General features: G+C 35.5%; 4 protein-coding genes and 1 pseudogene across 4 annotated transcripts; 2 read left to right on the top strand and 3 right to left on the bottom strand.

Annotated features, from left to right (window-relative positions):
* The first annotated feature begins 22,888 nt into the window (after positions 1-22,888).
* LOC113451071 (olfactory receptor 8J3-like) lies at positions 22,889-23,455 on the top strand (annotated as a pseudogene).
* A 5,350-nt stretch (positions 23,456-28,805) lies between these two features.
* Positions 28,806-29,744, top strand: LOC113451070 (olfactory receptor 5BS1-like). The gene has a single exon (XM_026722434.1). The coding sequence runs from the start codon at positions 28,806-28,808 to the stop codon at positions 29,742-29,744; it is 939 nt and encodes a 312-aa protein (XP_026578219.1).
* A 13,596-nt stretch (positions 29,745-43,340) lies between these two features.
* Positions 43,341-45,668, bottom strand: LOC113451069 (olfactory receptor 5F1-like). The gene is made up of 2 exons (XM_026722433.1): positions 45,660-45,668; positions 43,341-44,309 (listed from the first exon to the last, which is right to left on the bottom strand). The coding sequence occupies exons 1-2, from the start codon at positions 45,666-45,668 to the stop codon at positions 43,341-43,343; spliced, it is 978 nt and encodes a 325-aa protein (XP_026578218.1).
* Positions 45,669-51,930: 6,262 nt separating this feature from the next.
* On the bottom strand, positions 51,931-57,602 carry LOC113451068 (olfactory receptor 13G1-like). Its single transcript, XM_087915964.1, has 2 exons — positions 57,516-57,602; positions 51,931-52,887 (listed from the first exon to the last, which is right to left on the bottom strand). The coding sequence occupies exons 1-2, from the start codon at positions 57,600-57,602 to the stop codon at positions 51,931-51,933; spliced, it is 1,044 nt and encodes a 347-aa protein (XP_087772090.1).
* A 2,269-nt stretch (positions 57,603-59,871) lies between these two features.
* Positions 59,872-61,016, bottom strand: LOC113451066 (olfactory receptor 13G1-like). The gene is made up of 2 exons (XM_026722431.1): positions 61,011-61,016; positions 59,872-60,828 (listed from the first exon to the last, which is right to left on the bottom strand). Exons 1-2 carry the CDS (start codon positions 61,014-61,016, stop codon positions 59,872-59,874), a joined length of 963 nt encoding a protein of 320 aa, XP_026578216.1.
* Positions 61,017-72,089: the final 11,073 nt, after the last annotated feature.

The following is a 72,089-nucleotide window of genomic DNA, read 5'->3' as shown; positions in this document are numbered from 1 at the left end:
GTGTCATTGAATATACACATTTCTTATTTTGTGACTATACATTATTTTTATTCTTATCCTTCACCCATTCGTACCACCTCTCCCACGTCGCATAGTATTTTTGATCCTCTTTGCCTTTCAGTTCCATAGTGAAATTATCTAGTTCAGCACTGTGTTATTTTTTGAATCAAAACTTCATCTGGTGGTATTTTATCACTCTTCCAATTTTGTGCTAACGTGATTCTTGCTGCAGTTAAGATGTGTACAATAAGGTATCTTTTATCTTTACTCAAATCCCCCCCCCTTTAAATACATTTTATTGATTTTACAATTAAAACAGACCAACACACACAAAAATGCAAGAGAGAAAAAGAAAATAAGAAAAAAAAGAATAGAAAGAAAAAGATAGAAAACAATTAAAAACATTTTCATCTTCAACAGTTTGTGAGACCTCCTTTTTATCCTTATTTTATGTCATATACACACTTACATATATCTGTATATCACTACTATGATTCTATCATATCTTCTTTTGCCTTTTAGTGTGAAATCTATCTTTGGTCTATCCATTTGTACCAGCAGTTCCAGCTGTCATAACATATTAAAGTGTCTTTATCTTTTAATGCCAAGGTTAATTTGTCCATTTCTGCACAACTTGAATTTTTTTGAATAATCATGTCCTCTGATGAGGCTGTTTCCAACATTGTGCAAAAGCCAATCTGGCTGCTGTCAAAATATGTATTATTATATATTTCACTTTTGGGGGTATTTTTTATCAAAGATCCCTAATAGAAAGGACTCTGGTTTAAATTCGATCTGTTCTCTTGTCATTTCCTCCAGCCAATTTCTAATTTTCTGCCAGTATTTTTGAACTTCTGTACAAGACCACCATGTATGGAAGAAAGTGTTTGATCGTACCTAATAAAAATGTTTCGGGTTCCAGGCTTCCAGTTTGAAGGGCTTTGGTGACAGTCAGGAATCCATGATCACGTACGGTTTCTGCCTGGGCTCGCCACTGGAGCACCCTGAGCCGCTGGCTTCAGGGCTAAGCCACCCCGTAGAGGTGGTGAAGAAAGGAAAGACTGCCAGCAGGGTCAAGGAGAGCCGCATCTCTCCTCCTCAGCTGGCCAAACTCCCTTTCCCGAAGGCGGTAGGAGCGGCAGTCAGAAATGGCCGCCTCAAAGAAGAACTCAACTGGAAAAGAAAGTGCAGGAGGATGATAAGAAATGAAAGTTTTGGCTGACTGGGTTAAGCTGAAAAAACAACAAGGTACCCTGGAATTTAAATTTTATAAAAGATAACATTGCTCCCAAAGAAGGTCGGAAGCAGCAAAAGAGATAGGAATAAGAAATCGGAAAAATCTGCTTTGGCATCAATATGCAATTAAGCTGCAAATATAACTAAATGCCAAAGGGACAATAAAGATTTCTGGACATTAAAAACTTTTTCTTTTATAAGCAGGAAGGGAGAGGAAAAGAATAAGGGCAGGATCTGGAGGGAGGAGATTGCCTGGACTTCAAAAGAATCTAAAGTAAAACTTCAACAAGACTTCTAAAAGATACATTTTAACTGAGATTTTGCAACTAAATAGTAACCCCAGGAAGAGAAAGTGGAAAAAAAAGAAAGTGGAAAAAGAAACAGCTGTGTGTATTTGGACTGACTGGTAACTTTTAGATTCTTGGTTATTATATTTGAATGACTAAAATCAATTGGGTGGTTGTTTAAAATTTTTTACAATGGCACCACTTCCGGATGAATTGAAAATGGAAGTTAAAAAGTACAAAGAAGATGCACAAGAAGGGCAGGGCTCTTTTGGCTTCGTTTTTCAATTCTTAGAAATGGAGATCTGCAACTACGAGAAACAACAAGAAAAGACTGCAAAACAAGAAGACCGGGACAAAGAAGAAGCCATCTTTAATGAACAAGTAATTCTATGTGGGGAAGAAAGAGGAAAGGGGGGAAAGAGAATGGAGAATTTAAGACCTAAAAAAACAGCCAAAGAAGGGAAAAATAATTTGAAAAGTGGATATAATGTTGGAAAGCAACAGAAAAGAGGAATACAGAAGAGGGAAATGGAGGTGGAGAGACGGGGGGTAAAAAGGAGAGAGAGAAGAAGAGAAGGAAAGGAAGAGAAGTTACAAAGGGTTGGAGCAAGATGTAAAGTAACAGTACCTATTTAGAGATAATGGGCGAAAATCTAACTGAAAAAGGGATTCTGTGAAGGTACATAAGATTCTATTGTTATATTTGTAATAGAAATAATTTTAGAAAATTGGAAACAACATATGGTTAAAAAGAGGGATAAAGTAGTTGGTGTGGTTTGGGGAAATGTTTGTGAATAAAATAAATGAAACAAAATAAATGAGAAAATTGAATTAGGAAGAAACGGGAACATTTTAATTAGTCAGTGTTTTATAAAATATAAGTGAAGTGGGGGGGAATTAACTATGGAAAGTTTATAATTGTTCCCATAGAAGTATAATATTTATCTGAAAAGTAATGTGCAAAGTGTTAAGATCTAAATGAATATTAATATTAATCATAGAATTGAATGGGAATGGATTGTTGTTTTAATTATATTATACATGTATATATTTTTTCTTTTTTCAAGAATATGATGTGTAGTTTTAGAATGTGCCAAGCAGAATCTGAATGAAAGTTATGTATTATATTAAGTGTTATAATTTTAGGGGAAAGATATAAAGGCGACATACTCCAATCAGTGATTACAGGAGAAATTTTGTTTAATGAGAAAAGATAGTAGACAGTTGAAACAGGACAGACAAAGAATAAAAGTACAATGATTTGAATTGAGATGAAATAAATAAAATAAAATTAAGAAAGTTAAAAGAGGGGAGAAGCTACCTAGAAAATGTAGAATAGTAATAAGATATGGAATGGAATATAAAAATGAGCATGAACTTGAATTTGTGTCTGTATGAAGAGATGTAACCCAGGATTATGCTGCTTTCAAAAAAAATGTTTTACTTGTATTTCTTTTCTTTTTGTGAAAACTCAAATAAAACTTACAAAAAAAAAATGTTTCAGGTTCCAAATTCAATTTATGTTTTGTAATCTCAAAAAGCTATCTCTGTATTTTCTTCCAGTATTTTTTGACCTCTATACATTGCCACCACATATGGAAAAATGTTACTTTTTTTTGTTTGCACTTCCAGCATTCTGGTTTCAAGGTTGGACACATTTTCACCAGTCATGCTGGTGCTAAGTGCCATCTACAAATCTATTTTATATTGATTTTATATTGATTTTATATTGATTTTCTTTGAATACCATCGACAAAGTCAGCTTCCAGTTCTCGGTCCAAGTCTTTTCCCACTCATCCAAATTTATATTATGACCTACATTTCTCGCCCAGGCAATCATTGGTCTCTTAACAATTTCCTCCTCTAGTTCTACCTTCAGTAAATAATTATATGTTCATGTTATAAATTTTATATCCTTGCCTGTCAAGATTTGGTCCAATTTTTGTAAATATTTATCTATCCCTAGCTCCTTTACATCTTTCTTAAATTTAGTTTGAATTTGGAAATATACCCACCAGTCTAATGTTATCCCTTGTTCTTTTAGTTTATCCAGTGTTTTTAATTCCCCCTGTTCATCTACCAATTCTTTATATCTAATCATATATTTTTTTAGTGTCTCTTGTATTTGTATATAATATAGCTTCCATAGGTGAAATCCAGTTTGGTCTTTTCAAATAATGCCTTTTTTAAAATTTTCTCCCATGTTTGTAAAAGTGAGTCCCTTATCAAATGTCTATGGAAATAAAAGTAGATCTTATTCTTTTTATCCCATAGAAAGGCATGCCACCCAATTTGGAGGTCATGACCTTCTATCACCAAAATTCTTTTATTTTTTAAGTTTATCCACTCCTTAACCCATAGTAAAATTGCTGCTTGATAATATGTTTCCCATTTTGGGAGTCCAAGGCCTCCTCTGGTTCTACTATCTTGTAACGTTTTCAATTTTATTCGTGCTTTTTTCCCCATCCATATAAATTTCATTACCGTCCTATCTAATTATTGAAAAAAAATTCTTCTCCAATTTTATAGGTATTGTTTGAAAATAGTATAATAGTTTCGGTAGTATGTTCATTTTTATGGCCGCTATTCGGCCTAATAGTGATAATTGTAATTTTCCCCAATTGGCCAGATCTTTCTTTAACTGTGAAAGTAATGTCATATTATTATCCTCGTTTATGGAAGAGCATGTTCCTGTTAACCAGATTCCTAGATACTTAAGTTTTTTGACATTTTGTAGTCCCAATTTCATATCCAATTGTTTTTTTTTTTAACTTTCTGTCAAGTTTTTGGTTATTACTTTTGTTTATCTTTATTAACTTTTAGTCCTGCTACTGCCCCATATTCTTCTAATTCTTGAATTAGATAGGTCCCTGACTCCATAGGATCTTCCACAAAAAACACTAAGTCATCCACAAATGCCTGTACTTTATATTCTTCTTTTTTGCTCTTCAGTCCAATTATCTCCTTTCTTTGTCTAATCTGATTTAAAAGCACTTCGATGGTCAAAATAAAAAGCAGAGGCACTTCTGGTTTGAAGGGCTTCGGCGACAGACAGAAATCCGCGATCATGTGCGGTTTGTCTGGGCTCGCCGCTGGAGTGCCCCGAGCTGGCTGGTTTCAGGGCTAAGCCATCCCATAGAGGTGGTGAAAAGGAGGGAGACCACCAGCAGGGTTGAGGAGCATCTCTCCTCCTCAGCTGGCCATTACTCCCTTTCCCGAGGGCAGTTGCAGCGGTGGTCAGAAATGGCCACCACAAAGAAGAACTCAACCGGAAAAGAACATGCAGGAGGAAGATAAGAAGTGAAAGTTTTGGCTGACGGGGTTAAATTGTAAAAGCAATAACTAAGGCACCCTGGAATTTGAACTTACAAAAAATAACATCGCTCCCAAAGAAAAGTCGGAAGCAGCGAAGGAAAGTGAAAAGGGAAAGGTTTGGCTTTTTCTTCTTCTTCTCTCTCCTTCCCTATACTGACAACTAAGAGACTTAAATAAGAAATCAGAAAAATCTACAGAATCTACAGTAAAACTTCAACAAGACTTCTAAAATATACAATTTAACTGAAACTTTGCAACTAAATAGTAACCCCAGGAAGAGAAAGTGAAAAAAAAGAGCAAAAAAGAAACAGCTTGCATGTATTTGGATTATTTGGTGATCTTTGGATTGTTGGTTATTATATTTGAATGACTAAAATCAATCGGGTGTCTGATTAAAAATTTATACAATGGCACTTCTGGATGAATTGAAAATGGAACTTAAAAAGTACAAAGAAGATGCACAAGAAGGGAAGGGTTCTTTTGGCTTCGTTTTTCAATTCTTAGAAATGGAGATTTGGAACTATGAGAAACAACAAGAAAAGACTGCAAAACAAGAAGACTGGGACAAAGAAGAAGCCATCTTTAATGAACAAGCAATTTTATGTGGGGAAGAAAAAGGAAAGGGGTGGGGAAGCGAATGGAGAATTTAAGACTTAAAAAAACAACCAAAGAAAAGAAAAATGATTCAAAAAATAAATATAATACTGGAAAGCAACAGAAAAGGGGAATACAGAAGAGAGAAATAGAGGTAGAGAGACAAGGGGGTAAAAAGGGGAGAGAGAAGAAGAGAGGGAAGAAGGAAAGGAAAAGAAGTTACAAAGGACTGGAGCAAAATATAGAGAAACAGGACCTATTTAGAGATAATGGGTGAAAATCTAACTGAAAAAGGGATTCTGTAAAGGTATATAAGATTGTATTGTTATATTAGTAATAGAAATAACTTTAGAAAATTGAAAACAATGTATGATTAAAATGAGGGATAAAATAGTTAGTGTAATTTAGTGAAATGTTTGTGAATAAAATAAGTGAAATAAAATAAATGAGAAAATTGAATTAGGAAGGAACGGGAACATTTTAATTAGTTAATGTTTTATAAAATACACGTGAAGAGGAGGGTGAATTAACTATGGAAAGCTTATAATTGTTCCCATAGAAGTATGATATTTAATTGAAAAGTAATGTTAAAGATGTTAAGACTTTAATGAATATTAATATTAATGATAGAATTGAATTGGAATGGAATGTTGTTTTAATTATATACATTTATATTTTTTTCTTTTTTTAAGAATACAGTGTGTATTTTAAGAATGTACCAAGCAGAATCCGAATGGAAGTTATGTATTATATTGAATGTTACAACTTTAGGGAAATAGATATAAAGGCGTGATACTCCAATCAGTAAGTACAGGAGAAATTTTGTTTAATGAGAAAAGATAATAGATAATTGAAACAGGACAGACAAAAAATATAAATACAATGATTTGAATTGAGATGAGATAATTAAAATAAAATTGAGAAAATTAAAAGAGGGGAGAAGCTATGCAGAAAATGTAAAATAGTAATAAGATATGGAATAGAATATAAAAATGAGCATGCACCTGAATTTGTGTCTGTACAAAGAAATGTAACCCAGGATTACGCTACTTTCAAAATGGATGTTTTATTTGTATTTTTTTTCTCTTTGTGAAAACTCAAATAAAATTTACAAAAAATAAATAAATAAATAAAAAGCAGAGGCGACATTGGACATCCCTGCCTAACACCTTTCATAATCTTAAAGTTTTCAGTAATCTCCCCATTTATAATTACCCTAGCTTTTTGGTTTGAATAAATTGTGCCAATTATTTTCTTGAATTTAGATCCAAATCCCATATTTCCAACCTGTTGGATCAAGAACTGCCAGCTGAGATTGTCGAAGGCCTTCTCAGCATCCAAGAAAATCAATGCTGCCTGCTTTCCCAGGTGGGCCTCATAGTATTCTAATACGTTTAATACTATCCTTATATTGTTCCTTATCCATCTAGAAGTTAGAAAACCATTCTGGTCAATATGAATAAGTTCATTTAATATAATTTTTAGTCTTTCCGACATTATTGTTGCAAATATTTTATAGTCTGCATTCAGGAGTGAGACTGGTCTATAATTTTTAATCCATTTGTGATCTAAGTCTTCTTTAGGAATTAATGAGATATTTGCTTCTCTCCATGAATTGGGTAATTTAGCAAAGTCTAATACCTCATTGTACACTAACATCACTGGTTCAAGACATTCATAAATACATTTGCACAATTCCACTGGAAGACGATCCGGCCCTGGCATCTGATTATCTTTCTGCCTTTCAACTGCCCTTTTCAATTCCATCACTGTTATTTCTTTATTTAATATCTCTTTCTGTTCCTCTCTAATTTCTGGGAGACCTTTCCTTTTCAAATATTGTTCTCTATTCTCAGGGTTTATTCCATCCTCCCTATATAGTTGTTCAAAATATTTTTGTACTATTTTCTTTTTCTCAGTCATTCAATATTCTAATTTTCCATCATCATCCTCAATTCTTGTATCAACCTTCTTTCTCTTTGTAATCTTAATTTATGGGCTAACCACCTCCCTGGTTTATTTGCATGTTTGAAAAAAATTATGTTTTGCCCTTTTCATCTCTTTAACTCTCTCTTCCTGATTTATAATGTTCAATTTATGCCTAGTAAGAATCATCTCTCTCCTCAAATTTTCATCTTGTGGTTTTTTTTTCTTTTTGTAATCTACTTTCTAGGTCTTTAATCTCCTCCTGTAATTTATTCCGATTTTGCCATCTTTCCTTATTCCTTTTCAGTGTATATGCTGTTAGCAGCCCCCTCAAGACTGCCTTTGCTGTATCCCATAAATTCTGTAATGATGTTTGCTCCACTGTATTTGCCATAAAAAAAAGTTCCATTTCTTTCTTAATTTTCCCTACAAAATCTTTCTCCTTTAAAATTTGGGGATTAAGTATCCACCTTCTACTCTTCCTTTTCCTTTCTTTCCAAGTTATTTTTAATGGGTTATGATCAGCCCATACATTTGTCATAATCTCTATTGAATCTAGTTGGTTTCCTAGTTCTGCGTTCATCCATGCCATGTCTAATCTAGAGATGGCATGGATGTGTGAGTTAGAGTAGAACATTAATTCTTTTTTCCCCAAATTTATTCTCCTCCATTGATCTATCAAATTTAGTTCCTGTGTCATATTGAAAAAAAGATCTGGGCAAAATTTTCCTTTTCTTTTTGTTCTTTGCATTACTAAAATAATCCTTCCTTATATCTACTACCGCATTAAGATCTCCCACAATGCATACATTATCTTGTCCCATCTCAAGATTATCTCATGTAAATCCTTATAGAATTGACTTTGGTTGTCATTCGGCGCATAAACTGTAACTAATAACATTGGCTTGTACCCTAATTCTAGTTCAAGTATCAAAATTCTCCTTTGTGGGTCTACATATTTTTCTACTGCCTTAATTTTTTTAAAAAATATATACCACTATCCCTTTCTGTTTTTGATCTGCCAGGGCTACAAATAACCTTCCTAATTTAGGATATTCCAAACATTTCCAGAATTATTTTTTAATATGCCATGTTACCAACAAGCCTTCTGGAATTAACCATCAAAACATTATGTTCTTCTGAATAAGTTGTGTTGCCAAAAACTTTTAGTCTTTTCTCTGTTCATACACCTTCTGGGGAACCTGCCTCAGTGTTTGCACTTCTTTATCTTTATAAACCAAAGGTTCATCTCGCGTTATCTTGTATATTATGTCACGTACTTGTTTCCTGACAAATCGCATGTGGACTTCCCTGGGTAACCTGTTACGTCGAGCATAACTTGTTTGAACTCTATAGGCCTCATCGATTTCTAGCAGGATCTCTCGGGTCTCCCTTTATAAAGCTGGTGCAAGTAATTCTGCCATAAGCACATTCAGATCTTCATCTCTACTTTCAATGATATTTTGAAACCTCAAGTAATAGGCCGCGTGGTCCATCTCTAGGTGGATAATCTGTTCTTCTAATCTTTTATTTATTTTCATCATCCTGTTGTCCATTAGTTTCAGTTTCTTTTCATTTTGTACTGTTCTATGTTCCATCTCTTCTAGTTTCTGCTCGTTCTTTTGCATTGTTTGCTGTATAGTATCAACTTTGTCTTCTAATTTATTAATATTGCCTTTCAATTCCATATGATTTTGCGAAATATTCTCTTGCATTTTTATCTGTTGTTCTTGCATTTTAAGCATGGTTTCTTGAATGGTCATTAACGAGGCCTGTATTGTTTGCATATTGGCTACATTTGTTTTTCTGCCCCTGACATTCCTTCAATTGCCTTTTGACTGGCAGGTGATATAATTGTCAATGTTGGACTAGTTGTTGTCTTCTTTATCATTCTCCAGGCTGATGTCATGGCCCTTGTCTTATTTTTAAGATCTATTTGTTTCTACCTACTTTATTATATCCTTTACAATATATTTTAAACTAATCTCTTACTTTCAATTTATTCCTTCTTCTTTTCAAATCTCTTTATTATAACTATATAGAATTAGTACCACTTGTTATCCCTTTCTCTATCTCAAGGTCAATATCACTATATATCTAACAATATCCTACTCAGACAAAGCCCTCCTGCCTTTCCAAATGCACAAAGTTTTAAAATTTATTCTTTTTTTCCTTTTATTTATAATAAAAGGGGAATCTAATTTCCATTTATATATAATCACCTAAATGTATTCTCCGCTTAATCTCTTAATATTGTAATTAAAACTTATTTATCACTATATTTCCTTAGTTCAATATACAATATTTAATCGAAGTAACTATAACCTCAAATATCACCCCAAAAGCCCCCCTTTTAATTTCTTAATTCACTTTTAACTTAGAGCAGTAATCCAGTAGTCAGGTATTTATCAATTGAAAGATCTATATCTGCATGTATCTCTATATATCTTACTCAAACACCCCTTTTCTATTTCTTTCTATACACAATGTATTGTAGTTTCTCCTTTATACAATAAAAGAGGGGTCAAGGTTTAGATCAGGCTTGTCCAACCCGCGGCCCATGGGCCACATGCGGCCCAGGTCACCTCGTAATGCGGCCCAGTGCCCACCCCAACCTTCGTGCCAGAGCCAACGAGGAGGAGGAGGAGAGGCAGGCACGAGGTGGGGCGAGGCGAGCGCCAGGCCAAGCAGCAACAGAAAAGGCGGGCGCCGTCAGAGCGCCACCTCCTGCTGTTGCCGCCGCTGCCACCACTGCTGTTTCTGTCCCCACTGCCACTTCTGCCCCCGCCACCGCTGCCACTTCTTCCCCTGCCGCCGCCACCGCTTCTGCCCCCACCACCGCTGCTGCTTCTGCCCCTGCTGCCGCTGCCCCCGCCGCTGCTTCTGCCCCCGCCGCTGCCCCTTCTTCCCACGCCACCGCCGCCGCTTCTGCCCCCGCCGCCGCTGCTGCTTCTGCCTTCCAGTCATGCCTCATCCAGCCGGGCCATTTGCAGGAGGAGAGGTAGGCGTGAGCCGAGCGAGCTTCCCCCCGCAAAATTTGGCTGGAAAATAAACCGTGATAAAAAAACGTGATAAAAAAGAAAATAATTTTTAATAAATAATGAATAATAAATAATAAAAACATCTCACTAACTTAATTTCCAAATAAATTTAATATGTTAACTATGTTTTCTATGGGTTTTTGGATGATTAGGTATCGTTACTGTTATTTTATTTTATGTGCGGCCCAAACCAAATTTTCATCTTCTAATGTGGCCCAGGGAAGGTGAAAGGTTGGACACCCCTGGTTTAGATTCTCTACTTGTGGCTATTCCACCATTAAGCAGACATTGTCAAACACGGATACAGGGATGTTTGCACGTATCCAATGACCTTGTTTTAGCCAACTGAATAATGTTTCAATATCACGAAACACTGACTGTTGTTGCTTTTCTTCCCAGGACACCATAGCCTAGTATGATAAGCATATTTGCAAGCTTGCAAACTATCACATACTTTGTTCTTTGTTTATGATCTTCTTCCATATAAGGTAAAACTCTGCTACCCCCTGTGTGCTCCCCCACCCGCTTGAAAGAGGTTAATAAATGAGGTTTGTACAGAGCACCCGAGGCCGCTCTTTTTCAGCTCCTTCTCCAGGTCCCCTCCTTCTCCTCCTCCCCCTCCTCCTGCTGCAGCTGCTGCTGCCTGGGTCAATCCATCTGCCTCGGGTGTGAAGTGCTGCCTCCTATGAAAACAATCGGATGTCTGGTGTCTGTTATTGGTATTCACCCTTGCAGGGGTCCCTCTAAACTTCTTCCCTGCAAGGGAACTCCATAGGCAGCGAAAGAACGCAGACGAACAACGGACCGGTCGCTCGCTGCGACAACTGGGGGCTCGTCCGGGATCCGTCTGCCTTCGCTGTCTCAAAGGTGTGATCTCTGTCTAGAGGTGCATCTCCTTCACTCCCGTTCTTACGCACCTGGCAAAGGCATCGTACAATCGTAAGTAATGGGCTCCTCACCTTCCAAAGTTTCGTCAAGTCATAGGGACGAACTTTATACTATAGTGAAGAAGGCTAATTCATTTCAAAAAATTAATGGCACCACTGTATATCCTCTTTCAAAAAAATTATTGACTAACTTATTGACATATATAGAGGAACATTGTCCATCTTATCCTGAGAAGGGAACACTCCGACACTCCTCATGGCAGAAATTGGGGAAGTAGCTACACGATATCCCCCGAGCCCCACCTGAAATATTAACATCTTGGCGGGCTGTCATGGCAGCATTAAACACACTCTATCCTCCAAAAGAGAATGCTGCACCTCCTACCTCTGAAATTCCCTCTCTCTCTTCTTCTTCCTCAACTAATCCTGCTAAATCTGGAGATCCTCTTGTGGCACAGGTGGAAACTCCCTCTCTTCCACCACCTTACATCAATCCTGCAGAATCTTCTAATCCTCCCCCTTCTGCCCCCACTCCTTCTTCCTCTCCACTAATTCCTCGAGGAGGCCTTATTAGCAATCTCCTTTCCTCCCCTCTACTGTTGGATGACTCTGAAACTCTTTCTGCCTTCCCTCTTGCCCTTCCCCCGGGAGGTGGCGGCAACCCTGTACATACTAACATTGAATTTAAGGTCTTGAGAAACATAAAAGATGCTGTAACTAATTATGGTCTGCATTCACCTTACACTAGAGGCATACTTGATTCCTTAGTTTCTGGTAATACTGTCATGTTGCTCTATGATTGGAAAATGTTGTTTTCTATGCTTATGACCCCAGCACAATATGTTGTGTGGCAGTCTGAGTATGAAAAATGTGTTGATGTAGAAATACGGCGAGGTTTGCCGGCAGCAGTCACGGAAGGCCATCTTAAAGGGACAGGACAATTTGCCACTTTAGTTCAACAACAGACTTGTCCCCGCCGTGCGTTTGCCATCATTCATATGTGTGCAATGAATGCTTTAAAACGCGAATTGGATGATACAGACTCACAATCCACCCAAACCTTTTTAAAAGTAATGCAGAATCCTGATGAATCCTATGCCTCTTTCATTAGTCGCTTGCAAACTGCATTGGATCGTCAGATTGACAATGCTACTGCTAAACAGGAATTACTCATGAAATTGGCCTTTTCTAATGCTAATCATGACTGTCAAAAGATTTTGCAACCTGTTGCTAACAAACCAGGGGTTACTTTGGCTGAGTTTCTCCAGCTTTGTAGAATTGTTGGCACAACCTCTCATAAAATGGATGCGCTCGCAGCGGCTATTTCTTCTTCTTTACCTACCCCCGCTTCCTCTCCTGACGCTTTTGCTTTAATTCGTAATGGCAATTGTTTCAACTGTGGCAAGCCTGGACATTTTAAAAGTCAGTGTCGGATGCCGGGAGGAGGAGGGGCACCCGCAGCCAAGCTTAGGGGCCCTCCGCCTCCTGATTCTAAAAAACCAAAAACTATCTGTCCTCACTGTCGTAAAGGCTTTCACTGGGCTTCGCAGTGTCGTAGTAACCCCCCCTCTGCTCAGCCTTCGGGAAACTAGCTATGGGGCCCTCAGCTAGCCCCGCTACCAAGGCTGACCTCCCCACTACCACTTTCCCGGTAGTGTTATCTGAAGACCTTGTGTATGATGACCCTGGTGCTGTTGTAACGCTTCCTTTAACTGCAACTCTTTTAACACCCTTGCCTCCCTCATTGCCTATTCTGCTCATTCCCAATTCCACTCTCACTATAGAAGGTATTGTTGCTGCTCCTTATCTATATGACTCCTCTGCTCTCAATAATCTAGCTCTTGCTGCAATAGGGGATCGCTGTTTTTCCTTAAAAAAGGGGACTGTGGTCGCTACGCTTATCTTAATGCCACTTACTGATCCGCCTTCCCTATTTGCATTACAGCAACCTGTGCACGCTTCTAAACCTACCCTGTCTGTTACCTTGAATGGTTACACTTTTGATGGCCTGATTGACACCGGTGCTGATGTTTCTGTCATCTGCTCTGCTGAGTGGCCACCTACTTGGTCTCTTAGCGAGGCTGCCTCAGTGCAAGGCGTAGGCGGAGCTCAAGCCGCTAAGGTCAGCTCTAATTGGCTCTCTGCTTCTACTCCACATTCAACTATAACAGCATATCTTAAGCCTTATGTTCTTCCCCTGCATTGCAATCTATGGGGATGTGATTTGCTTTCTCAGTTTCATGCCTATATTCAACTACCCTAACATCTCTGTGTAAAGTCTTTGCTTTCTTTCAATATGTCTATTGCACCATTAACTCTCACATTGAAAACATCTTTGCCTGTATGGACTGATCAATGGCCTCTTACCAAAGAAAAGTTAGAAGCATTGCACCTTCTTGTTCAGCAACAGCTTGCGGAAGGGCATATTGAGCCATCTACAAGTCCTTACAACACTCCTGTTTTTGTTATCAAAAAGAAATCAGGCAAATGACGTTTATTGCAAGATCTCAGGACTGTGAATATTATTTTGCAGCCCATGGGACCTCTGCAGTGTGGTTTGCCTAATCCTAACTTAATTCCTGTTGGATATGATCTTATCATTATAGATTTAAAGGATTGTTTTTTCTCCATACCTTTAGCACAAAAGGACAGGATCATTTTTGCCTTCACAGTACCCGAGCTCAACAACTCAAAGCCCACGGCTCGGTACCAGTGGAAGGTCCTTCCGCAGGGCATGTTAAATTCACCAACTATGTGTCAATTTTTTGTTAACGAGGCCTTGCAGCCTTATAGGTCTCAATTTCCCACTTTTCTTGTTTATCATTACATGGATGACATCTTGATAGCTGCAGATGGGCCAAAAGGAACAGTTCAGAAAACCTTTCCAATCCTTTTAACCACATTAGCAAAAGCAGGGTTACACATTGCACCTGAAAAATCCAGTCTCATTACCCAATGCAGTATTTAGGTCACAAGGTGTTAGCCTCCACGGCTTCTCCATCTATTCCCTCACTTACACTTCCTCAACCAACCACCTTGGTTCAGCTGCAACAATGCCTAGGAGTCATCAATTGGGCTAGACCTTATCTTGCATTGACCACACATATGCTGTCACCACTGTTTCAGGCACTAGTAGGATTAAAGCATCCAGCAGACAAAATTTATCTTTCAGAACAACACTTACACGCTTTGCACCAGGTAAATACAGCTTTAGCCACTAGATGGGTGGACCGTGCCCTCACTGATAGACCACCCTCCCTTGCCATTCTCTCCACCCAACAGCTATTAACTGCTATAGTGATTCAAATTTCGGATGAAAAACCCTCCACATTTTGGAATGGTTACACCTACCACACACTCCCAAGACATCTATAACCACTAGAGCAGCTCAGATGGCTTCCCTAATAGAGAAGGGGCGAAAACGAACCAAAGCCTTGATGGGAATGGATGTTTTTACACTATATATCCCTTTTAAGATTGCTCAATGGGAACCTCTCCTGCAAACCTCCATGGTATTACAGGATGCATTGGAAGATTGGTGTGGTCAAGTGTCATGCCATCTTCCCCTGATACTCGGCTACAAGTTTTGCGAACAGTGCCTTTTGTTCTGAAGTCACCTTTTGTTCAACGGCCCTTGAAAGAAGCCCTTACTGTGTTCACTGATGGCTCTAAGACTATTGGGGCCTGTGTGTGGTACATAGATGCTCAATGGAATAAACGCTTAACTGCCCGCAGAAATCAGCACAACAGGCTGAATTGGCTGCTTTCTCATTAGCCTTGTCTCTTTTCCACAGCAACCTTTAAATATCATATCTGATAGTATGTATGTCACTCAAATGGTTGTTTGCATGTTTGATGCCTATATCTCCCCTGTTACCCCTCCTCTCTCATGACACTTTTTTACAGCTCCAAGCGCTACTGAAGGAAAGAAGTAAGCCCTTATTTGTGGCTCACATTAGAAGTCATCAACACTTGCCTGGATTTTTATCAGAAGGCAATCATATGGCCGATGAGGCCTGCAAAATCATGACCTCCTCCCCTTTTCCTCAACCACTTTCGGCTGGGGAGAGTCATGACTATTTCCATCAAAATAAGAAGGCCCTGGTACAGCAATTCGGGATTACGTACCAGGAAGCCACAGCAATAATCCAACAATGTCCCACATGTAGTCTCCAGGCTAGAGGTATCCCTGAGGGTGTTAATCCCAGGGGTATCCAAGCTTGTGACACATGGCAGATGGACATTACTCACTACCCTCCCTTTGCTCCCTGGAAATACATTCATGTGTCCGTAGACACTTATTCAGGGTTTATTATGGCAACATTGCAAAGAGGAGAGGCAACTAAAAATGTTATTAATCACTGTATTCGAACATTCGTAACGTTGGGATGTCCAAAAATTCTCAAAACAGATAATGGTCCTGCTTATGTCAGCTCTCCCTTTGCTGAGTTTTGTCAGCAAAGTGGGCCATCACTCATAAATTCGGTATGCCATTCAATAGCCAGGGCCAGGCTATTGTGGAAAGGGCAAACCAAACTCTGAAAAATGCCCTTGATCGGCACACGGGAAAAAAGGGCTTAGGCCCCCCGAACCTCCCGGCGTTACAAAACATCTTGAACATTACACTCTATGCTCTTAACTTTCTTAACCTCACTGGCTCTCCCTCTTCTACGGCTGCTTCTCGCCATTTTACCAAGCCAGTGCCCCCTCCTCTCGCCCTCTTGTCTATTTCAGGCAACTTCCAGATCCTGCGTGGAAAGGCCCTGCACAGCTCATCACGTGGGGAAAAGGATACGCTGCAGTACAACTTCCTGACAAAGTGCTTTGGGTTCCTGCTCGTTGTGTCCGCCCCTACCATGGGCCACCCAATGGCCACGACTCCTCTATCTCTCACCCTCTTGCTGACAATGATATTTCCAGTCTTTTCACTCTTTAATGCATCTCCAGGGGTTATCCTAGCCCCCCTTCACAGCACAGTAACCTTTACTTATGAAGACAATTCTCTTCCTGCCTGCAATTATGCCTTTCAGCATAATGGCCGCCCTCTTCTGCCTGCTTCAGAAATCACTCTCTCATATTATTATTTCCCTTGCTTCATTTCTCTGACTATACAGGTAACTTCGCAAACAATTGGCTCCTATTCTTGTTTAGGCTTTTCTTTTAATCATACTTACCTCAATCATACTGTTCTCTTATTGTCTACCCCCTCTTCTGCTTTTCCTCCCCTATCCCCACCGTTTCTATCCTGGCTACAGCTGCTTGACTCCAACGTCTCTCTTCTTTCGGAACGTCTGGAGAGACACCTTCACTGCTGCATTCCACCCTGCGATTCTGCTGCCTGCCTTTGGAGATCTACTCTTCCATCTTATTGGCCAGGCCGTTATAAGCCACCCTCGGACCGCAGACATCGCCTCATCCTCGATGGCACTTCTCACAAAACAACCACACTCATCCGGACGCATCGCCTCAGATACCCTGCAGTTCCGGGTCTCAGCTCCATTTCCAATGCCATGGAATGTGTCCAACGCTCTCCGGTAAAAAAGAAGGGAACTATTTGGAGGTGGTTTCGAAATGACACTCTGTTGACAGATGACACCCAATATTCCATCACTTCTCATTTTCGTGCTACAACCCTGGCCCTTCACCACGTGCGATTGGCTGACTATGGACATTACCAGTGTGAAATTACAAAAATGGTCAATGGATTTGCCACTTCCTCCCGATTGACTCTCACTTTGTATCAACAGCACGCTCCACACACCGCCCATCGTGTCCGTCGATCTCCTCGAGCAGTCTCCGCGAATGCACATCAACCACATACCTATACCTGGACTATCCTGGACGTTCAAGGACAAGTTCTTAATAGCACCACCAACTACACTCTGTGGCCATGGTTTCCCCCATTATCCATGGACTTTGCTGAAATGGGTACTGGGGTCGAGAAATTTGCTGACAAAAAACTGCAAGCTGATATATGGGACAAACAAGGCTCTTGCACTCCAAATCCTGCTCATAACTATCCTTTGTACTTTTGTCCTGCTCACAGTACCGGCGAATCCCGCGCTGCTTGTGGTGGTCCAATCGATAGGTATTGTAAAAAATGGAACTGTGTGTCCACTGGCCACATGCGGTGGTCACCCCCTACCAAAGGAGATTATATCAACATTACCCGCACTCGTGGGCACCTTCCCTGCTCTTCGTGGCCATGTTGTGGCCAGAGACTGAACCCGCTCACCATTACCTTTACCGGAAAAGGGAAGACATTGACTCAACAACAATGGATGTCAGGGTTTACATGGGGGGGACGGCAATGGGATGGTCATAGGGATGAAGGTAACATTTTCACTATTCGTTTAACAATGTCTTTGCCCACGTATGACATAGGTCCAAATCAAAATTTGAAGTCTGCCTTTTTACAAAAATCTGACACTCAGGCCAATCCATTAATTCAATTGGTTAATTCTTCTTTTGCATTGTTAAAAGCCACCCTTAATGACTCCTCCAAAACGGACCAATGCTGGCTCTGCCTATCTGACCTGCCACCCTTTTATGATGCAGTAGCCTCAGATGAACCCATTCGCAATGCCACCTCAGATAACGGATGCCGATGGAATACTTCTTCCATCACGGTTACTGACATAATAGGTCAAGGATGCTGTTTGGGAAATATCCCTGCTAATTATTCCAAGTATTGTCATAATGTTTCATTAGGTCATCATTGCCAAGTCTATTTGCCCAAAGAACGGTTAGCCATCACATCCTTTACCGGGCATGGTGGATATAACCCATTATATACCTCTTCTGGAAACAACATAACTGCTCGCCTCCGGGGTCAGTATTTCATTCCAGGTAACAACTCTGTTTGGGCATGCTCCACGGGAGCTACAGCCTATGTTCATGGGGACGTTCTCATTGCTCAAAAATCCTTTTGCATACAAGTAAAATTGCTCCCCAAGGTAACTTATTACCCAGGGCCGGAACTTGTTAATGTGTTAGAACCCCCAAAATTTCCACTTCGTCAAAAAAGAGAAATTGTCACAGCTCTCACATTGTCTCTGTTGTTGGGCCTTGGTGCTGCTGGCGCAGCAACTGGGGTCACAGCTCTGGTTGTTGGTCATCAACAAGTAGCAGCACTTAGTTTACAAGTAGATGAAGATCTTAAACGTATTGAGACCTCGATCTCTGCACTCCAGGCCTCGCTCACTTCTCTGGCTGAGGTCGCTCTGCAGAATAGAAGAGGTCTTGATCTGCTATTTTTAAACAAAGGGGATTATGTGTAGCCTTAAAAGAAGAATGCTGTTTTTATGCTGATCACTCAGGTATTGTTAAAGATTCAATGGCTGAATTACATAGCAAACGATTGAAGGATAGAGAAAATGAGCGACAACAGAATCAAGCATGGTATCAAGGCATGTTCAATTATTCTCCATGGTTAACTACCCTGTTGTCTGCTGTAGCCGGTCCTCTGATATTGCTATGCCTTGCCTGTTTAATAGGTCCATGTGTTATGGGACGATTGCTAAAATTCTTACAAGGTCGCTTACAAGCACTTGATAGTGAAATCAGTAATACTCAAAAAACGGTCAGTTTTCTCACATCTGTTATTGTATCCAAAGATTCCGTTAAACAGCCTCTGCTGGAATGGTCTTCTGATGAAGAGTCAGAGAATGAAATAGATGCAAATGCCTCCTATGCTCCCAAAGGAGCCTTATTGGATATGAGTGATAAAGAGTCAGAAGGTGAGTGTTCCTTCTCGTATGAATTGGTACAACAGGATCTCAACAAACCGAAGGGTTTGTTGCCATCCATTGAATCCATTTCAGGGGACAAAGGACTTTACCTGGAGACAGCATCACAAAAATAATAAAAAAGGAGGAATTGTGGCTATTCCACCATTAAGCAGACATTGTCAAACACGGATACAGGGATGTTTGCACGTATCCAATGACCTTGTTTTAGCCAACTGAATAATGTTTCAATATCACGAAACACTGACTGTTGTTGCTTTTCTTCCCAGGACACCATAGCCTAGTATGATAAGCATATTTGCAAGCTTGCAAACTATCACATACTTTGTTCTTTGTTCTTTGTTTATGATCTTCTTCCATATAAGGTAAAACTCTGCTACCCCCTGTGTGCTCCCCCACCCGCTTGAAAGAGGTTAATAAATGAGGTTTGTACAGAGCACCCGAGGCCGCTCTTTTTCAGCTCCTTCTCCAGGTCCCCCTCCTTCTCCTCCTCCCCCTCCTCCTGCTGCAGCTGCTGCTGCCTGGGTCAATCCATCTGCCTCGGGTGTGAAGTGCTGCCTCCTATGAAAACAATCGGATGTCTGGTGTCTGTTATTGGTATTCACCCTTGTGAGGGTCCCTCTAAACTTCTTCCCTGCGGGGAACTCCATAGGCAGCGAAAGAACGCAGACGGAGCAACGGACCGGTCGCTCGCTGCGACATCTACTCACAACAATATATATTCTTCTTAAATTCTTAACAACCTACTCTAAGATTATTTATCACTACATCCCTTAACCCAATAATCCTATTTAGTCAAAATAACTATATCATCAAGTTGTTTCAAATTAAAGGAGGAGAAAGCCTCCTTTTTGATTTCTTATACCCCCAGTCTCCTTAAGACAGTGCTCTAATAGACAAATACATTCAAATCATACAGGTCATACAGATCATGTTAATCATATAAATCAAACTTATATTTCAATACCAGCCTATTTTGTTATCTTTAAAGTTTACAGTTCCTACACCTCACTCAAAGATTTCCTTTTCTTTTCTCTCCAATCTCAGTGTCTCAGTCCAAACCATTTCCCACCCTCCTTTCTTCTGCTTTGTCTTTCTACTACTCCCTCCAAGTCTTTCTCTTTATGATTCCACTGGTATCTTCTCCATTTCTTTCCAATCCTCCTTAGTCATCTCTTTCAGCCCACTCTCTGCCAAAAATTTTTCTTCTCTGCTCCCATTAATGTCCTGCCCTCTCTTTCCACTTGAAAATTGCTCAGTCACTCCTTTCTCCGTGTCTCAGCTTTCTCACCTCCATTGTCCCGACTTTCCTTCTGATCCTTTCAATGTCTCTCCACTTCCACTTCACCTCCTCCTTCCTTCCAAGACTTTCTTTTCTTTCCTTCATATTGCTCTCACGTCCCAATCAGATTTCACTTTCTCCTTCTCCACTCGCCATGTTGGTCTCATAATTGTCCAAGAAGCAGAGACAAGTCAATCGTTTCTCCCTTATCACGTTCTTTTCACCACCTCCTCCTCTGGCTTCCCTGGATTTTCTTCTTCTTCCACCAGTTCTTGTCTTATTTCAATCTCCACCTTTCAGCTTCCTAGAACTATTCACTTCCAACTCATACCCCTCTCCTTCAGTCTCTTTCCATTTGTAAAAAGTGCTGAATCACAGCTCTTTCTTACTGTTTCGCCGCCTGTACTATGGGTATACCCCCCTCACCAGTGCTCTTTTTTCCTTGGAAACAAGTTCAAACTTATTTTTGGCAAATCATCACAGTTGCAATTTTGGGGTTTTAACTTCAATGACACTTTCTGTTGATAATCTTCTCACTTCCTTCTCATTCATGGTTCAGCCATGGCCTCAGATCTGCCATAATAAAATGACAGACACTTTCACTTCAGGTTTTCAGGAGTTTCCCTTCTTGCTGGCTAGCAATCGCATTTTGCCTCACCATCTTCCAGGCTTCCCCTCTTCTCCGCTTGGCTCTCCAGGCACCCTAAAAGGTTCCCAAAAATGAAAAAAAATGGGATCCAGAGACAGAGACCATTTTCCTTCACCCTTTCACCAAGGCATCAGCACCGGAAGCTTGGCAGTCCAATCTCTTCTTGAAGACCTCAAATGATGGTGCTCCCACAACTTCCGAGGGCAAGCTGTTCCATTGGTTGATTGTTGTCACTGTCAGAAAGTTTCTCCTTATTTCAGAAAGTTTCTCCTTGTTTCAGAAAGTTTCTCCTTGTTTCAGAAAGTTTCTCCTTATTTCAGAAAGTTTCTCCTTATTAACTAGGAAATAACTAGGAAACAAGTCAAAAGTGATTCTTCAAATACTCTTTCAATCAAATCTGATTTTAATTGCATATTTCACTTGTATTATTAGCTGTTACACATAGATAATTATTGCACAGAACATTGTTTTAAGAGGTCAGCAAGGATAATTTGCTCATTCTAAACACTGAGTATTTTTTTAAACCCTTCAGTTATAGGTCAATATATTCTATATAAGTATATTTTCAGAGTAAGAATAGAGGGCTGAGTATGGAGTGCCTGCAGAAAAAAAGGTTAATCTTATTAAAATGTATTTATTTGTTTGTTTGTTTTCTTATTAAATTTGTTTTCAACCCATTTTACCACAGGATAAACCTGGGTGACTTAAAAAGGATAAAAATATACAAGACATGTACAGTATATTATATCAATAAAAGACTAAAAATTACAAATTCAAATGTTAAAATACAAATTACATTACAATTTATAGATTGTCTCCATCTTTTGGAAGAAACAATCATAATGCACATATCACATTCATTTGGATATTTTGCAAAATTTTCAAAAAATATCCAAAGTTCCCCCCCATCCCCCCAAGCTTCTATAGCTGATGTCTCCATTTAGGCAGACTTGGCTAAGATAAAAACAAACATAGACATGATTCAATAGTCTCACTTACTTCTTGAATGGTAGGTCAAAAAACCACTGCAGTGCAGTCTCATACAGGGCACAGAAGGACAAAGCAATGGAAATGAATAATCGACCCTTAATTTGGTACTTTGATGAAAGACATGAAAGCTAGGAAACTTAGCATAATACATTCTCATGAAGTATTCACCATTAATTGGAAATGGCGTCATTTATGTTTCCTTTTCTGACAGATCCTATGGTTCTGAAGTCATCTGATATGAAAATCAAACTATGATAACAGAGTTTATACTTTTGAGGCTCTTCAATAATCTTCTTTTGTTTACAATCATCTTTTTAGACACCATCATGGGAAATATGGTAATTATAATAGTGATCAAGTCTGAGCATCACCTTAAGACTCCCATGTTGTTCTTCCTCAGCCATTTAGCTTTCTGTTAACATCTGCTATTCCTCAGTCACCATTCACAAGATGTTGGCAAACTTCCTATCAAAGTAGAAAACCATTTCATGGGAAGGATGCATTGCACAGATTTTCTTCTTTATACAAATTGTTTGTGCAGAATATTCATGAACTGGCAGAGGCATGGTAACAAGGTCAGCCAATGAATAGGCATAGCAACTAAGTCAGCCAATGAGGACTGTTTGGAAACTGAAACTGGAAGGAGTCTGGGCATGGCTCTGTATTAAGCTCTGAACTATGAAGCTGCAAATTAGTCTGCAACCCTGAATCAAAACTGAAACTGTTCTCTGCTGTTCTCTCTCCTCTGCTTGTGTTTTGCCTGTAACTGCTACCATGTTGGAAGAATCTGCTGTTGGTATTGTAAATTTACTTCATGTGTTATGATGTATATAAACAAGTTAATGAATCCTACTGAATCAGTTATCCATATGTGTTTTTTGGATTTGATTTTTTGCAACAAACTTTAATTTGGAAGTATATGTTCTCCCAGCAATGGGGTATAACCAATATATGGCTATATATGTGGCCTGCATAATAAGAAATATTTGAAAAAAGAAATATGCAATAAAATTGTGGAAAATTGGCTTTTTTTTTATTCTATGGTAAATGTATTTCCTTTGCAAAAATCTCAAATTTTGTGGCAACATTATAATTAGACACTATATTTGTGAGTTCTCTTGGCCTTGTCATGTGCAAACACCTTTGCTAATTACATTATTCTCTTCATTTTCTGTATTGATAGACTCATTTCTTATAACCCTTGTCTCTTATATTTAGATCATTTTAACCATCCTAAAAATTAAATCACCAGAAGGCAGGCAGAAAGTTTTTTCTACATGTAGCTCCCATCTCATTGTTCCGGGCTTATTTTATATTTCAAGTTTGATTCATTATATGAAGCCTAGTATAGAATCACTCATGGATCTGGACAAAATGATCTCTATTCAGTATAAGATATTAACTCCAATGTTAAACCCAATTATATACAGCCTGAAAAACAAAGAGATCAGATCTATTCTGTTGAAAATTACTTACCCTTGTAATAATAGAATAGAATAGAATAGAATAGAATACTTTAATAGTCAACGCTCTTAATATTTGCAAAAGTTCACCGATGCATAATAACAAAGCTTGCAACTTTGTGTTGCTGAATTACATGGTCTGAATCAAAAGAAATTGGGATGTTCTAATAAACCTCCACCTAACAAAATTACATAAGATGCATTCTATTTGGGAATAAAAAAAACTATGAAACATGCACTTTAATTTAAATATCTTTTTAAAAAAATCATTTTCTTTTATGTATCTCTAAACATATTTTATCTTATAGCATGTGTCTTAAATTACTTTTTCAAAAATGTTTATTTCTGAATAGATATTAATGTGTTTATGTAAGAACTGAATTGCATGTTTAAAATAAATAAGAATTCTAATATATTGTGCAGTACATTATGAGTACTGCAGTATGTTATGCAGTACGTTAGTATATACCTTTAACTGGAACGTTGGGAGCCATCATTCTATACCAAACATTGGAAGCAACTGATGACATTTCTGGATATTTTAGAGGTGAAGAAGCCATGATGGAAAGCTATAGACATGAACATTTCATTGATTCAATCCTAAGTAAAGTATTATACATTTATTTGTTTGTTTGTTTGTTTGTTTGTTTAATAAATACACTTCCCATCTTGCCATCAGATGACATATTTATCAAGCAGCATATTATCCAGATAGGAGTCTAGTCATCACTCATCTAATTGATGAGTGATGGCCAACAACCACCAGACATCCACTAAGATGCTCTACATGGGCATATGCCTCCGCAATACCCTTTCCAACAGCTTCCCAATGCCCTTTGATACCGTGGAAGCAAGAGTACCGCTCCAACCCTAAAAGGCCACCAGAAGTGACCAGCAGACTTGCACCAAGAAGCTCTATACTTGACCGGTCACTGACCCTGTGCTGCTGCGGAGAAAGGCTGAACTTGAAGATTGAACCTCAAGCTTTACATGCTTTGCTTTGTTTGATGCTTTACTATTTACTGTTTCTCTTAGTTATGTAGCTAACTGTTTATTTAATTCTATAGTTATCTGCTATTCAGCTAGTATTACCCTTTACTGTTTCTCTTAGTTAATTGCTCATTACTTAGTTAGTGGAATTTACAATTCCAGGAGGGGATTGTGCTATCCAGGCAGTTTAGAGTTAATGGGATTTGGGATAGTTAGTTAGGATTTGTGAGCTGTCCCCTTAAGGGAAAGCATGGTAAATGTAATTAAGGTATCCTGGGAAATGTAGTCCATGTCATGTGGTCACATCTGTAATCCAGATTGGTCACTAAATTGACCCTTGGTGGGTCAGGGGAGGTCTCCCTCACTCTTGCCTGAAGCCATTATTATGCGGCTGCTTCAATCATCATGGGGGTTGATATCTTATTATCTTCCTACACCACAATTCAGATATGCAAAGGATTGGACATTAAGAAGAACCTCATCATAAATGTGAGTTGACAGGATGCCCGATGAACCAATAAAAAAGACTGTATGGATGCTTTGTGGAGTTTATCTATCCGCCTTGTACAGTATTTGTACAGAACAGGCAGAATAGTCATCACTGATCATCACTCATCAAATTAAAGAACACTTTTCCAACAGTGACCACAGCATGATTGACTTTTGTCTCAACATACGTCCACACAAAAATCAACACAATGATGTGATCCCCAATTATAACTTCAAAAAAGGCAACTATGATCTTATAGACAACAATCTCTCATCCCTTGATTGGCAATTTCTATTCACTGGATGCAATAATGTTGAAGACCATTACAACATATTTTTACTTGAAGTCAAAAGAGTCATCAAACTATATGTACCAACAACAACTGCCAAAACAAACAAACAAAAAACAGATTACCCATAACAATAAGGAAGCTTCAATCCAAAAAAATATCACTTTGGTGGAAAAACAAATCTGATCATGTTGCCAATTTTAAAAGCCGATACAAAAATTTATGCCACCAGATAAAGACTGAATGCACCAATTATCACATTAAACAAGAGGAAAACCTTCTACGCACCAGTTCTACTCGCGCTTTCTACAATTTTGTAAACAACAAACTAAAAGACTCAAGGCCCATCCCACCCCTGAAAGGACCTAATGGTAAAGACTGCAATGATGACACTATTAAAGCCAACCTCTTTAACACATTCTTTGGCTCAGTATTTGTAAATAGCAATGGATCATGCCCAGTATTTCCTAGTCAAACCACAGACAACTACAATGATCTAACACATATCGATTTTACAGAAGACAATGTTGAAAAAGCATTACATAATCTAAAACCATCTCTATCTATTGGACCGGACGGAATATGTGCTTACTTCTTAAAAAAGCTATCCATTTTTTTATTCAGCAACAGAGTGGTCAATGTCTGGAATACTCTACCTGACTGTGATTTCTTGCCCATACTCCAAAAACTTTAATCTTAGACTGTCTACTATTGACCTCACCCCTTTCCTAAGAGGTTTGTAGGGGGCGTGCATAAGTGCACCAATGTGCCTACCATCTCTGTCTTATTGTTTCTTTTATTTTTCTTATAGGTCAACCCACATATAAAAGGATTTATTATTATTACTCACACAAACACATACTTACATACATACATGCATATTATGAACCCCGTAGGAATATTTTTTGTCATATGATGATTAAAAAGTCTGCAGTGATCAGGTTCTCATATCTTTTTCATATTCAGTGAATATGCTTTTTTCCCCCAAAAACTGTCTCATTAAAGTGTGTGTCTTGGAAGATAAAGCATTCTTAGAGATTAGGACTGATGTCCAGACTTAGAACTTTTGAGAACATAAGGGCTTTTTTATCATTCATCTGGTTGCACAGAAAATATGAAATCAGTGCAGAAAATGTTATTTTCTCCTTTGCTTTGATCTTCAGGTAGCAGGGGTGGAAGAGCAAGAAAGCTAAATGAGTTTGACAATTCAAAACTTATGATGTTAGTATTTCATGAGCTGAGTGATAGTTGCTTATTTTGTTTATTGACAGTTAAATTCTAGGTTTCTTGTTCAATTTTCTTTAGTAAACTAAAGCTTCAACTAACAGTCATTTATAGTTGTTAGAATTCATTTTTCTTATATAAGAACTAAACTATTACTATTTTATAAATAATGTATATGTATTCTTGAATGCCATTTCAAGTATTTAGAGTAGATAATATGTACATTCTCTGTTAGATAAATCCAAATTAGATGACTCACATACGTCCTTTTAATCCCATCATTAAATATATGTAAAGAAGTGGCATGAAATGTTCTTACTCCTATTGCTCTCTTGAGTACCACTATTGCTAATATTTTCTAAAGGGTATGAATGAACTTTCTATACATCATTTCAATTATTACTACATTGTCAAGAATGAAAAGCTACATGATGCAATGTATTGGTAGCATTACATATTACAACTTTATTTACTAATCAAAATGAATAAAACCTAATTATCTAATCTATCTAAAGTTTATTTGCTTTGGCTGCTTACTCTGTATAGTCAGCTCTCTTGGCTTCAAGTATCAAATTAATGATTAGTGAAAATTCACCTTTTAATTAATACTTAATACTTATATTAATATTGTTATATTCAACTTTGGACAGATTTATTCCCTGACTTAGAAATTTATTTATAAAAAGTTACATCTAATATGGAACAATGGTAGCAGTGTATGTAGTGTGAGTGGGTAGGGGATGTGTTGAAATATTTTTTTCTTCCCAATTTTCAGTGCACTTGTATACAGTTTGGATTTTGTGAGAATGGTATCAATTATTCCACAAAAGGTCCAACATCATATAAAGGGATTGCACAATCAAATTCTTTATGCCAATTTAGATCTCAAGGTCACAGTCATGCCAGAACCCACAAACTGGAGATTCCATCTTCTTCAGTATATGCAATCTTCAAAGAACAAACACTTTCAAATCAAAATCCTTATGCCAACCTATATGTTATCTTTAAAATCTAATGTAAATGTAGATGTAATGTAAAATCTACATCTCTCTTCTTTCTCTTCTGAGAAAGAAGTTATTTGCTAATAGTCAATTGTAGAAATTTTAACAAGTAACCAAGTTAGATTAAATTATTTCTAATTACTCAAAGAGACCCACTCACACACTTGTAATTGATCTTTGGGGATAAGTCTTTCCACTTCTCTGTGTTTTTGTGGTTCAGGAGATCTCCTTACCATTTATTCCAGCAATATAAATAACATTTGTTTATGATTTAAGTGAGCAGTCAAACCTTTCTGAAGACTATCAGGTATTTTTTTTCCAATTCTTTTTTATATGATGTGCATTTATTTTATGGCTCATCAAATCCATGCATTTGTTATAACAAAATAGACACAGACTATTTTTATTATTTATTTATTTTTAATTACTACATATGATTTTGCAATGATGCAGAAGAAATACTGCTAACAAAAACATTCAGTTTGGTTATAGTATATGTGTATGTTTCAAGAAAAAAAGAGTGGCATAAAAGTTTTAGTATATAATTGGTTTTATTGTTCTACATACTTTTATTTTTATTCTTTTAAAAAGAATAAAAAGGAAAGTTTTGAGGAATTTCCCTGAAAACAAAAGGAAAATAATCCTAATATAGTTATCAAAAATAGTTTCTAGTATTACTTTCAGCTATATTATTCTGAAGGAAAAGCTGGTGAATAAATAACACTTTCAGCTTGTAAGGAAGATAACTGTTATCTTCCAGAAGTTCTCAATATCACAAAAATTATGCTTACAAGTTCATTCTCTGTGATAAAGAAAAAGATAGGAGCTATGTGATATATATGTATAGATCCTCTATCAAAACACTTTCTAGATAAACACCATTAAATGTTAAAATGTCTTTGTAAAGATTGGATAACAAGTTCTTAGATGATTAAGGCTCATTTTCAGTATGTTCCCAGTTATCATCAATATATATGCCCTTAGTTTGCAATAGTATCTTCTTCCACACTACCAATCACAATTTCAAAATATATTTCTGCTCATGTTGTCTTTTATGAAAGACTTATCAAAAGAGCCATGAATCCAATGTAAGATTAAAGATAAGAAAGCTGTGTTTACACATTTTAAATAAGTAAATGATTAGGTTAATAAGTTTCTGATGATTGAAATATCATCAATGGAATAACTAAAATATTTTATGGAATAAGAATATTAAATTTTGGCTGAAGGTTACATGCTTATTATTCCTTTAATTATTTAATATGATACATTTTATTTCTGTTCAGATAAGTCATCCTTGTTTATCTACACTTGTAATATGTTTTACTCTATAATGTTTATATTGTATAATATTGTAATGTTTTGTCCACACTATAGATGGTGGTTTGCTGAAATGGAAAAGGAAAATCTGAATGCCACAGTAACTTACTTTATTCTATCTGGTTTTTCATATAACATTCTAGTCCAGATCTTTCTTTTTCTTGTGTTTTCACTCATTTATGCAATAACATTAATGGGGAATATTGTCACCATAATGGTAATAAAGAACTGTAGTCATCTTCAAAATCCCATGTACTTTTTCCTGAGTCACCTTTCTTTTCTGGATATTTGCTATTCCTCAGTTACAGTCCCTAAAGTTCTCCTCAATTTCTTCAATGGTCAAATCATTTCCTATAATAAATGCATTACTCAGATGTTTTTTATCCTTCTAACAGGTAGCGCAGAAGCATTTATTCTTACAGCAATGGCTTATGACCGATACATTGCCATACATAATCCACTTCATTATATAGAAACAATGAATGTATTATTTTGTAAATGGTTAATGGGAAGTGCTTGGACAACTGGATTATTATATGCTATTGTAAATACTGCACCTGTACTGAAGCTAGAATTCTGTGGTCCAAATATTATCAGACATTTCTCTTGTGAATTTCCATCTCTTCTTGCCTTGTCTTGTACTGAAACCACAGCAAGTAATATAATGTTCTATGTTACTGGTGGCATAGTTGGGATGTTCGCATTTTCACTTACTCTAGTGTCCTATATCAATATTTTCATCACAATCCTGAAGATGAATTCAGCAAAAGCTAGGAAGAAAACCTTTTCCACCTGCAGTTCTCATCTCATTCTGGTGGCTTTATTCTATGTGACTGGCTACTTTCGGTATCTGAGACCCAACTCAATCTCTTCAGTTGTTATGGATGAACTCTCCTCTGTACAATATAGCATTTTTACACCCATGTTAAACCCAATCATCTACAGTCTGAAGACTAAAGAAATAAGGGAAGCCATTAAACAGCTCCTGACTATTAAGCAAGTGAACCAATGAATATCAATCTATTACAAGCGTTTCTTTTCTTTATCTGAAACTGTTCACATATTTCTGAATAAATTCATTTCTGTTTAGGTTACAAAAGTGTTTTCATTTAAAAGCTTCTCTTTTCTTTTTCTTTTCTTTTCTTTTCCTTTCTGTTTCTTTTTCTTCCCTTCCTCTGTTATTTTTTGGCTCATATCTAGACATTTGGTATTGATAGGCCCATAAACAGGCCTATCAATAAAGAATTAACTGAAAAGTGTGTGTGTTTGTATGTATATATAAATGATAGATAGATTTTGTGTGTGTGTGTAATTTAGAGAAAAATGAGATTATGAAATTACAAAAACAGGCATAAAAACAAAATCTCATAATTTATTAATTCTGCCACATTTTCTGCTATATACATCTGACTGATGTTTCCTCTTTAGTTGGGAAGGAACTCATTGAGGTTATATAGACTGTTTTCCAAATCCATCTCCACTGGTAAATTTCTTAGTCAGATCCTTCGTTATACGACCATTCAGTACAGTTTTGTTAGTTACTGATTAGTAAAATAAGTAAATAAATATGTTCCCATGTCTCTCAGTGGGCTGATTTCTTAGGATCTTGGTTTACTTTATATCACCCTAACTATACCAAGAGTCAAGAGTGGAGGATCAGTTTTTATCTCCAAAGTATAATCCTACATTCATTGCAGGACAATACCTATGCAAATCATCTATACATATTTGTAATAATATTATGAAAATCTATATCTAGTCATGTTTCTCATGAAAACAATAGAGCCTTTCAATCCTCCCTACTACTTTCATATAGATATATCCCACAAATGTCCTACATCTCTTGGGGGTTGCTCCTCATCCATATTTGACTTGGTATATAACCATCTCTTGATACTGAACACATTGTATTCACTTTGGAATGAATATTTTATTAATTAATTAATTAATTAATTTTGATTTTGGTTTGTCAATCGCTTACAACATAATAGGTATAAGTATAGATAAGATATATATTTGTTCAATGGTGTAATAAGAGAGAAATTGTTTTACTTAAAACAGTAATAGATGTTCATATTTATGATAAAAATTGCTAGCTTTGCTAGGAAAATATAAAATACTGTATATTTTCCAAGGATTAATTCTGCGGGCAGCTATTAGATGGAACTTGAGCTATGAATTTCTTTTTTTTTTTAAACAAGTTTTATTGATTTTACAAACAAACAAACAAGACAAAACATCATTAAACATTAAAAACATAAAACCTCTTTCCATTGTAGATCCTTACAAGGCAGGTAACATATTGCTTTATATCACATACTTACAATTTATCCCATTTCCATATAAACACATAAATTCCCTTTACCAAATTCCACATTGTTTCTCTTTAATCATTATTCAATCATATTTCCTTTCTGATTTATCTGCTATCCAGTCATCAACTTTATATTTCCCTCTGGCTTGTTTATAATTATTCTCATCTAGTCTTCTTCCGAGATTTTATTATTTAATTCTTAATTAAACACACACACATAAAACACAGACATAAAAAACATAAAGCTTTCTTCTAGAAAGTAACTTGGCCCCAGATTACCTCTTTTTATATGGACTCAGTTGTATTCACGCTTTTCTTATATACCATTACCCATCTTATTTACCATTCTATATCTATTATATAGCTCCTCTCCACTTTTGCCTCATCTTAATTCTGTTTTATATATTTAATCTTGCTTTTTTAAAAAAAAAAATATTTTTATATCTTTTGTCCATTTCTCCATTTACATCTGTCTCATTTCCAATTTAAGAAAGAATAGTTTCCCCTGGAATAACTAATCGGAGTATGATGCCTTTCTATCATTCCCCTAAATTAAAATTTAAAATAACACCTAAATCCCAATCAGATTCTGCTTAGTACATTCTACTATTTCAAAAACCAATACTACAATAATAAATCCATAACAATCAACACATTAGTCCATTAAGCTCTATATTCAAACTAATATTTTAAACATTCCCTTTAGTATTTTATTAAAGCTTATTATCATTCATTATTAAACCTTTAAAGTTATACCTTGATATTTTAGCCTTTTATTAGATCTTAAAAGTTCTGGTTATCTACTTATAATACAAATACCACTATTACAATACTCATGTGTATTTTGCAGAATCCCCCCCTTTTTTAAAAAAAAAAACCCATATATTACCCATTATCCCTGAAAAAAATCCCTTATCTCCATCTTGTCTTATATCTTTGTAACCTTTTCCCCTTTTCCTTTCCTTCTTAGCCCATAAACTTTTTACCCCCTCCTCTCAAAACCTCTGTCTTCTTAATTTCCCCTTTCTGCATTCCTCTTTCCTTTTGCTTTCTAGCATTCTGTTGTTTTTGCATCTTCTTTTTCTCTTTCATAAATATTTTTTTATTTCTTAAGTCCTTCCTTTTCACTCCTCTCTTTCTCCTTTCTTTCTTAGTCACACCGCTTAGTTCATTAAAAATGGCTTCTTCCTCGATTTCTTCCAGCTGCTGTTTAATTTGCTGACACATAGCAAGCGCCATATCTAGGAAACAAAGGGCTTCTTCCATAACATCTTTGCCTTCTTTCTTTGTTTTTAGATATTGTTTTTTTAGTTCATCAAGAGAAAGAGCCATTTTAAAGTTTCTTCTTCTCTTTCTGTATCCTCTTCTTAAACCAATCAGTTATTTCAAGGCTTAAAACAGTTCCCAAACGTCCCAAAGTCCCACAGTCATCAAACAATCCAGGCAGAGTAAAAGCTTCTTCTTTTTACAGTTTCTCTTCTAGGGGTGAAGTCAAATTAGGGAAAAAAAATTCTCTTTATCTTCAAGGCATCTCCTCCAGCAAAGTCTTAGAGTAAGAACTTGTTTTCCCAAGCCTCTCCCTTCCCATGTATAACAAAGGAGTTTAGGTTTTACCTTCTACCAAAAGGCTGGTTTCCCTTGTCCATTTGTTAATTCCATAAGGGAGGGAGAGTAACTTCCCCTTTTCGTCACTTTTCTTCGCAGCTGAAAACATCAATCGGGAACAATAGCTTCCAAGTCATTACTTTCCCAGGTGTTAAATATATCCTTAAGGTCCCAGTTCAACCAAGAAAAACTTTCTTTAAAAAAGAAAAGAAAACTCCTTCTCCCTCCTGCGCATTCTTGATCCAATTGCCGGCTTCTTTATGGTGGCCATAAAAGACCACCGCTGGAACCGTCTTGAGAAAAGGGGGTTATTGCCGGCTGGGGGTTGCGATGCCCTCACCCCCGTCCGGATCCCCCTCTTCAGCTGCCCAAACAGGGCAGCCTTAGCCTCCAAATCCGTCAGGATCGGAGGCACCAAGGCGGCTAGCACAGCAGGAATCGCAGAGAAGGCGAATCCCTGCTGTTAGCAAAGCCGACAACCGGAAGTGTTTCATTGAGCTATGAATTTCTTGTATGGCAGCAAAAATAGCCCTTTTGGTGAAATTATGTGTTTGAAGGAACAATCAAATAAAACATTACAGCTATGAAATAGCTTTCCCCTTGCTGCTGTCTTGTGATGGGGGATGTTCCAATTATATCATTTTTTTTTTGCTTTTCTCTTTGACTTTATCTCCTTCTTACTCACCTTTGTTTCCTACATTTATATTATTGTCAACATCTTGAATATTTACCCAGCAGGAGACAGAAATAAAGTATTTTCTACCTTCAATTCTCATCTTATTGTTGTAGCTTTATTCTACATACATTGTTCCTACCAAATTCATCATCCTCATTCATTTGTATCAACATTTTCAATCCAATTGAATCCCAGGGGTGTAATTCAATTTTTTTAACAACCAGTTCTGTGGGTGTGGCTTAGTTGGTGGGCATGGCTTGGTGGTCATGTGACTGGGTGGACATGGCTTGGTGGTCATGTTACTGGCTGGGTGTGACCAACTCAATATCACTCACATTGAGGCATGCATCTCCTTGCCTGGCCTTTCATGACTGTGGGGATGCTGCAACAGTTGTAAATGTGAAAAATGGTCATAAGTCACTTTTTTCAGTGCCATTGTAACTTTGAATGGTCACTCCACACAAGCAAAGTACCAGCAAAGGAGGGAAAAAAAAACTCTAGAGAAGTTCCTGAGACAGGAAGTCTAGTCCTGCCAAGAATGTAATAAGGGTTAACGGAGAGGCAGTTTCTATAAGCAACACTAGAATGTTTCCTTCCTGCCTTCCTTACAGGATTAGGCCAGTAATTTCTTCTAACAACCGGTTCTCCAAACTGCTTAGAATGTTAACAACCAGTTCTAGTGAATAGGTGTGATCTGGTAGAATCCCATCCCTGAATATAGTATTTCTATACCTATGTTCAAGCATTTCTATACCTATCTTCAACTATGTACAGCCTGAAAAATAAAGAGATGAAGGAAGCCATTCACAAACTAATTTATTTATTTTACCATAAATGAGCCATTGTTAGAGAAAAAATGTATTATTATTATTACTCTTAGTTATAGGATTTCATAAACTCTGTATTAGACAAAACCATAACAATATTCTTCTGAATTATTATATTTTATTAAATAAGAGAAGTACTCGTTTATTTTCTTATATTAAATTCTCTATGATGACTTTCTCAATTTTTCAATATTAAAAAAAGTCTAAAAATCAGTGTTTCACTGCAGAATACACTGCAGAAAATACACTTTAAATAAATAATATATAATAATTTCAACATATGTTATAACAATTGAACAAATTATATCAAATATTTATTCATGTTTTAAAAGCTATGAACTGTTAATTTCATTTTTTTTTCACATTTGCAAGCCTTACTGATATTGACGAATTGTCAATGGAAACTCAGATCATGATTACAGAATTTATACTCTTGGGACTTTCAAGTAATCCTGAAATGCATATGATTCTTTTCTTTATATTTTTAAATATATACACAACAACAGTATTAGGAAACATTTTGATAATATTGATAATTAGGACTGAACATAACTTTTACACTCCTATGTTCTTCTTTCTAGTTATCTAGCCTTCATTGACATTTGCTACTCAACAGTTACTGTCCCAAAGATGATGGCAAAATGTATAGGAAACCAAAAAGATGCATTGATAGGGTGCATTATGCAAATCTTTTCCATTATTGATTTTGCTTGTGTAGATTTTTCTCTGCTTTCAGTAATGGCTATTTTGCAATATGCAACCTGTTACATTATTATGCTACGTTATTACATTACATTATTCAACAATTATGAGAAAGCAAACATGCAGACAGTTGGTGGGAGGCTTCTGGATAATGAGATTCTTAACTGCTTTGATCAATACTTTACTTTTGAAACATTTGAGAGGTTTTTTTTTTTTTTGATTCCTTCAGTCAATCACTACACCTGTGAACTTCTTGTGATCTTGATCTTGTCATGTAGCCAGACTTTTAATAATTATATGTTGTTGATTGACACAAGCATTATTTTTGTTTTTCACCCTTGTTTCTTATTGTTCTGTCTTTCGTTTATATTATTTCTTCTGTTTTGCAAATTCACTCAGCAAACGCAGGAACAAAGCCTTCTCCACAAGCAGTTCACATCTCATTATAGTTTGCATGTTTGCATGTTTATTTCCAGTTGTTTTCCAATATCTGAATCCAAATTTTAAATCTCCTACAGATCTGGAAAAAATTATCTTTATCCAGGATTTATTGATATTGGAACTTTAAAATTTGAATGGGTGAAAAAAAGCCAGAAAAAAGAAAAAGAATTGACTTTGAATACAGTGAAGAGTGCCATCTAGTGGAGAAGGGAATTGTTTATATATATTTCGTTCAACCCAGACAAGTCATCAAATGTGAAAGATGAGTAGAAAATGAAAGTCAAGTTTGTAATGGAAATGTGTTAACCTGGAATCATGCTGTTCACTGAAAAAAAATTTTTTTTTCTGTAATATGTGAAAACTGAATAAAACTTTTTTTTTTTAATAAAAGATGAGGTTTTATCAATCCATTCTTAAGTTAGCAGAAATTTAAAAGGACATGACAGTTGTTCCTCATTGCTGATTTTTATCTGTCCCTACTGCCTTTGTTCAAAGACATTGTCAGTCACTTGCAAATTAACAAGCGACATCTTTGAGATGATCTTTGAGATTGGACTACCATTTGTCAGAAATAGTGTAGGGTCTCCTGTTTGGGCAGGGGGTTGGACTAGATGACCTACAAGATCCTTTCAACTCTGCTAATCTGATTCTTCAATAATGTAGAAATGGTGGGGTTGAGGGGGAGGGACAATAGAAATACTAATATAGTTCCCAGTATCCTAGGCATTTCCCTTATGTAGTGGATTTTATTTATTATTCCACCAATCTTGATAGACTCTGGATAGATAGCAACAAAATAACATATTCAATTTTTAAAAAAATGCTAATGGCAACTAAAGCTAAATAAGTAAAATGCAAAAAGTACAGAGAGACCCAAAGCCTGTAAGTGCAAAATGACTTTAGTCTATTTATGAAAAAAAAAAAAGCAGGGTGGGGATTATTTGTGCCTCAAATGCACAAATGAATTGTATATTCTATCAGTCATCATTAAGATTTTTAAAAACAAGCATGTATATTAAAAATTATTATGTACTTGACAAACAGAACGTTTAGTAATTTAAAATAATGAATATTTTTGCAAGATTTTAAAAAGATAATTTAAACTAAACATGCTGAATTGCAATACATTTCTATTATTTTTTAACTGAGACAATTAAGGGTTCTCTCCTTAAATATCCACGTATAATGTTAAGTCAGTTATATACCTTAAAGAGTTTTCTGGAAAAACAGTATGCATATGCACACATGCACCTCCCCCCACATTGCACACAGGCACAGACTTAATGGAAAAAAGAAGTATGTGTGGGAAAAGTTGCTGTTTAAATGTTTTCCATACAGAGTTCATAATGAGATTTTATGGGGAAAGATGCAATACAGGATATTATACAGTAAAACCTCATCTAATTCATAATCATTTTAGAAACAAAACGATTTACATAAACATTATATTTATTTATTTATTATTTATTATGATTTGTCAATCACTTACAAGATAATAAGTATATACATAGTTATGAATACATGAAATGGGTACATATGAGAAAAATAAAAGAAACAATAGGACAGGGACAGTAGGCACATTGGTACGTTTATGCACACCCACTACAGACCTCTTAGGAAAGGGGTGAAGTCAATAGTAGACAGTCTAAGGTTAAAGAGTTTGGGGATTGGGGAAGAAACCACAGAGTCAGGTAGAGTATTCCAGACATTGACCACTCTGTTGCTGAACTTGTATTTCCTGCAATCAAGTTTGGTGCGATTAACCTTGAGTTTGTATCTATTGTGTGCTCTTGTATTGTTATGGTTGAAGCTGAAGTATTCATTGACAGGTAAGTCATTGCAATGTATGATTTTATATACTATATTTAGATCAGACCGAAGACGGCATAGTTCTAGGTTTTCTAGGTCTAGAATTTCAAGTCTGGTGGCATAAGGGTTAGGGTTAGGGTTACAATGAGTAGAGGAGTAGAGGAGTAATGCTGACTAATATTACATTAGACATCTTTTCTCATATTCTATCTTTATCAGTCTGTCAATATAAGAAAAAAAATGCCCAGTGACGTTCTCTTGCCTCATTTAAAAAAAAGCAAAATTCTATATAGATTAAAAGGGAATGTACTTATAGGTAGTCAAAATATCTGTTTTCCATTTTTGCAGTCTTTTCTTTAGAAAAGGAATCTGTATTAAGTAATTGAGAAGAGAAGTTTTTAATACTATTATGCTATAGCAGACTATAATATGTAATAGGGATATTACAGTATATTACAATATAAAGGTGGATGAAGTTCTTTTTAAGTCTTTATTCATCTTTATACTATTAATGTGAAATCTAATCTCCACATATAGAGAAAAGCCCTCTGCCCTTTTGCAGTTTACAATGGACTAAAAATAAAAAATGGTACAATATATAGACTGTGAAAAATAATGGATGAGAAGTAATATGATTAATATGTAGAATGGTATATAGGTAGCATCTGAGAGAACAATTTCCCAAGTGTATTCAAACAATGACTTCATCTAGAATCCTGAAGGAACAATTTCAGTTTGGGCTGAATGGTATCAGAGGTATTCCTACACTTCAATTTTTTTCTTTAATTAAATGATAAACATTACTTTGATTATTTAGGTTCTCTGTTACTCTTGTTATGATAACACAGCATTCTTTACATACCTACATATGTACATACATACATACATACATACATACATTCTCTAAAAGAGCTTTCTGCCTGATTACTGCAACTTTTAGACAGTTTCAAGTTCTAAAGACAAATAAACTTTAATAAATACAAGCAGCTTTCCACCTGTGATCATAATTGAGGAATATACTTGCCTTTGAGTTCTGCTTTCAATGGGTTCATTACTTGGAACAGTGACATACAGTTATAAATCATGCCAGTTTTAAGTGTTTCATCACATAACCATGCTCATTTCAACAACCTTTTTTAACAGAAGTCATTAAGTGAACATGCAGTTGCAAAGTGAATACCACATTTCTCAAGTATGCACTGCAGTTATTAAATGAAACCAGTGTCGCAATGGGAACCTTTTGCTGGAAACTGAAAGGAAGCACCAGTTTCTGGGACATAAAATTGTTACTAAGGGATGCTCTAAACAGCTATAATTGTGAGCCAGTTTCCAAATGCCAAAATGAGATCATGTGACCAGTGGGGCAGACAGGATGTTTTGACCCAGCTTTCACAACCCCTACTCAACAGCCTACTGGTGAGGAAAAAACCTTTTTTATTTAGAAAAGCAAGAATTCACGGCATTCACTGACAAAGCCCAAGGGCACACATCATAGGTGATTCACAAGCCATAACCATCTCTGAGTTCCCTGCAGGAAGCCTCAATTAGAACTTCAATCCCAATACAAAGAGTCCTGGTCAACCTGGTTAGTGGCAAGGAAATCCTGGCAAAGAATCCACCAGAGGGAACTCTTCTGGAGCATGAATGGATGTCTCCAACAACTATGCCTCCCACATCCCTCCTCCTTATATCCCAGCCAGGGAGGGGCTTGTTAATGTCTCCTTCTTTTCCTCGATAGCTCTTAGGCCCTCAGTCCTGTGTTGCTGTCCTCTCCTCACTTCTCTGTGCACACATGCATCTGGGACAGGGCCCAGCTGTTCCTTCTCCTCACTCAGCTCAGGCCCTAAAAACAGCTGTCTCTTCACGTGTAGATAGACCCTGCTCTGCATCTGGCTTTGAGAACTCCTGCTCTCAGAGCCTTATGCTGGCTCCGATGGTAACCCAGGCACCCCCTCCATCTCCTCTGACTCATCTGACTCAACTGCCATCTCCACTGGCAGTCGATGAACCACAACACTGGGTCACAATTACCTTTGGGAGAATTTCTTATTCAAATGGTCACTAAATGACTGCTCATAAATTGAGGCTTAAATACAAGAAGAGCAAGTTAATGATATTGTTGCCATATATTGTTAGTGGTTTCAATATACATTATAACAGTGACCCTAAACATTTTGGGACTGATGATCATACTTGAAATTTTGAGAATAACTCATAGACACAGAAAAAGAGATCCATGGAAATTATTGCAGCAGAAGATAATGGGAGAAAGGAAAAGTTAAGAAACTTAGCTAGCACAGGTTTACCAGGTAAAGCATTCTAAATACAGAAGTTCTTTGTATTAAGATTCCAGTGAAAAGATAATTTTGAATAGTTAGCCAGGTGTTTAGATTGGATTTGGCATTTTAATTCACTTTCCAAGTTTTTCCCAAAGACCTGAAATAAGGAGATGTTGCTGTTTATTGTTATTATTGTTGTTGTTGTTGTTGTTGTTGGCATTATCAAATTTTGAGCAAGCTTAATTAAACCAAACAGTTCTTAGTGAGATTATACTTAAACCATTTTGGATGAAGTTGTGACTTAAAATCTGTTATTAAAGAACCAAAGATGCTTTTTCAAGAGGCAACTAGGTTTTATTTTTCCTTATAGACTTCACTTCTCATCCAAGAACCAAAATATCTTTAAGGAAAAACAGAGTCCACTTGCCTTTTGAAAAAAGTACCTTTGCAATAACCATGACTGAGAAACTCCATAGAAATTCTACTATCAAAGATTTTGTCTTTCTCATAAGAACCTGAAAGTGTCTTTCAATATTGAATGGGTATATAATGTTTTATTTTATGCAGAGAATGCAGTACCTCTATTAAACAAGCTTTAGCCACCAGGTAAATGTTTCTGCATTGTCTTGGGCATATTAAAAAAAATTGTATGTTTTTTTCAGTTGGTGTCACTGTTTCTATTATGCTTATGCTTATTCTTTTGAGTTAATATATTACAGTGTATTTAGCTGTTTATTTAATTCTATGTTTTACTATTTTGACTAATTTATACACTGCTCAGTGTATAAATCTATTGTGGTTTCAAGGTATACCTATTATATATTAGAACTATTTTTTCCCATTTCTTCAAGAATTTTATTCTCTTCTGACATCTAATCCCACCTTCAATACCTTAGGCATCCTAACTGTAAGATTGCATTATCATTACTATTACCACCACCACCTGCATCAACATTATTGCTAAACTTAGTGTGATGGGAATACAAGTGTTGAAGCTGTCTTGCAAGACATCTTTTAGAGATTCTGTCTTTAGTAAAATAGCACAAACATGCTTGGAATACAGGTAGTCCTCGACTTTTGACCACAATTGAGGCCAAATTGAGGCCAAACTTTTTAAGTGAGATATTGTTAAGTGAGTTTTGCCCCAATTTTATGACTTTTTTTTTTGCTATAATTATTAAATGAATCACCACAGTTGTTAATATTAGTAAAACAATTGGTAAGTGAATCGGACTTCTCCATTGACTTTTTTTGCCAGAAGGCTGCAAAAAGTGATCACATGACCCTAGGACACTGCAACCATCTTAAATATGAGTCAGTTGCCAAGCATTTGAATTTTGATCACATGATTATGGAGATGCTGCAATGATAGTAAATGTAAAAACAGTCATAAGTCACTTTTTTCAGTGCCGGTTTAACTTCAAACGGTCACTAAATAAACCGTGGTAAGTTGAGGAGTACTTGTAAAATCCAACTTTGGTTGCACTTATGGATACTGGACACAATGTGTAAAAGAGATTGCTAATTTGTCATTATTTAAAATAGTGCTACTACTAAATATTGCAACAAGCTAAGAAAAGCATGGGTGACACTCTAAGTAGGCCTTTAAGTAACCTTCATCTGAGATGGTGATGGAGAAGAATATTATTTATAAAACACATGTCACTTTGCAAATATTTGGTTTTGTTTTGCCAGTTGTGAAATTTTCCAACATCTTTGAACAAGGACTTGTCAGTATCAAAAGTCTACAAAACCAGTGCGACTGAAAAGGCAGAAGATAGTATGTGAAGAATAGGTTGTATGTGGATTAAACAGCTTCCTCATAATACTATGGAAAGTACAGGTAGGAAAAAGAAGAAGAGAAACCTCTTCACTTCTTGGAACCAATAGAGAGACAGACAGGCAGACATAAAAATATGATAAGATGTTAGGGATGGATAGATGGATGTATAAGTGTAATACACACATTCACATCTATCTATCTATCTATCTATCTATCTATCTATCTATCTATCTATCTATCTATCTATCTATCTATCTAACTATCTATCTATCTACTGTACCTATCTATCTATCAAGATGGGCATATATTTTGATCTTTATGATGTTCTAGTCCTTTATTAAAAGATCATAATACTATATACCTAATGTAACAGAATGATAGAAGGGGATCTTAGAGGTCTTCTAGTCCAGCACCTCTCAGCAAGAAACCCTGTGTATTGTCAAACAGGCAACAAATGGTCAAAATAGGGAACACCCTATGAAATCCTGTACCTGTCAACAGTGGTGTCCCCCAAGGCAGCATTCTAGGACCAACTCTCTTTATACTTTACATAAATTACCTCTTTGATCATATTAAGAGCAACTGTGTTCTCTTCGCAGATGATGTAAATCTATTCAGCACCACTGACAATACTGCTATCCTTCAAAATGACCTCAACTATATGTCAGAATGGTCAAACAAATAGCAACTTCAAATTTCAACAAACAAATAAATTCTCTGTCTTACATATTGGCAAAAAAACAAACAAACAGAAAATAAAATACCAGCTGAATAATCAAGACCCTGTTGATGACCCCAACTATGTCAAGGACCTTGGATTACTCATCTCTAATGATCTAAGTACTAGAGCCCACTGTAACTACATAGTCAAAAAGGCATTAAGAGTTGTTAACCTAATCCTACGTAGCTTTTTCTAGATAAGGTAATTTCACACTACTATCTAGAGCATACAATACATTTGTTAGACCAATACTTGAATACAGCTCATCAGTCTAGAATCCACATTACATAACGGATATTAATACAGTCGAGAAAGTCCAGAAATATTTCATGAGAAGAGTTCTCTACTCCTCTACTTGTAGCAGAATACCTTATGCCATCAGACTTGAAATTTTAGACTTTGACAACCTAGAACTATGCTGCCTTCAGTGGTCAATGTCTGGAATAATCTACCTGACTCTGTGGTTTCTTCCCCAAACCCCAAACTTTAACTTTAGACTGTCTACTATTGACCTCACCCCTTTCCTAAGAGGTCTGTAGGGGGCGTGCATAAGTGCATCAACGTGCCTACCGTCCCTGTCCTATTGTTTCTTTTTTATTTTTTTTATTTCATATATTCATAACCATGCTTAGACATATACCTGTTATCTAATACTTGCTTGACAAATAAATAAATTATTAAATATTTCAGACAAATGGTTATAAAAACCATTCAAAACTTTCAGTGTTGGAGCATCCAGAACAAAGATTGATATTGATATATTTTGTCACCAAGTTTCATTGAAACATTCTGAATAAAAATGTATTATTCAATTCAGATAAATAAATATAATTCAATGAAACACTTTTATTTTTCATAAGTTAAATTTTCTTGTATGATCTGGTAACATATATTGTATGCTACTTAAATACAAAATAGAATTTTAAAACATGAAAGCAAAAAAAAAACAGTTTAAAAAGAAGTGTTTGTTTATGTTTTTGAACACAATAAATATAAGAACCCTACTCAGTGTTCATTAATACTGAAACACGTAACACAAAATATGCATTCTGAAACCTGCTACTCCAACTCAGATGATACTTTGTGGTAAGCATGGCACCTTTGCTACAAAAGTAAGTAGGAAAATCATAGGCATAAGTGACTGTACGAGTGAGGATCCTTTTTTTGAGTTAAATAATATACAGAGCTCTATATTTCATAGTACTACAAAGAGAAAAATATTAAGCATCTATAAGCATTTCCAAATATTTACTTTCTGTGTAAGTTTCAGAATTATTAAATTCACATATAGAGAATTAAATACAGTCATTATACATGTACAACAGAAGAATCTGAATAGAATTTAGAGATACAAATATATAAAATGAAAAACTATTCTATTTATTTACAATGTGTTGGCTTCTGTTAAGTGGTTTTGTTAACATTTTTCTTTTCTTTTTTCAGACTGATTCTCAATATTGAAGCCTACTGAGCAGCCGGATTCTCCCTATAAGTGCTTTCAATCCTTCTTTAAAATCCTTGTTTCTCAGTGAATATATGACTGGATTAGCAAGAGGGGTTACCACTGAGTAAAGGAGAGCAACAATCTTATCTTGTTCTGGAGAATAGGCTGATGAGGGCCTGATATAAGTATAAATTACAGAGGAGTAAAAAATACTGACTATTATAAAATGTGAGGAACAAGTGGAGAATGCTTTCTTCTTCCCTTCAGTAGAATGGATTCCGCAAATTGTTCTTATTATAAAAAAATATGATGTTAAAGTAAACCCACAACAACCAACTCCTAATATCCAATCGGAGGCAGATAAGACAAATACATTTAGAGTTGGATCTGAGCATGAGAGGTGCAATAAAGGGGGAAGGTCACAAAAGAAATGATTGATAACATTGTAGTTACAAAAAGATAGCTGGTTCAACAGTCCAAAATGAGTTGAAGTATTAACCAATCCTACCACCCACACTCCAATAGCTATACAAGCACAAACTTCCTTCCTCATGATCATGGGATACTGCAAAGGGTGACAGATAGCAGCATAGCGGTCAAAAGCCATAAAGGAGAGATGCAGAAGTTCTGTCCCTACAGCCCATATAAACATAAAGGCCTGAGTAAGGCAACCATGAAATGAGATGGTCTTCTTTCCAGTCAAAAGACTCTGGAGCAAGTTAGGTATTGTAATTGAAATAGAGAATACATTCACTAAGGACAAATTGACAATGAAGAAATACATAGGTGTGTGGAGTTTCCTGAAAGTCCATATGGTAAGGATGAGGATGAAGTTGGCACTTAGGGCTGTAACATAGATGGTTATGAACATGCACAAGAGAAATATTTGTATGTAAGTTGTTGCTGAAAAACCAACCAGGATGAACTCCATTATGGCTGTCCTGTTCTTTATTTCAATACTGTTGATGCTTGTATTCTAGAGAGGTAAGTAGTTTTACATTAAATATCAGTATTTTTGCATAATATTGTGATTTTTTTCTACATCTGACAACTTTTCTTAATCCTTTCAGCAAGAAAATTAACACCTAATGATGTTATATGTTTATAATTCAGTTACAATAAAATGTGGAAAAACTTTCCTTCTTTGTTCAACATATAGACACCAGGTTTTCCTGATTATCATTATATCCATCTTCCCTTCAAGAAATGCTAAGCCTTATTAAAATGAACTCAAATTCATTTTTAAAAGAAAATCTGAAGTGCGAAAGATTATCCTGGATTGTTCATGTCAGCCTGTTCTGACGTACCTCAGAATTCAACTGTTAAGAATGTAAAGTGCCAATGTGATTAGTTGTTCAGAAATCTTTTCAGAAAACCTACCTCTTCAGAAGAAATGACAGAAGGCTGTTTTAAAGTACCTAATTACTGCTTACATACCATTCTAACAAACAAGCAGAAGAGTAGGAGAAAGTTTCTCTGTCAATTGTGAAATGTGAGATGAATCCTCCACAAAACAATTTCAACTGACTTCTATGTGCCAGGTTGAATAATAAGAATGATTAAAAACTTTGTTTCATTTATAATTCTATTTCTTATTTCATTTTAAAATTGTAAAATAGACAACTGAGTGGATCTTTTTGATGAGTTTTATTTTCACTTACAGAAAATTTCCTTGTCAGGAAATATTGTTTGGTTCTAATCAAAAGCTACTTCAGTTGATCATAGTCATTTGTTCCTCTGTCCCCTTTCTTCTCCTTCTTTCCTTCTTAATCACATGTCTTAAAAGACCACACACTAATCACATACATATTATAGTAAATAGACTCACATACTGTACTACAGAATTACTATACACTGTACTATAGGATAACTAGTTAGTGCAGATCTTTTGCTTTGAATTTGCTGAAAAGTAAAGTGCCCCCTTATTTCTCAAATACCAAGGGCTACACATTTCAACCCTAATATATTCTATTATTAATATTCACCAAACTTATTGCAATGGACTGGGAACATATTTTTCATGCTAAAAGTAGGCAACTACAATATGTGGGACTTTGTTTAGTTACAAATTAATGGTTCCAAACATAGAACCTAATTGCAAATAGTCTAATTTCTGTACAATATCTGTACTCTAAATCTATATCCAAATGAAATAGTTTGGTCTACAAACATTCGATAGAACCCTTTACCTAATTTGATGAAATTGGGGTAAATATATGGAAGAAATAGCTACGATGAAGGAAAATGGTAATACTTGCCATCATTGCTATTGTTGATGACTTTTTCTTGAAATATCCCTCTTGTTCAAGTTCAGAATTATTTTCACCTTTGGCATGTGGAAATGATCAGATCTTATTTCTTTCAAGGAGCATAATTTCTGCTGACAGTTGAGTTGATTTATTTAAGAATATACTTTGTGAAGCAAAGTAATAACTAGTCAAGGCATGAAGGCACTTTTTTTAATGTAGTGATAATGCCACTGGGAAACTGACCTTTGGGACAGCATCATAATTAAACTAACCATGAAATAAATTAGTTTTTAGAATAAATATACTTTTCTTATTTTGTTGGTAATATAATTGATACTGTATATCTAACCTCTATACAAATTCCTCATATTTAGAATATAAATAACAAAAACAAGAACAATAAATTGAATCTGTATGCCACCTAATTCTCAATTGCTCTGGGTAACCCATAACAATCAAATAAATAACAATAAAATCAATAACATGTTTAAAAAAAGATAAAAGATGGCAAGGGTGATGAAGCAAGGACTCTCCATCTTCCTCCCAAAAAGGCCTGGGTAAAGACCCAAGTTTGAAACTTCTTCTAGACAAGAGCAGAGTAGAGGCCACTTGGATTTTGGAGGATTATTGTTCCAGAAGATAGGCGCTACAGTAAAGCACCTACAGAGCACTAATAAAAGAGAGCATTGTTTAACATAAGAAAGCATTTGACTAAACTTTCAGGTCAAGTTAGCCAGGAAGATGTTATGAAACACAGGTTGTTTCTCATACAGGGCTTTAAATATAATAACCGGTACTTTGAATGACACCCAGAAGCAATTGACAACCAGTGAGGATTTTGAAGTAAAGGTGTTAATTGGGCATACCAAGACATACCCATTATTTATTTTTATTTATTTATTTGATTTGTCAATCACTTACAATATAATAGGTATAAGTATAAACATAGTTATGAATACATGAAATGGGTACATATAAGAAAAATAAAAAGAAACAATAGGACAGGGAAGGTAGGCACATTGGTGCGCTTATGCACGCCCCCTACAGGCCTCTTAGGAAAGGGGTGAGGTCAATAGTAGACAGTCTAAGGTTAAAGTTTTTGTGGTTTGGGGAAGAAACCACAGAGTCAGATAGGGTATTCCAGACATGGACCACTCTGTTGCTGAAGTCGTATTTCCTGCAATCAAGTTTGGTGCGATTAACCTTGAGTTTGTATCTATTGTGTGCTCTTGTATTGTTATGGTTAAGTTGAAGTATTCATTGACAGGTAGGACATTGCAATATATAATTTTAAGTACTATACTTAGATTGGACCGAAGGAGACGTCGTTCTAGGTTGTCTAGGTCTAAAATTTCAAGTCTGGTGGCATAAGATATTCTGCAACAAGTAGAGGAGTGGAGAACACTTCTTGTGAAATATTTCTAGACTTTCTCAAGTGTGTTAATATCAGATATGTAATGTGGGTTCCAGACTGATGAGCTGTATTTGAGTATTGGTTTAGCAAATATTTTGTATGCTCTAGTTAGTAGTGTGATATTACCAGATTAGGTTAACAATTCTTAATGCCTTTTTGGCTATGTAGTTACAGTGGGCTCTAGCACATTAGAGATGAGTACTCCAAGGTCCTTGACAGAGTTTGGATCATCACAAACATCAGAGTTTGGATGATCTGATTTTTTTGCCAATATGTAAGACAGAGCATTTATTTGTTGAGATTTGAAGTTGCCATTTGATTGACCATTCTGATATATAATCGAGGTCTTTTTGGAGGGTAGCAGTATTTTCTGTGGTGTTGAATAGCTTTACATCATCAGCAAAGAGAACACAGTTGCTTTTTAAATTATTATATATATATATATTATTTTTTAAGACAAACATATACAGACAAAACATAAAAACATAAACCCATCTTCCATTTTATATACATACAGTGTGTCAGTTGGTTACAAATCTTTTGTGCTATCCTTTCATAGTCATTACTCACAGTTTATATAAATTCTCACATTGTCAAACTAACATATACTTATATATTTATCAATTATTATATATATATATATGGCATTCAGCTTTGTTCGGGTATTTTCCCCCGTCATTGTAGTTGTGCTTTTAAAGTTGTAGCAACGTTTCGGCAGAATCTCATCTGCCATCATCAGGCTTCTGTATAGTGTTCATCTGTGAGTCAGACTTTTATAGTGGTTTCAGATTTAAATTTGGGGCAGCCTATTGCTGTGCCAGAATGGTTTTTTCTTCATCCTGATTGGTTGGGAGTCTTGGTCTGTGTTTATTTGTCTTGGAGTTTGCTGTGTTCTGCTTGATTGGTGTTTCTAATATCTTTTGTCTGTTTTGGGGCTCTTTTTGTATCTTGATTGGCTGGCAACATTGTATTCTTTTATTGGAGGCCTTTAGTGCAGCTTGGCTCTGGGTAAATGGATGGCTATCATTTGTTAGGAAGCTAGGTTTCATCTGGGTGCCTGGTTGAGGTGTGTTTGAGCTGGAGGTATCAGGGGGGATCTGTTTGTGCCCAGGTGCTAGTCTGGCTAGTGGTGTGGAGATTTTTTTTGTTTGTGAGTGCAGGCTTCCAAATGATTGACAGTCTGGTGGAATCATCTCTTCTATTCATGCTTTCTGGTCTTTGTTCAAGACTCCACATACAAACCCATAAACACAGACCCAACCACATATCTGGAAAAATTAACCAAGAAGAAAATTATAACCAGCCACATAAGCAAAGAGATCCAACAGATGATCATACCAAGAGAAAAATCTTCCAGATGTCCCAAACTATACGGCCTCCCAAAAATACACAAAGAAGGCAATCCCACAATATAAGAGAGAGCCAACTGATGCACCAAATGGAATTGTACCCAAGATTGACATGCGTTCTTTATGCAGGAGCTATAAATCCAGGAAGATCCCCAGGTGGTGTGCCAACAAAAGTCAAAGATGAAATATTCCTAGATCTGGGTGATTTAAACACCCAGAACTATTTGGCATGATTGAGTCCATGACATCCAAATCTACAAGCCTTCTAGGCATTGAGACAGAACCTCAACAGCCTCAGCTGGCTGGTCTGGGGTCAAAAGCTAACCATAATTTTGCACATCAATTTTTGGAAATTTCCATAGAAATTCCTACATATAATAATGTCCTAGAATAAGGACATTGCACAACAAACATTTATTAAGATATTAAAATAGGTGGGATTAAGAAGAGAGATATGGCATAGATCAAGAACAAGACAGGGAAGTGAAAATGATTTATTGTCTTTCAGTTTTAACTAGCATGCCAATAAATGCAAAAGTGTCATAGAGAAGCAGGTATTGTTCATAAATCTTTTCCACCTTTGTTTCAATATGGTCTTGGGAGGTTGTCAATAACTATGGTAGAAGTGTTGCTGTTGAGATCTTATAGTATAACAGTATAATTTTTATTTTATTTTATTTTATTTATTTGTCAATTGTTTACGAGATAAGTAAAAGTGTATACATAATTATGAATACATGAAATGAGTACATATAAGAAAAATAAGTTTTTTTGTGGAGTTTGGGTAGCATGATGTGAAGGAATAGATTCAAGATTAATATTAATCCTCAGTTAGGGATAACAGAACAGAATAAAATAAGTGGAAGGGACTTTGGAGGTCTTCTAGTCCAACCTCCTGCTCAAGCAAGAAACCCTATGCCATTTCAGACAAATGACTGTCCAATCTCTTATTAAAACCTAAAAGTATTAAAAGTATTGAAGCATCCACAACTTCTGTAATCAAGTCATTCCACTGATTAATTCTTCTAACTAAAAGAAAATTTCTCGTTAGTTCTAGGTTGGGTCTCTCCTTATTAGTTTCCATCCATTGCATATTACTTTGGCCTATTCTTAAAGACCAGAATTTAGTTTTACAGGCGGTATTGGGCATATCTCCTGATGTCCATATGATTCCTCTGAATGTTTCAATAGTTACTAATTGGTGTAATTCAAGGTGCTGTTAATCAGAGACCAGATGTGCTCAGCATGAACAAAAAGGCAGAATCCAGATTCTCTCTCTAAGTCACAGGTTTATTTCGTGCTGGAAAAAGATGGGTCCACTAATAAGTCTGGAAGAATCCCAAATGCAATTCTAAGCAAACATATATAGTTTTAAATAGTTACGTAACAGGAACATTGCTTACTAGAAATAAGGTACAAAAGTTACAAAAAATGTTTGTGCATGTATCCTGTAGTTATGATCCTGTGGTTCAACTGTAAGCTTGTAGTTTCTCTATCAAGGTTTCCACAACTCTGAAGCTTGGATGTTATTTCTGTCATTTCAACACAAGAATCCTTAAACCTGTCATCAAATTTATCAGAATTTGGATCAACGGTGCTTTTATCACCTATAAAGTCCTTCATAGCATAGACCCTATATAAGGGAACATCCTTCTGTGGTTGTTTCTGCTCTGGGTCCCATTGCTTAAACAGTGACAGAAAGCATGTTTTCTCCCTTATGACAGCTGCCTTATGGAATGATTTATCCACAGAGATCAAGATGACTCCTATATAGATCGTATTCAGAAAGCTATTAAATATTCTCCCAGACTTTGGGGTAAAGTGAAACTGAGCCACTGTTGGATGAATTTTCTTGATTGTATGTTGTTTCTGATGCCATTGGTAATTTTTCCTTGTATTTTATACCAATTTGCCTGTTAAATTTTGCAAACTGAAGTATGTTGCTGTCTTATTTTTAGTGGTTTCTGGAGGAACATAAAACTTTATTAAGGATTCAAAAATTATTTGGGTATATACATTGGTGTTATCAATTAAACTTTGCAAACATACACGTGTGTGTGTGTGTGTGTGTGTGCATGTGCATATGCATGCATGTATATTTTCTGGTTAAAATATACACATTTTTAACATTTAGAATAAGTACAGCAGGCTTGGCATTAAAACATTACTGATTTTCCTTCCTTTAAAATAGTGATTTTAAAAGAATCCCCACAAAAATAAAACCTTATAGAAAAGATGACAACAATAACAACAAAATCAGTGTGCAAAAAAGGATTTAAGATGTTGATTTAAGTAAAAATTAGATAAATAAATAATTAAATAAAAATGAAAATAAAAAATACTAGCTTTATCAATTTTATAATGCACAAAATAGGATTTACTTACAAACTACAATGAAACTTAGGGTTCTGTTAATTGTTCTCTTTAATTAGTTTTGATCTGAATTCACTAGAAGTTTTTTTTCCTTCTTAATGGTAGTAGATTAAACATACCATATCTACTAGTGGTCATGGGGTGATGACAATAGCTTCATAATAGGTTTATTTACTTCGAGGATGTCACTGATTAAACAAATACATTGCTCCCATTAAAATTAGCACACACTATAACTATATATTTCTGCAAAAAAGTGTTGAAGAGATTTAATACTAATAGAAATAGCAACTAGACTTAGATACCACTCCATAATGTTTTACATCACTCTTTGGGCAATTACAATGTCAGTGTATTGTCCCCAACAATCTGCATCCTCATTTTCCTGAGCTCAGAAATATGTAAAGCTGAGTCAACCTTGAGCCTTGTCAGGATTAAACATCAGACTTTGGGCAGAGTTAGCCTGCGATACTGCATTCTAACTACTGTGCCATTTAAGGTGAAGGAAGGAAGGAAGGAAGGAAGGAAGGAAGGAAGGAAGGAAGGAAGGAAGGAAGGAAGGAAGGAAGGAAGGAAGGAAGGAAGGAAGGAATACCACTAAAAGGCAGATTTATTTTGGTACAAATTTAAATTCAAAACAAATAAATAAAAGAACTTCTGGCAAAAATAGCAAGGAATAATGTGTGTGTGTGTTATGAATCAGCCTTTTTGCATAGATAATACATATTTCAAATCAATGAGAAATACAAAATTTCAAACAAGTAATTTACATTCTGTTAAGATGATTCTTTTCGGTAAGTAGAAAGCTAAGTAGGACAAAAACTGTTATCGTGTGTGTGTGTGTGTGTGTGTGTGTATGTGTGCATGTGTAGGATGGCAGAGGACAGGAAGGCCTGGAGGAATGTTGTCCATTGGGTTGGACATGATTTCACGAATAACAACAACATAGGTTTTTATACAAATATCAAAGTTCTTGTTTTTATGTATCTATTTATTAGCTTTTATCTACTTTGACTACTTTTATGAATAACTTAAGGATTCAAGCATACTTAATATTCCTTCCTCCTTTTTTAACCACTATACAAAGAAGATAAGAAGCCATTATTCTAATTATTAACAATTTTATATAAAAAAGAATTAATTAAAAAGTATGTTTTCATTACAAATTCTGCTTTTCCAGAATTACATTTTAGAATATAGCTCAGTATTGAATCAATTGAGGAGTCCAATTGTCTTTGTGAGTACTCTCAATCCTTCCTTAACATCTTTGTTTCTCAGTGAATATATGATTGGATTAGCAACAGGAGTTACCACTGAATAAAGAAGAGCAATTAGCTTGTCCTGGTCTAGAGAGTAGGCTGATGAGGGCCTGATGTAAGTATAGATGACAGAGGAATAGAAAATACTGACTACAATAAAATGTGAGGAGCAGGTAGAAAATGCTTTCTTTTTCCCTTCAGTGGAACGGATTCTGAAGATAGCTCTTATTATAAAAAAATATGATGTTAGAGTCAACCCACAACAACCAATCCCAAATATAACATCTGAGGAAGATAACACAATCTCATTTAGAGTTGTATCTGAACATGAGAGGTGCAGCAATGGAGGTACATCACAGAAGAAATGATTGATAACATTGGAGTTACAAAAAGACAACTGCAACATAAGTCCAGAATGTGTAGAGGAATTTACCAATCCTACAACCCACACTCCAATAACCATGGAAGCACACACCTCCTTCCTCATGATCATTGTGTATTGCAAAGGGTGACAGATAGCTGCATAGCGATCAAAAGCCATAAAGGACAGAAGCAGAAGTTCTGTTCCCAAAGCCCATATAAACAGATAGCCCTGGGTAATACATCCATAAAATGAGATAGTCTTTCCTCCAGTCCAAAGACTATAGAGCAATTTAGGAGTTGTAACTGAAATAGAGATTACATTCACTAAGGATAAATTGACAATGAAGAAGTACATGGGTGTGTGAAGTTTCCTGAAAGTACATATGGTAAGGATAAGAATGAAGTTGGCAGTGAGGGCTGTAACATAGATGAATATGAATACCCAGAAGAGGGGTGTTTGAATTTCAGTTGTTGTAGAAAGCCCAACCAGGATCAACTCCAATATGGCACTCTTGTTCTTTATTTCAATATTGTTGTAGCTGCTATCCTAAAGAGACACATGATTTAGTATAATAATCAACATAGTTGCACAATTCAATAATTTATCTAATGATTCTTTAGTTCCTTTCTATTCTTTTAATTTCCCATCAAAAATTGAAATCTGATTATTTTATGTGGTTATTTTTAAATATGGAAAATCTACCACTCTCAGATTAGTTTACAACACTGATGAACCTGGGTCTTTTTGAACCCTTATGGTTCTGGTAATACTGGTGGTAATCAACTGAAATCCACTAAATTCTTAATGATTTTTTTTAAAAAAGATTGTTTGTAATACATTTTAGGAATGTGGAATAATAAATAAATAGAAGCTTTAGTGATAATGTGAGGTTTCTAATAGCACTTACTATTTGTAACATAACATTTTAGCTGTTCTAGCACTGAAAATCTATTTACATATTAATGTGCTAATTTTTTAAACTAGCTCCTCTGTTTTTTCTCTTGTATAGGCAAGAAAAGATGTAACTGTAGTGTTATATAGAATCATATGAATTGTTCATTCATGTTTTGTAATTCTACTTTTTAAATTTATTTTACAAAAATGTTCAGATACCTTAAAAGAAAAGGAAGATGAAAAAATTAACATATGACATAAAGTGAAATGATCGCCTTTATCCCTATTTATTCTTACAGGTAGAAGAATAATTAGGAAGCTCTTTCTTATGAGATGGAATTTAGGGGTATACTTTCTTGCTTCGTTTTTCCTGTACCAATATATCACATTTGGAAGATACAATTGCCTTTTTTGAGTACAAATGAAGGATTATATTAATGTGGACATTTTGAAAGACTAAAAAAGAGGGAGCAAATTTTACCTCCTGGGTCAAGACATTCCAAAGGGCAGGAGCCATGGTAGAAAAGCTCTTTTATTGGATTCCACCAGCAGAAATTCTTTGGCTGATAGGATCTGTAGTAGTGTCAACACGCATGAGGTGAGCCAATCTCATTGGGAAAAGATAGTTGCACAGATATTCTGGACCCATGACATAAAGATATATTAAAGGTAATAAACAACAGCTTGAATTGCACTCAGAATTAGATCAACAACCAGAGAACTTGCATAACAGTGGTATTACATGTCCCACCCTAGGAGGTTGTAAAATTGTCTGTGCTACTTCATTCTGGATCAATTGTACCTTCAAAATGCTCTTTATAGACCATATTTATTGATATTCATCATTCCATAACTCTCCTGCCCCCATCGTCTACCTTTCAATATTGAAAAATGTTCACATGAAGTAATGAGAAATGAATGCTCATTTTGTAGAGAGTAAAGCACTGGGATATTTTGCTGTTTTCCAGAAGAGAAATGTAGCTCTTAATTCTCACAATGGAGAGGGACATTTTTTTTCCATATAGAATTCAATTCCCATGGACTTCTTATACCTTGTTCTAAATAGTCTTGCATATAATTGTGTGCTAGTCTTACCAGCTAAGTACAAGGATTCAAATAGATTCTTCAGTTTCCTACTGCTGATAACAGACACCTGTATGAAGCAAGGGACTCCTTGCTTCCAAAAGGAAAGACAAGGAGCTATATTCTTTTTGTTTCATGTCACTTAGAGGTTGTCTCCATACCTTCAAAGGGCAATTCAAGATGAAGTTCTGAAAGAAGAACATGCACTGAAGCATTTCCAATTTTGGAAATGGTTAACTTCTTAAAATGACTCAAGTTATCATGAAAAGGAAAATTTCTAGCAAGTTCTCAATATTTATTGTTATGGACTGGAAATAGATCTATTGTGGTAAAATAGGTAACTATAATATGTGGGACTTCAGTTACTTATGAAGTTAATGATTACCAATGACTCACCCTAATTAAATTACATTGTTGTTATTCAATCACATCTGATTTTTGGAGACTGCTTGGATAAGTCCCTGAAGTCTTTTTTGTAGGTTTTTTTTTCAGAAACTTCCTTTTACCATTGCCTCCTTCCTAGGGCTGACAGAAGGTGACTGGCCCAAGGTGACACACTGGATTTGAGCCTAAAGCAGAATAAGAACTCATGGTCTCCCAGTTTCTAGCTTGATACCTTATCCAACACACCAAACTGACTCTCATGATTTAAATTCACTTTAATTCCAAATCTAGCTGCCAGTGAAATAATTTTGTCCACCATCATATAGCAAAAGTCTTAATAGTCTTTGATACTTCACATATGAATTATGGAAGTACTTAGGATGAAGGAAAATAATCATATGAAATACTTGCCTTCATATTTATCATTGTTGATATTATAGCATTTTCCCCTTTGTGAGTTTACAATTAATGTCAACACTGGCATCTGGCAAGGTTCAATTCCTAATCATTTCTACATCATAATGGCCTTTGATGATTGGCTTTGTGCTGTTACAAACCTTGTTTGTAAATCAAGCCAGTGATCAGTGGAAGCTCATGTTATATGTCAGGATGCCAATGGGAGTGTGATCTCTGGGGCTTCATCATAATTGTTCCAATCAGTCTTTGCAGAATTTCCTGGTGCAATTATATTAATTAATCATTTTTGTTGGACAAATTTGTTGTGGATTTTTTCCTTTAATGTAGATGAAGTTCTGTAGCAACTTAATCATGGATGCATTATATTATTAAAATAAAGAGAACTCAATTCCTATAGATGGAAATAATCTACTTTTCATATGACTAACTTGAATCAAACTCTTTCTAATGTTATGTTCATTGACTGCTGATACTTTCTAACATCTTGAAGAGAAAGAAATGCTAGTAGTGTTACTCAGCTTAGTTTCTCTGGAATGAGGCAGCATTTCAGCTATTTAGAAAACCTGTTTACTTTTCAGAATAAACCCAGAACAAATAAGGTATTCCTACTCCCCCAATTAGTCTCATAGATAGAAAGCATGATTTAACTTTGAAGCCAATTTCTGTTATATTTTTGTTGACAGAGAACATGATTTAATTTTGAAGCAAGTTTTGTTATATTTTTTTCCTGAAAAATAAACTAAAAACCCCTGCTCACAGTCACCCAAGCCCTAGTCACCTCCAGTATTCACTACTGCCATGTCCTTGAAAAATATCAGAAGTTTTGTTTGGTTCAAAACATGGTGGCCTGATGGTTTTGTGCAAGTGTAGATTCTTTCAAGAACTGAATTGGCTGTCAGTTTCTTTATGGGTCTAATTCAAGTTGTTGATTATAACCTTTAAAGGCCTACATAGCTTGGGACCAGGTTATCTGTCTTTTCCCAGTTATATCTACCCGAGAATAAGAAGACAGGATATGGGCTCCCTCTCTTAAGGTGGTTCAGCAAGGGGTGAGATTCTACTGGAATGGACTGGTTCTATAGAACCAGTTGTTATGATTCTGCACAGTTCAGAGAACCAGCAAATCATGCCCCTGGCTACCCCTGCCCCTCTCCACCTGTCCAGTCAGTCCTTATTGCCGAACATTACTGACTGCATTCTCGCCCGCCCAGTCACTCCTTAAGGTATTTTTCCCCTCCTGACAATGAGCTGTTCCGATTATCAGCTGTGCTGGGATCTCCCTTGCTGTCTTACTGCTTTGCCCAGGTGGATTCCCTGAGCCCCCCCTGCACTCTCATTTTTTGCCTTCCTGGCCTCCAGGGAAGCTTCCTGGAAGCAAAAACACCCCCCCACAGGAGGCTTCCCTGAGGCCCAGGAGGCCCAAAAATGGACTGCAGGGAGGGATGCTACAAAAAAATAACTAGCCATGCCAACCTAGCCATGCCCACAGAATAGGTTGTTAAAAAATTTGAATCCCACCCCTGGGTTTATCTGTGGGACCAAAAAGAAGGGTCTTCTGCAAGTGGCTCTCTTTCTCTGTACAACATCATTTCTGCAGAAATGAGATTGTCCCACACTTTGACACTCTTTTGAAAGGCCCTGAAGACATGACTTTGTCAATGGGCCTAAAATGGAACCTGTCAAGTGGTTGTCTTGATTGTTATTTTGGAGGAAAGGGGGTATTGGTTTTTCAATTGGGATTTTGTTTTTGTTAGTCACTTGGAGTTGCCATAAGTGGGCAGCCATATAAGTTATCTAAACAAACAAACAAACAAACAAACAATTTCAAAGCATCATTTTGAATATTGATTTTCTACTGTAGGAACTTACACATAAAGTTCCTTTATATATGTATAGGTATCTGCTTTATGTTATATTAGAGCTAGCTAACATGCCAACTACAGTATGATGAAGAAATCAATGAGATTAATGTCTCTAACAAAAGTTACAGCTTTGCTATCTCTGCTCTGTCACACTAGACAGGTTTCCAATAGTGGTGGTTAAATACATATGTACTGTTTAATAATTGTAGCCCCAGGTTCTGTAATCTTTCTCTCTTTCCCCCTCTCCCCTCTCCCTCTCCCTTTTCCCTTCTTCCCCTCCCTCTCCTTCTCCCTCAATATTCGGTATTAAACATTATGAAATATTGCTCAGTTGCTTTTACTGAGAAAATGCAAAAGATAAGGTTTTTTAACCCTGGAACTTTAGCCTTTTGCTAGTTGCCACATTGGCCCTAGGAGGAAGATCTTTCATATTTTTTTAAAAAATTATTCTTTAAAATCAACAATACAAAACTCTCATTTCTATTAACACTATATATGTTATTGTATATACATATTTATCATTTGTGACTATACATCATTTTTATCTTTCTTCTTCACCCATTCATACCACCTATCCCATATCGCATAATAATCATGGTCATCCTTGCCTCTTAGTTCCATCGTGAATTTGTCTAGGTCAGCACAGTCCATTATTTTTTAATTAAAGCCTCTTCTGATGCTATTATATCGTTCTTCCAATTTTGTGCAAAAATACTTCTTGCTGCAGTTAGGATGCGTACGATGAGGTATCTCTTATCTTTACTCAAATTTCCTTTGATCATACCCAGTAAAAAGGTTTCTGGGTCCAAATTCAATCTATACTTTGTATCTCAAACAGCCATCTCTGTACGTTCTTCTGATAGTTTTTAGTCTCTAAACATTGCCACTACATATGGAAAAGTGTTCCTTTTTTGTTTGCACTTCCAGCATTCCAGTTTCATATTTGGATACATTTTTGCCAGTCTTGCCAGCACTAACTGCCATCTGCAAAACATTTGTATTGATTTTCCTTAAATGCTGTTGACAAAGTCAGCTTCCAGTTCTCTGTCCAAGTTTTTTTCCCACTCATCCAAATTTATATTATGGCCTACATTTTTTACCCAGGCAATCATAGGTCCCTGGACAATTTCTTCCTCTAGTTCCATTTCCAATAGATAATTATACATTCATGTTATAAATTTCATTTCTTTACCTGTCAAGATTTGGTCATTTTTTTTGTAAATCCTTATCTATCCCTTGTTCTTCTCTCATATTTGAAGTACCCACTGACACCTTCAATTTGAAAATCACTATCTGATAAACTATTTTTATTTGCCTCTAAGATCCTTAGAAAGCAACGTTCATTACAATAGTGTGAATTTAAAAGATAAATTTCATTGAGAGAGCCTAAGCACATCTTTTTGTACAACCATTAGCTGCTTTGAAGAAAAATTCAAAATGCACCCATACAATATATCATGCATCCTGTTTGCCTTATTCCTTTTCTGGAGAAAACTAATATTATATGCAGCAGAGTAAAAGAGAAAGAAATATTAAATAAAATCAGGAAGTTAAAATAAAGCCAAGTTAAAAGAAGAGAAAAAAAAACCATATCATTATTAACAATTATTGTTTTCTATAATTAATGTTCTTATATATTTATTGTTTTTTAAAGTATTGTACAATGCCCAGAATCAAAAAAATAATCCAATTTTCATCAATTACCACTCATTAATTTGCTAACCTTTGTCTTTCTTCAGATCTTGATCCAACCTATAAACCATTCAATTATTTAGTATATTGTAATAGCAATACTACCACATTTATTATCTGAATTTCCTCCCTTGTATCTCCTAAGTTAAAAAATTGTTGGGAGCAGCAGATATACCATCCCAGAACTCTTTTGAGTTGTTCCCATATTGGAGCATTTTCACTGAATAATCTTGGTCTCAGTGGTAAATTGTCTCACTCAGAACAGAGTCTTCACTCAGGTGCATATGCATATGAATTTGAGTAATCTCAACTTTTAGTCACATGATGTCCATGTGTTGCTGATATATAACTTAAGGTCTGGGCCTGCCAGCTTGAAGGAAGTTTCCTATCTTTGAAATAAATGAAGATAGTACAAAAAGCTTGGTAAAAATTCTTACCTATGTACATATGCATTTATGGTTTAGAAATATTATATGAGAATAAAAAGAGATGTGAAGATAAATTTTCATGTGATGTTTGACCATTTTCTAAAGCAGATGTCTTGTATGTTTTTTTTCCTTTTATGTTTGTATACTTAAATTTGTTACATTATGACTTACATTATGACACAACACGCAAAAATTTAAAATTATTCAGAAACCCAAGATGTTTGCAAAAAGATGCACAATATTAGCTGACATGCTGAAAGATTTGCCTTAATGCTTAATCACTGAGACATTGATATAAAATTTACTAAGGGTATAGCTTGATTGGAACTTTTCATATGCATATGCACCTGAGTGAAGACTCTGTTCTGAGTGAGATAATTTACCACTGAGACCAAGATTATTCAGTGAAAATGCTCCAATATGGGAACAACTCAAAAGAGTTCTGGGATGGTGTATCTGCTGCTCCCAACAATTTTCTAACTTAGGAGACACACACACACACACACACACACGTATGTGTATGTGTGTGTGTGTGTGTGTGTGTGTGTGTGTCATTGTTTCATAGAACTCTGCACAAATTTTAGAATTTTGATGACCTACAGAGAGAAGGAAAAAGCCATTATGCATAATATCTATATATACATTTATGATATATAATTATAGGACCCAAATAACAAATGGGGAAAATGTTCTGTTTAATACAAAGTGTTGACTTTTTGTCTGCTAGATTTCCCCCCCCCCGCTTCAGATTGGGGTTCCAAAATATAGGTTCAACTGAACAGCCTAATTCGTCTTATAAGTGCTTTCAATCCTTCTATAAAATCTTTATTTCTCAATGAATATATGATTGGATTAACAACTGGTGTTACCACTGAATAAAGAAGAGAAATTAGCTTGTCCTGATCAAGAACATAGACTGAGGAGGGCCTGATATATGTGTAGATCACTGAAGAAAAGAAAATACTGACTACAATGAAGTGTGAAGAACATGTGGAGAAGGCTTTCTTTTTCCCTTCAGTGGAACGCAATGAGCAAATGTTTTTTAATATAAAAAAATAGGATGTGAAAGTTAGTCCACAGCTGCAAATCCCAAATATCACATCTGAAATAAATTCCATAATTTCATTTGGATTTTTATCTGAACATGAGAGTTGCAGTAAAGGAGGTATATCACAGAAGAAGTGATTGATAATATTGGAGTTACAAAAAGAGAGCTCTAATGTAAGTCCAGCATGGATTCCAGAATTGACCATTCCAAAAATCCATACAATACTTGCTATGCCCAGACACACTTCCTTCTTCATAATAACAGTGTATTGCAAAGGGTGACAGATAGCAGCATAGCGATCAAAAGCCATGAACGAGAGAAGAAGAAGTTCTGTTCCCAAAGCCCAGATAAACAGATAGACCTGTGCAATGCATCCGTAAAATGAGATGGTCTTTCTTCCGGTCAAAAGATTGTGTAGCAATTTAGGTATTGTAACTGAAATGGAGAATACATTCACTAAAGACAAATTGACAATGAGGAAATACATGGGGGTGTGGAGTTTTCTACAAGAGTATATGGTAAGAATGAGGACAAAGTTGGCAATTAGGGCCATCACATAGATGAAAATGAATATCCAGAAGAGAAGGGACTGCATTTCAGTTGTTGTAGATAGCCCAACAAGGATAAACTCCAATACAGCAGTCTTGTTTTTTATGTCAATATTGTTGATGCTGGAATGCTAGAGAGATACATGGTTTTGTATTAAATATATATAAAGTATCAAATTAAATATCAATTTTAGTAGGCATTTGATACTTTTACTCATTCATTAAAATGTTTATAGAAAAATTATTTGCAAGTGTTACAAATAATAAAGAAGATGATGAAATGTTATAGCATGGAATAAAATGAAACAATTACCTCCATCCTTGTTTTTAAATGTTCTGAATAAAGAGCTTATTCTCTTGCTTATGACTGAGACATATACTTGGCCGTTTGATTTTTCTTGGGCTGGTATATGGTTTTTCCTTCTAACAATTTAATTACTGATGATCTCAATGAATGTACATCATCAATGTAAAATCTTCATTAATCAAAATAATGAAACCACTGGGAGGGAGACCTTAGAGGCATTATGTAGGTGATACCTATTAATCATCACTAGTGGGGGGAAAACTAGTCAAATTAAAAATGGAGAACCTAATGCTTACTTGCACTTTTATTTTATTCACATTAACATGGAAATCATATTACATTTATTACAGGGCTGAAGCTACAAATTTGGTGGGTAATCATGATACCAATTTTGGGCATTTGTTCTCAGAATGGCCCTGGAGTATGAAATGAGGCTCCATTTTGCTTGTAGATCTCATGTTATCTAATTTTCACAAATTACATTTGCCTAAGAATTCATTTCATCACACTGGATAGGTTTCAGTCTGTAAAACTTCCCATAGTTCCATTTCCATATTGTCCCATTTATTTACTTTATTTTGTTTATTTAATTTCATTTCACTTCATTATTTATTATTTTATTTTATTATTTTATTGTATTATTATATTTTTGTAAAATCTATTGGCTGTCCATCGTATCTAAGTCTGGGTAACTTACAACCCATCTTAAATTATCATTATTACCTTTATTGTCAGAGTACAATATGTATACAATGAGATTGGCTGAGCCTCCCTTCGTGAACCCACTCACTCACACACACACACACACACACATACACACACACACACACACACAACTCACAGTGAGGACAGAAGTCTCTAATCCAGTCCCAATCTTATTTCACTATGTAACCTTGTTGCACAATGCACCAGCCCTGCAATACTATGTTAAAACTCTATTTGCCAACTTCCTAAAATGCTCCATAGTTTTTGATTGGATGAAATAACATTTTATTTTATATATTTGCTCATTAAGACTATAGAAAAATTTTTGTAAAAGTTTTTTTTAAAGACAAACACTAATAAACACAAACATAAAACAGCAACCTAAAACCACCTTCCAAAATACAGTGCGTCGGTTGGTACATTTCTTTCGTGCAATGTCACAATGTCAACAGTCTTCCCTTCCAAACATACATTCATATTACATAGATCAACTATAAATATTATATTATGTTATATTGTATTATTATTGTTTCATTATTAGACTCAACTATAAATTTGCACATTTCTTATCGAGCAAATCTCAGTTGTTTTTTTAAACAAGTTTTATTGATTTTTTAAAGACAAACAAAGCATAAGACATAAAGGCATAAAACCTCCTTTCTAAAAATTACTTATAAGTTTTAACAAGACAAATAAAACATTATTTTTTAAGACATAGTTCCATATTATCACATTTCCATTTAAGCATGTAAATTTCTCATTATTTCTCCCTTCACTTTTATTCGATTGTATTTCTTTCTATCAAGATTTTATTAATTCTCAATCAAATATAAACATTTATACAGCATGATTCCAAATTATCACATTTCCATTTAGACACCTATATATCTTTTCCAAATTTCTCATTGTTTCTCCCTTTACTTTTATTCAATTATATTTCTTTCTATCAAAGTTTTATTAATTCTCAATCAGACATAAACACACAAAATACAAAACATAAAACAAGACATAAAAACATAAAACCTCCTTAATTATCATTTATACACGTCTTTTCCAAATTTCTCATTATTTCTCCCTTTAATTTTATTCCTCCAAGGTTTTATTAGTTTACAATTAAACATAACTAATCAAAACACAAAACATAAAACATAAAACTTCTTTTGAAAGGTGGCTTAGCCCCGGGTTACATCTTTTTTTACAGACCTATATCAAATTCATGCTCACCTTATATACCATTCTTACCTTATTTACCATTCTATATTTTCTATATAACTTCTCCCTTCTTTTCACTCTCTTAATTATATTTTGTTTATTTCATCTTATTTTAAAATCATTATACTTGTATCGTTTGTCCGTTCTTTTCCAATTATCTATATATCACTTCTCTTTAACAGAAAATTTCTCCTGTGATCAATTTTAAAGTGTAACGCCTTTCTATCTTTTCCCTAAATTAACACTTGAAATAGTAGATAATTTCCATTCTGATTCTGCTTAGTACATTCTACATGTTGCATTTTAAAATAAAGGAATAATAAATTTATAATATAGTTAAGTATATAATTTCCATTCTAATTCTAATTCTACTTAATACATTATTTTAAAATAAGAAAATGAAATAGTAAATTTATAATAACATTAAAGCAATAGCAAATTAAACTGTAACTAAGCTGTAACTAAATCATTTTACACATTATATTTGATATTTTATTGAGTATTGAGATCTATCATTATTAAACATTTTAATATTTTAATATTTTATTAAATCTTATAATATTCCAATGGACTATTTCAAATGCAAATACTACAATACTATCTTATGGACTCTTGCAGAATCTTTCCTTAATACTCTATCCTTTATCTCTGAAAAAAATCTACTTTTTTACATCTTGTTTCAGGCCTTTATGGCTTTTTTCCCCTTTTCCCTCCCTTTCTTCTCCAGTCTGGTCTTTTGCCCCCCTCCTAACCTCCACCTTTTTAACTTCCCCTCTCTGTTGTATTTCTCTTTTCTGGTGCTTTCTAACATTGTACCTTTTTTTCACCTTATTTTTCTTTTTCTTCGTTGTTTTATTAAGTCTTAAATTCTCATTTTTCCTTCCTCTCTTCCTATTTTCTTTCTTAAGTGAACTTTTTTGTCCATTAAAAATGGCTGCTGCTTCTTCTTCTTCTTCCTCTTCTTCTTCTTCTTCTTCTTCTTCTTCTTCTTCTTCTTCTTCTTCTTCTTCTTCTTCTTCTTCTTCTTCTTCTTCTTCTTCTTCTTCTTCTTCTTCTTCTTCTTCTTTTCCTTCTTCCTCATGTATTTGCTGATATGTAGAAACCGCCATTTCTAAAAAGTGGAAGACAGCTCCCAAAGAATCCTTGCCTGCTTGTTCTCTTTCCTTTAATTTTTCATATTCCATTTTTAATTCATCCACAGATAGTGCCATTGTAATTTTTTTAAAAAACAACCCAGATGTTTTTAGTCTTAAGGTAATTTCCAAGTGTCAAAGTTATCAAACAGTCCAAACAAACACAAAATATTTCCTCTTCTTCTCTTTGCAGTTTTACCTCCTTGGGCAAAATCCCAAAATATATTTTAAAGCCGTATTACAGTTAGTTGCTAGTCTTATAATCTTCAAGGCATCTCCTCCAACAAATTTTTGAAGGTTTTTTTTTTTAGTCCTCTCCTTCCCACTTATAACAAAGAGCTTATTTTTACCTTAAAGAAGCAGGTTTTTCAGTACTCATTTGCTTTCTCCATAGGGAAGGGGAGTAAACTTTCCTTCAACACTTTCGCCGCTTTAACCACTTCTTTCAGAAACAAATGTATCAATCCAAAAGTCAGGTTTCCAGGGTGTCCTTCTGGTTCTTCCTCCTGCACAAGATCTTATCCAGTTGAAGATTCCTTTGTGGCTGCCATTTCTGACAGCTGCTCCACTGCCTCAGGAAAAAGGAGTCTAGCTGGCTGGGGAAAGGGGTTGTGATATCCCCAGACCCCTGCCCAGATCTCTTCTGTCTTCCGCTACCTCTTCAGGGTAGTGACAACCCCCAAATCCAATTGGATCGGCGGTACCTCAGCGGCGAGCGCAGCAGGGACCCGCAGCATCGCAGATTCCTGCCGCTATCGAAGCATGCAACCGGAAGTTTTTCAAGCAAATCTCAGTTTTAACAAACCTGGGAACATACAATTTGTTTCCTCATATTCAATTATATAACCTCATTACATCATATTATCTTACATGTTATACTATTCCTTTTCAAGACATTACTTCTCTATTTTCTTGTCTAACTATTGATAAAATAAATCCCAAATTTTATAATATTCTTTGTCTTCTTGCTCTCTAATTGCTAATGTCAATTTACTCATTTCTGCACACTCCATCATTTTCTTAATCACCTCTTCCTCTACTGGAATTTTTTCACTCTTCCAATCTCTAGCAAATGCAATTTTAGCCGTTGTTAACACATTTATAATCAAATACGTCAATTCTCTACTGTATCCTTCAGGCAAGATACCTAATAAAAATCTCTCTGGTTTCAAATCTATATGCTGTTTTGTCATTTTTTCAAGCCATGTATGAATCTTAGTCCAGTATCTCTTAGCATCAACACATATCCACCACATATGGTAATATAATCCAGGTATCTGATGACACTTCCAACATCTTTCTGATTTATTCTTGAACATCCTTCCTATTCATGCTGGGGGGAAAGTGCCACCTGTAAACCTTTAAAACAAATTCTCTTTATATGCTAACGACATTGTCAATTTATAATTTCGAGACCATAATTTTTGTCATTTATCTAGATCTATACCATATCCAAAATTCGTCCCCCAGGAATTTGTTCTTTAATTTGTTCTTCCTCCAATTTAATTCCAAGTAGATAACCATAAAGTTTTTAAATCATTTTCTCATCAGTACCTGTTAAAATTTCATCTTATTCTGTAAATTCATTATAAAATCCCTCCATTTTACAATCTCTATCATACCTAGAATGTATTTGCATATATATATATATATATATATATATATATATATATATATATATATATATATATATATATATATATATACCAATTCATCTTAATCGCTTTCTCCTCTAGTTCTTGTTTAGATTTGAGTTCATCCTTTTCATTTAAAATTTTGCCATATCTAACCATGTGTTCCATTCTATAAAGCAACTGGGTATGCAAATGCTTCTGTAGTTGACAACCAGACTGGAATTTTCATGTTTTCAGATGGGAATTTTAAACAAACTAAGGAATAGGGGAAAAAACTCCTCTCCCTTCAATCTTTCTGACTAATTTATGCTCACTGGCTAACAAGATGGATGAAATTCATCTCTTAAATAGATGGAATTCTGATTTTTATAATTCAGCTGTTCTTTGTTTTAATGAAACCTGGCTTAATACACAAATTCATGGGGACAACACCATATACATTCCAGGATTTCAGACATTTAGATCAGACAGAATTGAAGAGACATCAGGTAAAACAAAGGGTGGAGGATTATTTTTATATATGAACAACAGTTGATCTCAGGATATAACTATATATATAAGTTTTGTGATGAAAACTTAGAGCCTTTACACATCAACTGCAAGCCATTTTACTCTCCATGTGAGTTCTCCTCATTTCTCCTAATAGCTGTGAATGTTCCTCCACAAGCCTGTGTAAACAAGGCATTACAAACTCTTGCTGATCAAATTATGGAGGCTGAAGCCAAACACTCAGGTTCCCTTCCATCATTTTAGGAGATTTCAATTAAGCTAATTTAAGGAAAGAGTTCCCAAAATATTTCTAGCATGTCAATTGTCCCACCAGAGGCAAAAAAAACTTTAGATCACTGCTACACAACAGTAAAAGATGCTTATAGGTCTTTACCATGAGCAGCTGTGGGACACTCTGCTCACTGCATGATTCACCTTGTACCTTCCTACAGATAAAGACTTAAAACCATTAAACCTTTAAATCAGCGAAGACTTGGTCGGATGAGGCAAAGCTGAAACTCCAGGCCTGCCTTGATTGCACTGATTGGAATGCTTTTGAAGATGCCTCTGCAGACCTAGATGAGCTCAAAGATACTGTAACATCATATGTTAGCTTCTGAAAAGACTTGTGTGTACCAATAAGGAACCTGCAAATATATAGTAACAATAAACCTTGGTTCACAGCTAAACTTAAGCAGCTATGTCGTTCCAAAGAAGAAGCCTACAGAAAAGGTGACAGAATGCTATACAACCAGGCCAGAAATATATTAACAAGAGAGATCAGAGCATCAAAAAGAAGCTACTCTGAAAAGTTAAAGAATAAATTCTCAACAAATGAACAGCAAACATGTGAAAAACTCTTAGAAACATCACTGGCTTCAGCTAACCTCCTTCCCGGGCAGAAGGAAATCAACAATTAGCAGATGACCTGAATGTGTTTTACTGCAGGTTTGAAAAAAACTACAGCCAGCTATCTCCACAACCCACAACTCAAACACATCAACAAGAGCCAAGCCTCCTACAACTGGCCCCAATCTATTTGGCTCACAACTTCTGGTGATCACAGAAAAAGAAGTGCAAGATCTATTAAACAGACAGAAGCCAGGAAAAGCACCAGGGCCAGACAAGATAACTCCTTCTTGCTTAAAAGTCTGTGCTGACCAATTGGCTACCATCTTCACCTGAATCTTTAATAGATCACTAGAGACGTGCTATGTTCCTTCCTGCTTCAAATGTTCTACCATCATCCCAATGCCAAAGAAGCCCTCCATCAAGGAACTGAATGCTCTAACATCTGTAGTTATGAAAATCTTTGAAAGGCTTGTGCTGTCCCACCTGAAAACCATCACGGATCTGCTGTTAGATCCCATGTAGTTTGCATACTGAGCAAATAGATTGACAGATGATGCTGTTAACATGGCTCTGCATTACATCCTACAACACCTTGAATCTCCAAATACCTACACAAGGGTCCTCTTTATAGACTTCAGTTCAGCATTCAATACCATCATCATTACAATTAAACCAACTAGCGATACCTGAACATACTTGTAAGTGGAACATAAGCTTCCTAACAGACAGGAAGCAGCAAGTGAAGCTAGGTGGAATCACATCCGATACCTGTACAATCAGCACAGGGGCACCTCAAGGCTGTGTGCTATCTCCACGTCTCTTCTCCCTATATACCAATGACTGCATCTCAAATGATCCATCTGTTAAAATACTGAAGTTTGCTGATGACACAACAGTGATTGGTCTCATTTGAGACAATGATGAATCTGCATACAGACAGGAGGTTATACAACTTGCCTCGTGGTTTAACTGGAACAATCTGAAACTGAACACACTCAAAACCGTACAAATGGTGGTAGAATTTAGAAGAAACCCTCCCATACTACCACCTCTTACAATGCTAAACAACACAGTATCAACAGTAGAGACCTTCAAATTTCTAGGTTCTACTATATCACATTAGCTAAAATGGACACCTAACAACAAAAACATCATCAAAAAAGCATAACAAAGAATGTCCTTTCTACGCCAACTCAAAAAGCTCAAACTGCCCAAGGAGCTGCTGATACAGTTCTACAGAGGAATTATTCAGTCTATCATCTGCACCTCTATAACTGTCTGGTTTGGTTCTTCAACCCAACAGGGCAGGAACAGGCTTCAGAGGATAATTAGGACTGCAGAAAAAACAATTACTACCCACCTGCCTTCAATTGAGGACCTGTATACTGCATGAGTCAACAAGAGGCCTTTGAAAATATTTATAGACCCCTCACATCCCGGACATAAACTGTTTCAACTCCTTCCCTCAAAATGATGCTATAGAGCACTGCACATCAGAACAACTAGACACAAGAACAGTTTTTTCCTGAAAGCCATCACTCTGCTAAAGAAATAATTCCCTCAACACTGTTCAACTATTTACAAAGTGTACACTACTATTAATGTTAATCTTCTCATCACTCCTTATCATCCATCCCCTTCCACTTGTGATTGTAGGACTGTAACTTCGTTGCTTGTATCCTTATGATTTATATTGACTGTTTCCTCATATGATTTGATTGTTGATTGCACCTTATGACTATCATTAAGTGTTGTAAGTTATGATTCTTGATTCTTAATGAATGTACCTTTTCTTTATGTATACTGAGAGTATTTACACCAAGACAAATTCCTTGTGTGTCCAATCACACTTGGCCAATAAAGTATTCTATTCTATTATTCTATTCTTATTTTCTCCCATATCAACAATAAAGAATCTCATATATAATGTTTCTTAAAATACTCATGAGTTTTACTTTCTTTATACCATAAAAAGCATGTTATCCCAGTAATAAATCATGACCTTCTAATGTTAATAATCTAACATTCCTTAATAAAACTCATTCTTTGATCCACATCATGCCCCCACCTGATAATATAATTCCAAGTTAGGTAAGCCAAATCCTTCTCTTATTCTAGCATCTTGTAACAACTTAAGTTTAATTCTTGCCTTCTTCCCCTGCCATATGTATTTCAATATTATTTTATTTAAATCCATAAAAAATTCTTTCCCTAATTTAATTGGAATAGTCTGAAACAAATATAATATCCTTGGTAATATATTCATCTTAATTGTAGATATTGTCTCCATATCAGAGATAATTGTAGATTCTGCCAATTTTTTTAGATCTGTTGCAATCTGTTTTTTAAGTTTAACATAATTTTCTTCTTTCAAAGTTCCGCATCTTGCTGTTAGGTATATTCCTAAGTATTTTACTTTATTTAAAATCTGAATGTTCAGTCCTTCTGTCAAGACAGTCTTTTGTTTTCCTGTCATATTCATAACTAATATCTTGGTTTTATCCTGATTTAGTTTCCATCCTGCCACCTGTCCATATTCCTCAATTTTTTCAAACAATTTGGGTGCTGATTTCAACGTTTCCTCCAATATGAAAACCAAATCATCTGCAAAGGCTTGTAGCTTGTATTCCTCCTTTTTATTTTCATTCTCTTTATTTCCCTATTGTCTCTGATATTTCTATTTAGCACTTCCAAAGTCAACACAAACATTAATAGCGACAAAGGATATCCTTGTCTAGTTCCTTTTTCAATATTGGTATTTTTCATCAAATCTTCATTAATCATCACTTTAGCAGATTGCTTTTGATATATTGCCTCAACTGCTTTTATAAATCTTTCTTCAAAGGCCATCTGTTCCATCTGTAATAAACTGCCAGTTTACATTATCAAAGGCTTTTTGCACATCTAAAAATACCAAGGCTGAAATTCTCTGAAACAGTTTCATAATATTCCAGAGTATCCAAAATTATTCTTATGTTGTCTTTGATCTGTTTCTTAGGCAGAAATCCATTTTGATCAACATGAATAAAGTTATTCAATTATCATTTAAGTCTTTCTGCCATTATTGAAGCAAAGATTTTATAATCTACATTTAACAGGGAAATAGGTCTATAATTTTTAATCTGTTGTAATTTGGTGTCCTCTTTTGGTATTAAAGTAATATATGCATCTGCTCATGAGTCGGGTGTTTTAGCTTTCAATAAGACTTCATTCATCACTTCAAGCATTATATTACTCAACAGTTTCTGTAGTCTTATAAAATTCAGCTGGAACGCCATCCAGGCCTATGGCCTTCCCAACATTTTGTCTGTTTAATGCTTCTGTAAGTTCCATCATTGTTATTTTCCCTTCTAGCATTATCTTAATGTCTTCAGATATTTGAGGTAACTCTGCTTCTTGTAGATATTGTTTAACTTTTTCTTCTTCAATGTTCCCTTGCTTATACTATGTCTCATAGTAATTCTGTACAATCTCTTTCTTTTCCTCATTTCCATTATGGCCCACACCTTGATCATCAATCTGCTGTACTATCTTTTTCACTTCTCTATCTTTTTTCAGTTTATATGCCAACCATCTACCAGGTTTATTCGTGTTTTCAAAGAAGTTGTTTGGCACTTCTTAATTTTTTAAGCTAGTTCTTCTTTTTCTGTCAACTCTATTTTAGGGTTAATAACCTCCATTTGTTTTTTAATAATTATTTTTGTGGGTATTTTTGTAATTCTTTCACAAGTTTTCTGCATTCATGCTCTAATATCTGTTGGTTCTGTCTTTTCTTAATTTTTCTTCTTCTTGTATAGTCTATAATCAGACCTCTAGTATAGGCCTTCATAGTGTCCCATAAGTTCTGCAATGAAGTTTCCTCTTTTTTATTCTTCTTAAAGTAGAACGTCAATTCTTCATTTTCTGTAAGAATTCTTTTTCTTTCTAAATTACATTACAAGTCCATCTTGATCTTTTCCTTTGTCCTTGCCATTTAACCCATATTGGATTGTGGCCCACCCAAGTACTTACTTCAATATTAATTTCTTGTATATTAGAGATTATTTTCGATGACATCCAAATCATGTCAATTCTCGACCAGGGTAGGTGTCTATTAGAATAGAATGTATATTGTCTACTTTTAGAGTTCATTTCTCTCCAAACATCTCTAATCCTAAGTTCCTCCACCATCTTCAAAAAGGATTTGGGGAGTGTGTTTCTACTCTTTTTTGTTAAGTTTCTGCATTTTATAGTTCGATTTTGTGTCTACTATAGCATTGAAATCTCCCAACATGCAAATAGTGCCATAGTCCTATTCTACTATCTTCTCATGCAACTTTTTAAATAAAATTCTTCTTGTTTTTCATTTGGTGCATAGATTGCTACTAAGAGTATTTTCAAGTTGTTATCCATTATTTCCACCATCAAGATTCTTCCTTCCTCCTCTGTATAAATTAACTTGGCCTTGATTATGTTCTTTATGTATAGTACTACTCCTCTTTTATTTTGTTCAGCCAATGAAGCATACAAATCACCAATTCTTGGATACTCAATATTTGAGCTTGTTGTTATTTAATGTGAACTTCTTGCAGGCAGACTATATCTAATTGTAATTTTTCTAGTTTTGTGAAGTGTCTTTTTCCTTTTAATGGGTTAGTTTAGTCCATTTATATTAATTAAAATCAATTTATTTTCTTCCATTGTTCATATTTTATAAGTAGGATTTATTGCTCTCATTGTTCTTTGCTCTCTTGCTTCTCTAGGCTCTTCACTTCCACCAGCTGCTCCTTCTTCTTGCAATATTTCATCTCTTTTTTTCTTTATCTCTTAATTCCTCCATCTCCCTTTGGGATTTGTCTGTCTCCTCCTCCCTTCTTCTCTTCTCTCCCTCTAAACAATTTGTCATAAAATAATTCTGCCTTCTCTATTGAATCTAATCTACATCATTTTTTTTCACCAAGTAAAAGTTAAACTTTCTGGAACCAACCATCTATAGTTTACTTCTTTTTTAATTAATATTTTCATCAAGAATTGAAATTCTCTTTTGAACTTTCTCACTTTCCTTGGTACTTGTTTCAGGT

Source organism: Pseudonaja textilis, chromosome Z (assembly GCF_049901715.1).
Source record: "Pseudonaja textilis isolate UNSWEBS1 chromosome Z, rPseTex1.2, whole genome shotgun sequence".
Classification (NCBI taxonomy): domain Eukaryota; kingdom Metazoa; phylum Chordata; class Lepidosauria; order Squamata; family Elapidae; genus Pseudonaja; species Pseudonaja textilis.
This window is presented reverse-complemented; position numbering and strand designations above follow the sequence as displayed.

Coding starts and splice junctions, on each gene's coding strand:
- LOC113451070 (XM_026722434.1), top strand. CDS start 28,806: ATGGAAAAGGAAAATCTGAATGCCACAGTAACTTACTTTATTCTATCT.
- LOC113451068 (XM_087915964.1), bottom strand. CDS start 57,602: ATGGAACTAAGAGGCAAGGATGACCATGATTATTATGCGATATGGGAT. Junction 52,888..57,515: donor AGAAGAAAGATAAAAATGAT/GTATAGTCACAA, acceptor GTGTCTCTTTAG/GATAGCAGCTACAACAATAT.